Below are 72089 nucleotides of genomic sequence, written 5' to 3'. Positions count from 1 at the left end.
TCATTCACTTTCCTTCATTTATGTTCCTGTCTAAACCTGTTTTAGTCTTTATTCTGTATTCTCTTTAGCTAAATAGCCTGTCTTTCTCATGACATAATGTGGCATTGGTGTCCTTCCAATGATTACCTATTGCATCTTTTTTGTTCCAATCGTATTCTTCAAATAACCTGCTGTAAATGTCCTCTATATCCTTGTTTGAGGGATAAATGTTCCATGTTGTCCATTTCCTTCCATATATTATTTCATGTCAAATGATCCAGCTCTCCTCACCACTTTTTTGCACTCTTTCAATCACTACATGTAATTCTTTTCTGAAAAGACTGGCTACTTGTCTCTTGCCCCCTCCCTTACTTTACACCTTGTTTATCCCTTTGGGCACTGTGGGCTTATGATCATCCCTCCCTCTTTTACCTTTAATTTGGGCTCTTAGAGAAGTAATAGATCCCCTTGTATCCTATTCATTCTGCTGTGTATTTTCTTTTCTTTGGATTAGGTGCAAAGGCCGCCTCCCCCCATGTTTCAGGTTACCACTTTCAGTCTGTGCTCAGTCTCTTTTGTTCTCTTTGTTTTTTGTCCCCCACCCCCCACTCCTCTTCATTGCTGCATTTAAATGGCTTTTCCCTTCACAGTTTCCCTGCCAAGTTAAACCTTCTGTCCTTTGGCCTATGCTCAGCCCCCTCTTCCCTTCATAGTGCTTGTGCACCTCTGGCTTCAGTCATTCACCTTGTTCCTTTCCCCCCAGTTCTCTTTTGGCCTTATACTGTTTGCCTTCACTTCTCTCTGGGTGCCTTCTATCTGTTGTTAGCTCCTGCTTCATTCATATTTGAAATTACTATCCTGACAGTTTCGTACATTCCATTTCAAAACTGCTCTAATGCATCACAGTCAAACCAAAGATTGCTGTTTCTATAATTATTTATTACTCCACTTTCTGAATTTTTCATTCAGGAAACACAACACTTTTGCCACTTGTTTGAAAGAGAATGCCTACATTTATATGAAATCCAATCATTATAAAAGATGGTGTATCATAAGAAAAAACACGCAACAGCATTCTGACTATTTTTGACCCTTTTTCTTAGCCGATACCTTTCTCTGCATTTCTATCTTTCATTGTCATCACTGCCTCCATAACGTCCTACATCAGGAAGTTACAATTTGTAAAACAGTCTGCTTCCATATGCATGCATACCAGTACTGCTGGAAGACAATGCATTAAAATACTTCTTAACTTTGAATAGTGCCACATTTGCATCATTTGTCCTTTTCAGTCTGTTACCCCTTTTTGTCATGTCACTTCCATGACTACAGTTTCTCAGTTCATTGGACATGCAGCAATGCATACTGTGGAATTTACAGTAATGAGTATATCTGTTCATTAAATAAAATAAGACAGTTATAACAGAGAATTGTAAAAAGGGGAAGAATCTAAGCATGGAATGGATAGACCACAAAAAAGCATTTGACAATATTCCCATTCATGGATAAAACAATGCTAACAAACATATAAGATACACTCTACACTGATCAATTACATTACAGTGACCATGAAACAGTAGCAAACCACTTTGCAGTTAAGCCATAATAAAGTAAAAATTATTCTTCTTGGGATAAAAATTCAAAGGGGATATTCCAAGGTGATTCTTTGTCACCGCTGCTCTTTTTTTTTTACTTAACCCATTAATCTGTCTACGTAACAGATTACGTCATGGCTACAATTTGGCTCCCAGAAAACATCAAGTTTAAAGAATTCTCTTCTTTTTGTGGATGATTTGCAACTGTATAGTTCATCAGATGAGGAACTGAAAGCACAACTGCAAGTAGTCAAAACTTTTCCAGATGATATAAGAATGTCATTTGGTCTTGATAAATGTGCAGAAGAAACATTTAAAGCAATAAAGCTGCAGCACCAAGAAAACATCATTCTGGGACAGGAACGTGATATAAAAGAACTTGAGCAAGAGGGAGTGTATAAATATTTGAAAATTGATGAAGGATCAACAATAAAACATGAACAAATGCAAATAAAATGTAGTAAGGAATATTTTAGAATACTAAAATTAATACTGATTAGTAAGGAATATTTTAAAAGACTAAATTTAATACTGAAAACAGCACTAACAAGTCCAAGCTATAAACCAACTTGCTCTTCCTGTCCTAACTTTTCGTTTTGGAGTGAGTGACTGGCACCAAAAGGTGTTCAATTGGGTGTTGAATCAGTTGAACAGGAAAACAAGAATGATACTTCATGCTCATCAAATGATTTATAAAAATCAGTGCATGCCAAGATTATATATTCCCCATTCTGAAGGAGTTATGGGCCTTCTTGAAACTGATTCCATGTATAGATCTGCAGTCATAGGACTGCAAACTCAAATGTAGTGTAAGTTATAAAATGTGAGGAGAATAAATCTAAGATAACTTTCCTGCTTAGTTTAGCAGAACATATCAGTGTCAAGTGGAAATGGAAATCAAACCAGAAGCAGATAAAAATCAGGCAGCAACAGAATGTGCAAAAAAAAACAAAAGAAAGAATATAAGGTGAAGGATCAGATGAGAAGGCAAGAAATGTGGAAAATGCATAGATATAGTTGCAAGTATAGAAAACTTTTGGAACAACATCATGTTGATTAGGCTCGATCGCAGGAATGGCTGAGGAGAGGTGAATTTAAACCAAAAGAGAAAGGTTAATACTGGTGGCACAAGATAGTGGACTACATACACACTGGTTTACAAAGTCCATTGAACATGTGGGAGAAACAGACAAATGTAGGTTTTGTAAAGCAGAATTGGAAATAGTCCCATATCTTGTTGCTGGTTGTGATAAACTGATGGCAGAAGGACTGTATATTGAAAGGCATAATAATGTGGCAAGATTGTTGCACTGGAGATTATGCAAATATTATAGTATTAAAGTAGCTGAGAGCAATGGAAACATGAGCCTCAAATCATTATAGAAAATTATGAAGTTTATATCACATGGAATCACCCATTACCAACTGTTCAAAAAATAAATGCAAGAAAACCAGATACAGTAGTCCATGAAAAGAAAGCAAATGTAGCATTGATCATTGAAACTGCCACACCAAGTGACTACAGTGTCTTATGTACAGACACAAAGTCATAAAATACCAGGATTTGCAGGCAGAACCGAGGGTGATGTGGAAAAAGGACAATCAGACAGTTCCAATAGTAGTAGGAGCAATGGGTCTTGATATGCTACTGATACATGTAACTCTATGAATTGCAGAAGGAGTCAGTACTGGACACATTGCTGTTGCTGTGAAGAGCATTTCTGGATAACATCAAAGATTAAAACAATAATAATTTCATGAACTTTAATCATGCTTTGACTTAGGAATGGGGTCCATTCCCTTCATGTTATTAGAAACCCAAAAGAATTGGTGAAATTAAAACATAATTTAATGAGTACCTCTGTCCATTTTTCTTTTACATTGTTTCTTCTCTCATTTCTCCTTCTATGACTAGGTTGTCCAGTTCTTGATGGTTTTCTCTTTTTGGCTCCCTCATCTGATTCAGCTTTACTTCTTCCACTCCATTTTGCTCTCCTTCCCTCCTCCATTGATCATTCCAGCCTGCTGAAGCCCTCTTGAGTCAAATACTAGGCATCTGAATCCTCTGAGGCTTTAGTTTCAGTGTCTCCCCTTTTATGGTATGTTAATCTTCTTGTAACCCTGTTTCTGCTTATACTGGGATCAATATCAGACTCTCTTCTTCTGATGGATTTCTGCTTTGACCAGCTTTGTGTTCTTCTTCTTGCATCTTTTCTTATTAACACTCCTCATATCTCCTCTATTGTGTGCTCTTTCCTCCATTTATGTAGCCTGCTCTGTCCAGAGTCTTAGCTTTCCCACTTACCTTGTCACCTTTACCCTCATACTTCTCAGCTGTCCAGATTTTCTCATAATGTCTGGATTTTTACCTCAAAATTGTAATATGCTCCTCATAAGAAGGCACTCCTCAGTATGGAGAAAATCAATATATGTGCATTAACAGAAACCTTATTTAAGGCTCCAGAGAGCACCCCAGAACTACCAGGCTACAACTCATACCATACATTTCGGCCACAAAACCTGGACCGAAATACAAAAGGCGGGGGAGTATCCATATTCATCAAGGATACCCACACCTCCAGGTTAGTGGTACAGCACAATGCTTCAGAGATCATCCACATGCAACTAACAACCGGCAAAACTCCTATTGAAATTATAGCTTGCTACAGATCACCCACCATGTCCCAGGAACCCCACTCTGCATTCCTGGAAGCATTGGGAAACATAAAGATCCTACCAAACGCCCTGATATTGGGTGATTTCAATTACCCAAACATTAACTGGGAGAACTACTCAAGCACAAACTCCTTTGGCTAACATTTCCTAGAATTTATAAACTCAAACGCCCTGGATCAACTGGTCAACACCCCCATATATTGGACCTGGTCATCACCAACATGGGCGACCGGTGTTCCATACCAGAGGTCAACTCCTTGCTGGTTAGATCTGACCATAAACTAATCACTCTGGATATCCACATTCCACCACCACCCCCCGTCAAAGAAACCACCGTGAAAAACTTTTCAGAAGCAAACTTCACGGTACTTAAGACCGAAGTGGGAAGTTTCAAAGCCCCCATGCTAAAGGATAACCCTGTCCAAGCTGCAAAATCCTTTACTAATGCACTCTATGGGCACCTACAAGAATGCATGGATCATGCTATCCCAAACAAAACCAAGACTCACTCCTCCAAGAAAAGGAAACCAGTCTGGTGGACCCCTGCCATAAACAAGCTATACAATAGAAGGAGGAAACTAGTACAGAAAAGAGTAAAATCCCAAGAAGGGAAGACATCCCTGATCAGTATCAGCAAGAAACTACGTTCCCTCATAAAATCATCCAAGGCTAGCTTCGAAAGAAAAATTGTCATGGACTCCAAATATAACCACAAGGCATTCTTTAGCTATGTCAAGAATCTAAGTGGCAAGTCTCAGATCTGATCAGAGTTAGTGCAGAATAGCACAAAATACACTGAACCGACCGATATAGCCAACATCCTGGAAGACAGGTTCAGTGCAAACTTCACCCCCATCTCACCCCCAAAAGGGCCCATAACTACACCAAAAGAATGTAGTGCCCCTGAAATCACAGACACTCAGGTTAAAACAGCCATCTCCAAAGCCAGAAACATAGCATCAATGGGACTGGATGGTGTCCCAGGCTGTGTCCTACACAAGCTCAGAGATGAACTAACCCCTCACCTAAACACACTGTTTAAACCCAGCCTCTCCACAGGCTATGTGCCCACAGAGTGGTGCACAGCAATGGTTATTCCACTGCACGAAGGTGGAGCCACAACAGACCCCGGGAACTATCACCTTATAAGCCTGACTAGCTTGGTCTGCAAAGCTACGGAGCGCATCATCATGGATCTCATTAACAGAGACATTGGACACATCCAAACACTGGACCCTACCCAGTTCGGCTTTGTTAAGGGCAGATCATGCCTCCTAAACCTGGTGGACTTTTTTGAGACAGTTACCACGGCTATAGATGAGGGAAAGATGGTCCACACAGCTTATGTAGATCTTGCAAAGGCTTTTGACACCATTCCCCACTCAGGTATTATAGACAAGCTCACCAGCCTGAACATAACCCCCTACATCATGAGATGGGTTGCCAACTGGCTCATGGACAGAACCCACGTGGTAAGAGTTGCAGGAGCTAGGTCTGAGTCTAAACCGGTTACAAGTGGCATTCCCTAGGGCTCAGTCCTAAGACCCTTCCTGCTCAGCATATACTTCTCCGAGGTACAGGCAAGCACAGGAGGACTATGGCTGACCAAGTTCACAGACGACTGCAAACTAGGTGCTATAATTGACTCTCCAGCTGACACAGACATCCTCCAAAAAGGTCTCACTGAGACAGATACCTGGTGTAAAAACCATGGCCTCAAGCTAAATGCCAAAACATGCATAGTCATCCCCTTTGGAAAAAACAAAGTACCCACAAACTACCACATAGGTGGTAACCCCCTAAATACGGAAGACGTAATAAGGGATCTGGGGACCCAAGTAGATAGTAACCTCTCCTTTGATAATCACATTGCCAATGTGGTTAGAAAATCCTTCTGTGTGGCCCACCTAATCACAAAAGGGTTTGCATCCAGATCGAAAGAGGTCATTGGGCCCCTCCATGCATCACTCATCAGACCCATCATAGAGTACAATGCCCCATTTGGGATGTACCTTACAAGACACCTGCAAAAACTGGAAAGACCACAGAAGTACCTCACCAAGAGGATCACTGGACTCAAGCAGATGCCCTATGCAGCTTGACTGAAGAAACTTCAGCTGTACTTGATTGCATACCGCCTACTCAGAGGTGATCTCTGCCTGACATACAAGGCCATGTCCAACCCAGAATTGATGGGCATGCTCCACCTAAAGAAAACCATATCCCCTCGAGCCACATGCTCCAGGGATCTAAACCTCACCACAACAATAAGTAGGACGTGCTGGAGGGATAGATTCCTGTCCCAGAGACTTCCCATGCTCTGGAACAAGATTCCAATCTACATTAGGCAGAGCTCCTCGCTAACCCTCTTCAAGAGAAACCTTGACGAGTGGATGGGAAACAGAAAGTTTACCTCGGGGATAACTTCAATGGCTCTGCTGGACAGAGGCACAGGGAACTAATCTAAGGGGGAGGCGAAAGCCAACACATTCCGGCTAGGCTTATAAATGCCTTCGGGCAGATAGCCTAGTACCTACCTATGAACCTATGAACCTATAAAATTTATGATTTTCTGGCAAATCACTGAGAGCTGAAGTCAATAATAATAACATACATTTGTGTTTCAGATGTCATATCCTTCAGAAAATGTGTATTTAGGGCAAACCTATTATTCTAACAAATTTCTAAGTTTGTAAGAGTAATAATTAAAATGTGTCCCTGATTTTCAGCCTTAGCACCCCAATTGTTTTTTTACGTTGTCCAGATTTCTTATGCTTAGAGGTTGAAAGGCATGTTCACCCTGTGTGCTTTTATACTTCCATCCATAAATATTTTCACATGAGTGCATCTATATCAGACAGATACTGCAGTGGGGGATGAGCATAAATGCATAAATGGTGGAGATCCCCACTATGGATAATAACATAGATCATTGATGACAAATGATTTTCTCAGTAACAAGTAACTAACTATGAGGAGAAGTACACTAAGCATGCTTGAAATACAGGTGGAATTATTCCCATTTTTATATTTTAACACTTTCTGTTCTTGTTATTGTTGTTTAAGACATGCATATCACTTCAAAAAAGGAACACCAACTGATAACCAGAACAGAAAGCCAAACATTTAAATAAAACAAAGCAATTATCAGTGGAGGATTAGCCTAATACATGTGCCTTGCTTGATAAACATCCATGGGAAAACAATCCTGATGTTTTTTATAAGTGCTCTTGCTCCTTTCACATCCCCAAAACATAATGATAGGTAAAATGGTGATCTTATAATTTGCCCACAGATGTGTGTGTTGGTGTTTCTGGTGTGTTAGTATGTGTATATGTGGTGTTGTGGTGACTCTTGAAAGCCCAAGGAGCTCAGTCTAATTACAGTCTTGAGTATCGTACCACCATTAGGGAGCTGTGTGCGTGTGTGCGTGTGCGCGCGCGTGTGTGTGTGCGTGCGTGCGTGTGTGTGTGTGTTTGTGCGTGTGCGCGTGTGCATGTGTGCGTGTGTGTGTGTGTGCATATGTATGCGTGTGTGTTTGCATTCTCTTATGAACCAGTATCTCAAGGATTGATTAGCTGACTTAATACTCATTACTCACAAGGACATACTCCAGCTCTGCCACAGCCCTGAACAAGATAACGCAGGTAACAGAATGTATGAGTGATATTTAGAGCACAGTGAAGTACTGTTATCAAAGGGCCTACACATTTGTACATCTGTTGGTGTAGAAACTCCCCAGGATTTAGACCAGTTCACAGCATTGTTATCCATTAGTGTTTATTACTGTAATGCAAAAGTAACTACTTAAAACAACACTGCCTGTAGTAGATTAGGACTCCTGTGTCCTGGGTTCTCCACAAAGACTTAGTTCTTCAGTATATTTCATAAGACAACAGTGTAATAGTAAAGAAATAGGCAAAGCATTGTTTGGATCAAAATATAATTGCCACTTATCCACACCAGTTTGATTAGATCACATAGCTACTTTCCAGAACAAGTGCTACGTAAAAGGTGTTCACAAAATAAATAAAAGATATAGATGCCAAAAAGATGTGCAGAGGTACAGGAAATGGACAGGAAATTGCACTGATTAAAAGGTCTTTATAGCTCGAAGACGTTTTAGCTTCACTTGTAGCAGCTAATTTGTCATTGCACATGTCCAGGTGTTCTTTATAGCAATAGTATATTACATATGCAACACAGAAATGTTTGGAATACATATGTATATGCATGTTAAAGGCATTAGATTAAGAATATTGCCTGAGCCTACCAGAGTTGTGTGGCATCTTCATTAAAGTATTCACAATAGTCCAGTTTTGGACTTGTATGGTCACCAAGTTCTTGATTTCATCAGGAAATCCATTCCTTCCAACATCACTCTGTTAAAGCTAGCCTATTTTCCTTAAATTTCTTCTTGATTTTTTGTACAAATGTAAGCTATCATTTTATTGTGTTACATTATGTTATTATTTCACTTAGTACTACAGAAATCAACATTTATCTCTGCTTGCCTCATGCAGCATGTTTCCCATCAATCTACTGTATTTCAGAGAATGTGAGCCCAGCATCCTCTGACTGTCTCAATATGATTAACCAATTAACTCCAGCTGAACCAACCCCATGGCTAAGAGCTTAAAGCCCTGAATGAGCCCCAGGAAACCCATTTTTGTCTACCGGCATGGGTGCTGAAGGGACCAGGTGGCAGGAATATGAGTGAGCAGGCAATACCATCTCAGCCATCCTGAAGGAAGGAATCCAGGCTCACTGTAATAGCAGCTTTATAAACCTGGCAAACTCTGTGTAGGAGATGATATACAGCTTAGTCTGAAGGGTGCATGCACCTTTTAAAGCAGCAATAACAGTGCCTGCAAGGCTACCACAGGATAGTGAGGGTAGGGCACACTTCCAGGCAGCAGAATGACACTGCACAAGTGTCCTTAAACTCCTCAGTGGCCCCAAACATGGGCTGGGTTGCATCTTGGGAGATTAAGGCAGGTTATACACCCGGTGAACAAGGGGAGGAGGTAGTGAGCTTGTGGCAGCTAGTGATCAGCTATTGGGGATGTCAAAAAAAAAAAAAAAAAAAAAAAAAAAAGTTTGTGTTGCTTTTTACTTTTTTTTTTCACTCTCTGAAACACCATGTGTATGTTTAGTTTTGCAACTGCATATTCTAGCTGGAAATATGTCAATGCTTTAAACATGAGTAAAAGAGTTTCCAGACATAATGAAGTGAAACATTCTAGTACATTGTCTAGCAGTCTATTTGCCACATTATTTGTTTATTCTATGCTTTCTTTACTCGTACCTCAACACTATCATTCTCCTCTCAGTATGGTACACCTTTTGGGATTTTTCAGATGTTTTCTGCTCTGTTACTCATATCTACTATCAAAAGAAAAATGAAATGAGATTTCATTTGTTGTAGCCACACTGCTGATGCCATTTAACTTATTTTACTTCTGTTTAGTTGTTATATCATTTTTCTCTTCCCGACTTGTTCTTACTTCCGCATTACTAAGTATAAAAATCATTTAAAATATACATGTGTCACAAAACAGGAGATAAGCACACATCTGCTGACCAGTTAAACCTGCAAATCACTATCTTCAGCCACAAAACAGGAACGTTGTTATCAAGAAATGGATCCATGTCTTCCATCAGCTACTGTCAAGTACCCATGTGATTGTCAGCAGTTATGCTGTCATCAAGGATAGTTACCATGAATTATTAATGCATTCAATTGACAAAAAACAATCTCAGATGTGATGGCAGTCTGCAAACCTGATATGAAGTACCACTGTTGCTACTCTGAATAGGATTGCTGTAACAAATGCAATTCAGTAATGTATTGGTATGCCAGGTTTAGAGGAAGGATACAGACTTTTTCATGTTCATTTATCATTTCTCTGCTAATTTAAACTGTTTACACAGTGGTATGCCTTTTCTACTACACATCTCTGTAACTGTACTCCTAATCATTTTTGCCATTCATTTAATGGAACAGAATAAAAATAATTAATTAGTAAAGGATTAAGACTCATAAATTAACACCTGCTGATGCTCAAAACATAAGGATGTTGCATTGTTCTTCCATCCTGGATCCTGCAACAAAGTTTTGCAATTTTTGTTTATTTATTTATTTATTTATTTTTGGAATGGATTATACCCAGCATTGTCCCTTTTGTCTATTTCTCCACATAGCTTATTCATTCATTCATTTACAGAAATTGAGACCTTTGGAGGATACATTATTTAACAACTTGTGCTAGGATTTCTTACACTTATGTAAAGAAATAAAAACCTGAATGGGGTGCAGCAGCCGTACAGGGTAAAAATGCAGTAATATTGTTTGTGTGTCTCAGCATGCTCCTGTCTATGAAACCAGTGTGAATGTATTTATTCATGTTATATGTTGTGATATGCATGCCAACAGGGGCTTCACTCCCAGCCTCTGCTAGATGGCCTTTCAGTAGCAACAAAACCTCACAACGTTTTCCCAAAGACGAACAAACTGCCATCAGTCACTCAGTCTGTCCTCCTGTACTGCCCAGCCATCGTCTTCAGGGACTATGTCCCACTGTTCATAACACGGTCTCATTCAGGACTGGGTCACAGTGGAGGATCCATCCTTCCGCACCATAGAGACAAAACTAACATTTACAACTTTTACTGTATATCCATATTATATCACTCAGTTTCAGCCTTGTGTATCTCTAAATATAGCTAGGAATGTGAAAACTTTCAGCAGACAGTATTATTGAAAACTGAATGCAGCATAGTTTCTCAGCATAAGTGTCATGAGTTCTTCTATTGCACTGTGGTGACACTGACTGACATTCAGTTCTTTAAGATATCACACTAAGCTTTCTAGCTGGCAAACACGATTGACCTTGAGGCACAGTGGTATCACTGATCTGTAGCTGGAATTATAAACACACTTTATTTTTTTTACAGCTAAGATTTAACTCTACTTTCTTCCCATGTCCCAATTTTCTTTGAAATCCTATACTATCCAATATGTATTATTTACAGGAAAAAATTTAAATAATTTATTGTGCAAAAACAGCATTACTCTTTACTCATGTTACTTTGGCCAAATAATGCAGTGTACATTATTTGTAGTAGCAATTTTTGATGAGCATACTGGGCTAGGAATGTAAAAGAATATTACACAATTGTTTGCCATAACACATGACAAATGCAGTATGGCTGTGATAAAACTTAATTTGTTAGATTACTTGCACTATATTTTACAATTATGATACTGTTACATTTATAAGTTTTAAATGTGTAAAACAGAACCCAAAGCATTTTTAACCACCTTAGGTCTGTTTACTTGTATAAAACTTTTCTGCTTGTCAGTAAATGCTTCTATTAGTAAGAGGAGCAGTACTTGGGCTATTATAGCCCCTTCCTATGCAAATATGCACTTAATAAGATGGCAAAAATACGCATACATATATATAAATAAATATATATATATATATATATATATATATATATATATATATATATATATATATATATGGGTCTATTGTAAAAGACTGAAAATCCACTTGTTGGATAAGGAACAGTGGACCCTTGGTTATGCAAAAGTGCACTTATGCGAAAGTGCACTTCCGTGAAGCATGGTTCAATGAACCGTTCAGGGAAACTGAAGCACTGAGGCACACTACAGTGGGGAATAGGGAATTTACCTGTTCCCAACTGTAGTGCAATCTCAGGTTGATATATTTAAGTAGGGGGTGTGGGGGGCACAGCCCCCCACATCAGGGGGTGTGGAGGTGAAGCCCCTCACTTAATGTAATGTTTGTAGGTGTTTTCTGGGGGGATTTTTATGTTTTTATCGGTTCGTTGAACTGAGTTTCGCAAAAGTGCACTTCCGAATAAGTGCACTTTCACGTAACTGAGCGGTCTACTGCTCTTTTTCAAATAAGTGCTATTCGATTAAAAGCAGTAGACCCATATATATATATATATATATATATATATATATATATATATATATATATGATCGAAGTTTCAAAACCTTGAAATTCATATGGTAGGGACCATATGTTCGAAGTTTTGAAACTGAAAGTTTTGAATGGAGAGCACAGTACAGTGCAGATTAGGTCATTTTCCCTTTTTCTTACTGTAGCACGATCTTGGAGTTGGAAAATTTAATTTGCAAGGGGTGTGGGGGGTGCAGGATGGCTTGCTCCCCCCCCCCTACAAAAATGTAAAAAAAGACATTTTTTGTTTTTATTTATTTATTTTTTAATGTTCGAATTTCCGGAAATTTGATAATATGGTCCCGATCATATGATTTTTGAATTTTTGGAACTTCAGTCATCTAATAGGGATATATATATATATATATATATATATATATATATATATATATATATATATATATATATATATATAGGAGGGCTACAGAATCCTGAAAGCCCAAAATCCTGAGACCAAAATCCTAAAAGTTCAAAATACTGAAAACTCAAAATCCTGAAAACACTCAGGATACCAACACTTACTATATTCCAGCACAAGTACATACAGAAACATATTACCCTTCAACAATATGCAGTAGGGCAAGCCCCCTGCACCTCCCATGTCCTCCCTGTGGTTGGGTGGGCATTCGAAAGACATGCATAAATGGGCATGCCTTCGCTGAAGGTTGAACATCAAGCTGGCACCTCGGCGTTCGTGAAAATTTACTGCCAATCATTAGCGAACTGGAGTTTCGCTGTGGCGAACCCTAACCGAGAAAAGCCGAAAGACAACAACAACAACTTTAAACAGGTCCAGATTCATTAATGCCTACACTATGTGTACATTAAATGTACACAATCTGTATGCAAGAACATCTCTACAACATTTTTTGTACTTTTTAGTCAATCATAAAGATTACACTAAGTGTATATGCAGTCTACACTTTGTTGTAACCTTTATGGATCCCCTCGATGTTTAAGGCTGAAAGAAAATCAGCAATGAAGCTAAAATTAGGAGGAAGAAGCTGTGAGTTATGCATGTGTTGTCTGCTCACTCAGAACAATGTACACTTCATGTAGGAGTTAAAAAATCACTGGGTATGTCTCGTAGAATGCACTGTTTATTGTCGATTTTTTTTATTGATTAAAGATCATCACTAGTCTTTAATTTCAATCTTGCCCTGTCATTATATATATATATATATATATATATATATATATATATATATATATAAATATATAGATAATTAGATATATAGATATGTAGATAGACAGACATATAGATGGATACAGTTTTCCACATACATTTTATTGGTGATATAATTATGGCATTGAATAGGTCACCAGATTTTAAAAGTACAGAAAAAGCTGTAAATTTAAAATTGAACTTTATGACATATTCTAATAGTCTATTGTTCCATTTTTAGATGTAATTTTGGATGTAATATTCACGATTAATGAAGGTATGTTAAATACATGTATGTTAAAGAAAAACATTTCAGATAAATTCTAAAACATGCATACCAGTGTTTTTCATCCTAAGAGTATAGCAGGCCTAAGAGTAAACTATTATGCACAACCAGAAGTACATCAGGTGACAATAAGTGTTAATTGTGGATAATTGTGCAAAGCTAATTAAAAGTGCATGTGTATTAAAAACATAGTACAGCTCAATACATTAGTGGCATACAGGTGGGAGGAGATGTGACTCAGTGAAAATAAAAAAGATCCATCTTAGTAAACACTTTTCATTCCTGTGGTGTTGAATGAAAATGTACATGTTTAAAATAGATGAGAACATCTTAAACATGAGAGGCACAGGCCATAAATTAATCCATAGAAGAATTACTAATCTGAGAGACCAGTTTTATTAAAAAGATGAAACAAAAGTTGAGGAGTTTTTATGGTGCTCACAATCATAATGGCTAACTACTATGTGAGACTGTTATTGCAAATGGAGCATTTTAATTTCTTTTGCTGTGCAAAAAAAAAAAAAACTCTGAAGATGTTTAAATATAGGAAGAAGAATAACATTTTACCTCGCTAACCTGCAATTATCAAACACAAAAAAGGGTGCCAAGGTTTACACATCAACAGTCACTTTCTCTTGATTTGCAAGCATTTTATTGACAGGTTAACCAGTAATTGTATTATTTTGGAGTAGTGACTAAAGTGGAAATAGGGAAATGGAGAAAACAGCACAGACTTCATACTACAAGTGTCTGGCCAAACTGAAAGTCCTAGCCAGATCAGCAGAGATGTATATAAACTTACAGAGGATAGTATGTGGATGAAAAGTGCTGTGACTGCACACAAAGGACTTTTGAAGAGGCAGTGAGAAGAGTCTGGTAACTTAAGGAGAGGGTATACATTTTAGAAAAGAAGCTGGTTGGAACAAGGAAACGGCCAAAGAAGGAGAATTTTACAGTGGTTGCACTGCCCAAAAATAAAGAAAATACTTTATAGTCTCCGTGGTCAACCTTAGGGTTTACAGTTTACTATGGATAAAACATACAAAACTGGGAATGTGAGCTGCTATGATTGATTTCTAAGCTGTTTGATAATTAAATTACATGAATACAAGATGAAGCAGGTGATACTGCAGTTCGCACATACTGAAAGAGAATAATGATGGCTGGAGAGATAGCTAAGGTATTGGAAATGATTCTCCGCGATTACACCAACAACAGAGTAATGAATGATAAGATGTGAGGATTTATCAGAGGGAAGGAAAAAATAAACAGTGTGAAAAAAGACTAAAAGATGTAGGGGAAGAAATAGTACAAGTAAGGAAAAGGAAGAAGTTGTACACTATTAGCAGAAACTACAAAAAGTGGAAAGGAACGAATGTGACAGAAGGAGAGAGTTGGAAAGACAGACAGTGGGAAAGGCAAGTGATAAGATAGATATATAATGCTAACCTGGAATTTGAGGAAAGAAAGGAAGGAATGGCTGCTAGGGGATGTTAGAAGATACAGAGATGTTAGTACACAAGTACACAGAGAATGATGAAATATTTGCAGAGTTCTATGAGGGGGTTATACCAAGATGAGAAGAAGATTAAACAAGGAAGTGAGGAGAAGTCTTGAGGAAAAAAAAACAGGGGAATGTGGGCTTGTGAAACAAAAGACAATGAGTAGGTGAGTTGGTTGATAGTGGAATTGATCTACAGTAACTCATTATGTACAATATGTCACTTGAAAGGAAGTAGAGCAGGCGGCATTGGTTTATTCCATACTAGTGATTACAATTTATTAAGGGATAAGGGAGTGAAAGCTTAAGTAAGAGATTCTCAAAGGGAAATGGGTGCCAGATTCACGGAGGAGAGGTAGTAGTAGTGCTGCCAAAAGGAGAGAAAGGTCTGAATGGCCAAGTAAATTACTGCCTCCTTATCCAATCAGTGATGATACAAAGATCATTGTTAGGGTGCTGGCAATCTGGCTAGCAAAGGAGATAGACAGCTTGAAGGAGAAGGGGCAGCAATGATTTATTTGAGGAAGGTCCTTCATGGATCTCTGGCAACTATGTATAGATTGTATGGATGAGACTGAGAAGAAAAATGGGTATTAAGAATGTTTATGATCTTTTTACGAACTAAGACTTTCAGTAATGTGAACTAAAATTTTATGATGTGAATTTTGGAACAGGATAACTTGGAGAAGGTGTTTATTAGATGGGTTGTTCTGTTCTATATAGAAGTAACAGACTTTGGGTTGCAGTGAATACAGCATTATTTCCATAAATCTGGATTGGCGTGAACACAAGTCAACGGTGCCTTTTATCACCACTTTTGCTGTTGTAGCAATGGAAATTCTGAAGAGGATTGTGGGAGTTTATAAGGAAGTGAGAGGGAGAAAGGGTGGTAGGACTTGCTTAACTTTTAAATAAGTGTATGCTGATTTGCAAAGATCTTAAAGAAGATTTCCAAGGGATTATGGAGGTTTGTGAACCATTTGTATGGGAGTCAGAAATATATAGGGCCGGATTCACGAAGGCTTGCATGGAGTCTAAGAACAGAGTAACACTCCATGCAGCCAACATGTCTGCCGAGCGATCCAGGAATAGCCGGTAGGGGTGTGAAACAGAGCTCCTAAAACGACTCCTACACGGACAGGGCTAGGATATGCAAATTACCTCATTTGCTGCTGAAAGGTATGCAAATGAGGTAAATTTGTGATTCAGGAAACCCTAACCTGTCCGAGTAAGAGTAGTGTTATTTGCAGAAATGTACTCCGTTGACAACTGAGTACGTTTCTGCAAATAGCAAAACGGAGCAGTGACAGCTCCAAAAAAAGGATGCATCCAGTCGAGGAAGCATGCCAATGGCCAAAAATATGGCCATTGGCAATGTCCACCGATGCAAAAATAAAATAAATTAAAATACATTTTTTTTCCCGATCGCCGATGTTTAATCGTAGTGCAGCGCTGCTCAAACACGGTGCATGTAAAAACCAGAAAACCAATAATTAAAAAGCAGAAATATGGATTTCACAGTAATCCCTAATATACAATGCAAGGGAATGGCAGTCCGAAGACAACATGGCTACCGAGTAGAGGTTGCTAAGGGGGGAAGCTCAGTCTAAGAGTTGTAACCAAGCATTAATAGGCAATCCTATGCAAATGAGGGTAAGGATAGTGAATCCCAAGTTTACATAGCAAAAGAGCACAGTCAGCTTAGTGTAGGAGTAGGATAAGGGGTGTAACAGAGTAGAAGATAGGTGACATCATAAGGGGGTATGTCTGAGAGAAGTGAAGCTCATTGGAGTAGAGTGGCATGTGTCTGCTGTCAGATACTAATCACTGGAAGAGGTGTGTCAACAGGTACCCTAGCTAAAGGCAAGAAATTGAAGGTGTATGCCGTGAACAACACCAAAGTTTCTTGTAGAAATACCTGCACCGTGTATGCACGTGTGTGCGCAGCTGTAAAACTGAGTAAGCCTGTGTGCGCGCGTGTGCACCTGTGTGCGCACGTTTAAGCCAGAGTAAGCAAGTGTAAGGATGTTGAAACCCATGTAAGTGCATTTGCACTTGTGTGTGCACGTGTTAGCAAGAATAAGCAAGTTATAGTCCGTGTAAGCACATGTGCGTGCATGTGAGCTGGTGTGCGTGTGTTTGCACTTGTTTGCGTGGCGCTGCCCCATGAAGAAACAGAAAGGGAAAAGGAAGCACAATAAATAGTAGGAAGTTAACAAGGGAGTACTAGCAGAGCTAGCAGGTGAAAACAATCAGAATCAGCCAATTACACAGGCAGTACACTAGCCCAGCCCAGCCCAGCACTTAAAACTCAGCAAAAAACATCCCAGTATGTTTTTCTCAGACACACTGCAACACTGCAGTAAGCTAATAGAAGTGAAAACTGAAAAAGCTTTACTAAGACAAAGAAATGTTAGGGGCTGCCATTGCTGTTATACGGTGACATATGCAACATGCTGAGGGTGGTGACAATGTAAATGCTGCTGAGCAACCCACAGTGAGGAGACAGAGAAGAGTGTACAGGCTTAGGGTAACCTACCAGGGGCTACATGAGCTGGAGATGGTGGAGCGCTATAGTGGACAGAGACCTCATGCAGCAAATTGTTGAGCTGTGCAGGCCACGCCTCACACACAGAATCAACAGAGGGGAACCCATCCCAGTGGAAACCAAGTTATGTGTTGGCCTAAGAATATTAGCAACAGGTACCTTCCAGAGACCAACTGGTGATATGATGGGGATTTCACAGGCATCAGCATCCAGGGTACTGCACCAGTTCCTGAATGCCATGTCAGCACATGTCGGTGATCATGTATATTTCCCCAATTCCCATGAGGTATTGGCCAGCAATATGCGTCTCTTCCAGCAAATAGCGGAATACCCTGACGTAGTGGGTGCAATAGACTGCATGCACATTTGCATCAAAGCACCAGTAGGGTCTACTAAAACTGCAAGGGTTACCCCTCCATCAACTGCCAGATCATGTGTGATGCCCAGGGCATAATAATGAATGTGTGTGCTGGCTGCCCTGGAAGCTACCATGACTCCCATATCTGGCATCTGACACAGGTGTACCAGACATTTGCCAATGGGGACATCCCTCATGGTCACCTAGTGGGGTATGCTGGATATGCACTCGAGCCATGGCTGATGACAACCATCAGAAATGCACACACACCTGAACAGGAACGCCATAATGAGGCACACGCACAAACACGAAATGTAATCGAGCGTGTGTTTGGGCTGCTCAAGTCACGGTTCGGGTGCCTGGACATATCTGGTGGAGCCTTGCAGTTACTCACCAGCTACATGTACCCACATAGTCATGGTATGTGCTATGCTACACAATATGATCCTGTGAAAACAGCTGCAGCAGGAGCAGCATAGGGCCGGGCACAACAGCCCCCCACCATTGCCAAGGTCATCACAGGCAGAGTGTGACTCGGAGGAGGAACAACCTGAGCCTGACCCAGTAGGCAGAAGGAGGTGTGCCCAGTATGCTTTGGCCTTGGCAAAGAGGCAACGCATAGCATATACACTGGCTCAGTAGGAACCCTGGAAATGATACCTCTCTCCGACTCGCACATATAGTAAAAGGGATGCCTAACTTGACACTACCTGTTAACAAACATGTATAGGGAGTGTAAAATGTACATCCGACATAGGCAGCCCTGCAGCACCACCTGAGGCATGATTGCTATGTGTTAAGCAATATAAAGCACTGCTAAACAGCTCTTACCACTATTTAGTATGTGTAAACAAAATTGCACACACTAAGTAGCACAACTACAGGCAATGTTGAGCAATATTGTGCACTGTCCAGCAATGTTGGTCAACATTGAGCAATGTTGTGCAAGTCTGGTCAAATGTGGGCATTGTTCATCAAAAGCAGGTTAACGTTCATATTTGCTTCACTTTTCTTGAAGCAGTCTGTTCTGGCATGTATGAAAATATGAAGCATTGACAGCCCTCGAACCCAGGATACAGTGCACTATAGTCATAGTACAGAACCACTAAACCATGACAGTATGTCAATGGTCACCTTGTATGAAAAAATGTTGATAAGTCAATGCTAAGCATCTCATGGAAACCTTGCAAGCATAGCATAATCCCTGTCGAGTTAAGATACAAAGGTGAGGCCTGCAGTAATAATAGAACCTGATATTCAACACACATATAGTATAAATGTTAATATTGGTAATGTTCACACACATCAACAAATGTAGTGGACCTCAGACAGCAACATGCTACAAGGTCACACTGGGCATGCTCACACACTTGAATATATGAGACAAATGTCAGGCAACAAAACACTGAAAGTCTGAACTGGGCATGCTCACACACCTTGGGCAAGTTTGACTACAGCAGTGGGCCACACATATCCCTCAGTTGCATGTGTCAACCCAGGAAACTCGCACTATTCACCAATCCGCCATGTGCACACAGCGATATGACAACAGACACATATATAATATAGTGAAATCCTGTCACAATCAAATATGTTATGCAGATACCTAGGTTGCTCATAGAAAGTGGTAAAGCAAAGAAGAAACAAAACCTGCAATCAGTACCATCACTGAACAATGTGTATCCTGAACATTAGCATAGGTTCAGATGTTGACACTAGGCTATCTGCCCTAGGGTATGTAGAAGCCTAGCCACAGTGTGTTTGTATTTTGCAACCCTGCTAGATCTGTAGACTGTGCCTGTTAATAGTAGGTCACACAAGATATCTCACATATGTTCATTTTATTCTGCCTCTGTCTAGCAGGGACCCATAACATAGCCCAGGGCTAAACATACGATCACACATCCACCTGTGAAGATGTCACCTGTAGGTGGTCAGCATGGGTCTGTGCGTATGTGGGACTGTGATCACATTCCCGAGTGAGTGGAGCCTCTGTGATGGGAATCTGCCCCTCCAGCATGTCCTATTAACATCATTGCTGATGTACCTGTCCCTGGAGCATGTAGCTGTAAGTGACTTTGATATCCTCATGTGGAGCCTGTCCATCAATGCTGTGATGGACATGGCTTCAAACAAAAGGCACAGACTGCATCCAAGTAGGCAGTAAACAACTGAGGAGAGCTGGGGGTCACCATAGCCAAACTGTGCATACCATCTGTGTGAGTCCCTAGATCCACTTGGTTATGTACATTTGTGTACATTCCAGTTGCTGCAGGTGTTGGGTAAGGTACATCCAAAATGGGGCATTGTATCCAAGCATGTGCCTGATGAGTATAGGGTCACAATGACCCCACCTGATCTGGATGTAAAACCGTGTGGGATAAGCTGGGCTAAATAGAAGGTGTGTCCAACAACATTGGCAACGTGAATGTCAAAGGCGAGAGTACTAAGTATTCATGTCCCCAAATCACAAATCACACACACTGTACATGATGTATCATCACCTATGTGGTAATGTGTGGGCACAATGTTACTACCAAAGGTGATGACTATGCATCTAAAGGAAGGTAGCTGTAGGCCATGGCTCTGGCACCAGTCATCCATCTCTGTGAGACCCTTTCTGAAAAAGGCTATCTTGAAAAAGCTCAGCATCAGGCTGAGTGAAAGCAGTTGAGGAGATTTTTGTTTGTTATTGTTATTAAAGCAAGAAAGTTTTATGTAAGTTGCAGCCTTTCATTTTCTGCCTTGCGGAAGAAGGAATATCAGCATTTCATCTACTTTTCATTTTGGGCTTCCAGATCCAGTTTCCAGGTTGTGGATCTGCTTTGCTTTATGGATGCTTGTGCCAGCTGTGGAGTCAATTATGGCACACAGTTTGCAGTCATCTGCAAACATGGTCAGCCATATTCCTCCTGTGTTAGCCAGTATGTCTCAGAAATATATACAGAACAAGAGAGGTCCCAGGACTGAGCCCTGTGGGATGCCACGTGTAACTGGTGTATAGTCAGACATGGCACCAGCAATACTGACCATGTGTGTGCTATCCATGATCCAGTTAGCAATCCATCTTGTGACATATGTGTAGATATTGAATCCGGTGATCTAATGTATAAAGGCCGAGTGGGGTATTGTGTTGAACTGGTGTGCGAGCTCCAGGTAGGGTGTGTGCACAACCCTCTGTACGTCTATGGACCTATTAACTGTTTAAAGACATCAAACAGGTGAAAGAGGCAAGATCTGCCCACAACAAAACAAAATTGTGTAGGATCCAGTGTCTGTAGGTTCACAATGTCTATGTGTATGTGTTCCATGATGATACACTCCATAGCTTAGCAGACCAGGATACTTAGGCATATATTGCGATAATGTCCAGGGTCCCTTGTGGCACCAGCACTGTGGAGCGGGTACACCGTAGCTGTACGCCATTCCATGGGTACATATCCTGTAATAACTGTGATATTGAACAGTGACATAATGTGAGTGTGAAGTTTGTCATGAATCTCGTGTAAGCCGCAGTCCGGGACACCATCTGGTCCCACAGATGCTGTGTTGTCTGCTATGGAGAGGGCAGCACATACCTGTTCATCTGTGATGTCAGGGAGGCTACACCCTATTGTGATGGACATGTGCACTGCAGGGGGGACGGTGGGGAAACATTCCCACTGAACCTGTTGTCCAGGATGTTCGCAATGTCAGTGGGTTCAATGTATCATTTGTAATTATGCATTAACTCACAGCATATCTGTGAGTTCCCACCCAGGTACCTGACACAGATAAATAAGGCCTTGTGAGTGTCCATAGTGTCTGTTGCAAGTGTCCGTTAAAAGTGGGCCTTAGATGGATCAACAAGTGATCGTAGCTATACCATAGTACTGATCAGAGATGCCTTCCTGATTGTGATTGTGCTCTATAATGTAGTAGCCTCCTCCTGTCCTTGTATCACTCATTAATGGCCGTGATCCACCAGACAGGTCCCCTGCCTTTGGAGGAGTGAGTCTTGTAGTTATCTGGGATAGCATCATCCATGCATTCCAGTAGCTGTCCATAGAATGGGCTTGTAAAGGATTAAGTGGTCTGAGTCATAATTAACACTGTCCCAGGGTCATTGAGGGATACCACCTCAGTTTGTACAAGTATGTCATTTGCTCATGAGAAGTACGTCACTGAGATCACATAGGATGTGTGTGTGTGTGTGTGTGTGTGGGATATGTATGTCTAGTGAGATGAATGTTTGTTCTGACCTTAACAATAACGGGTATACCTCTGGTGTGGAACCTAGAGTTCACATGTTGGTGATGATCAGGTCCCACATGTTTTAACCCCCTGTGGTTGTGGTGACCATGTCTGCCATAGCATTTGAGTGTAACAATCCTAGCAACTGTTTTGCGAGGGTGTCACTGCTTGAGTAGTATACCCAGTCAATGCTTGTGTATTTGAAGTAACACAATATAATGGTGTTTGGTGAGACCTTCACAATCCCCAGTGTTCCCGGGAATACTGAGTGTTGTTCCCAAGTTTGGGAGTGTGGTCTGTAGCAGTCTACAAACTGAAATGCAGTTTGGCCCACTGTCAGTTGCACATGTACGTTCCCCGATGTTTTGTGCAGTGCTACCAACTCGGAGGTGTGTGTATGAATGATGTGTATGGCTACCCCCCTATTGTTGTTGTCCAGTCCGAGTCTTGTGTCCGAAAACCATGGTATGAAGTAAAACCTGGTAGTGCTGTTGTGCTTTTGTGAGCCTGAACCAGGTGTTTGTTACTGCACATATATCGACAGACTCCATACTGCTGTGAGTCCTGAGTGCATGCAGTTTGAGGGTTAGACATCAGTTGTTGAGCAGCATCACTCTCCGTTTCCTTTACCCTGTAACGTCAATGGCTGTGGTTATGTCTTCTGAGCCTCGCTTCAAACAGCCACTATGTGTGTGTCAAGAGCCTAAGGCAGTCTGTGAAAGCCTAGGGGTGACAGGTGCATAGTGTCCATAGCGAATGTACATGGCATGTGGAGCATGTAATCCCAGGCTGACAGACACTGGATCCCCTGTGAATGACAACAATATGTTAGGCAACTGTTAAAAGTGATCAGTTCGTCTGCATACTGTGACATAGTACTTGGTGAGGGTAAGATGCTACACAAGGTCAGGGTCATACTGGCCTGAGCTAAATGATCAGAGAGCTCCTCTATGTCTCTTGTCATGTAGTCCATGGAGGAATGTCTGAGGGTTTACACACCAGCATGGTCAATGATGGAGCCATATTTGTACTTGCAGTGGACTGACAAGAGTGCATGTGTCATGTGGCAGATCCTGGCACCCGACACACAGCACAAAGTGACCTTCACCTTGTTCAGCCTGGTGAGTGGGATGTCAGTGTGACCAACAATTATAGTCACCTAATACAAGTGTATGAGGTGTGTTGTGTAGGCCTAAGGGCAGTGACTGTGTGGCACAATGACTTTGTGAACTATGTGATATGTGTGTATAGTTGTGGGTTAGCAGTTGTTTGTGTGTCTGCTTTGGATGTCTCTGCTGCTTAGGCAGAGTATATTTAGATGCTCCAAGTATGTCTTTGTGTGTCAATGTATATGGTTTGCTGTTGTCATAGGTCCATGTGCGACTAGATTTGTGGTGTGTGTGGTTACCTTCACCACCTGATAGACTGTGCCAGTCATGGCTTGGGAGAGCTCAGCCTCCTGTCTGTCTATACAGTTGCACCTCTCACATATATCTGAGTTTGTTGGTAGGAGGACAGTGTTCCCTGTGTACATAAGGCAGTTGTAACAATGCGTCAAAATTCCAATATGCACCAGCTGGACTGGAGAGTACACACAAAACCGACCTTTGAACATGCCAGGATATAATGACGACATACACTGTCGACTGATCACAAAGGATCAGTAGTGTGTGAAGTGTGTAAAAGAGTATAACAGGGGTTTAGTGTTCAGGTTTGTTGTTGCTGTGGAAAGATAATCTGTGAAGGAGTACAGACAGAAACATTACACCTCCTTCAGCTATGTCAGAAATATTGATGTATAGTCATATATGTCCTGAGTCCGGATCAGCTGTACCTGACTGACAATGTCGACATCCTGTCAAACAGGCCCATACATACATACCCACCTCCCAGTGACAAAAGACCCTAACATCATACCAGGAGATATCACATGTAGAATGTGTAACCTGGTCCTCCCAAAGCCAAATGAATCCCATCACCTGGATAACATTGTTTCCCCATATATGTCATAAGTGAACAACAGAACAAACAGACTCTGCACCTGAACAGTCTGTTGAGTCTCACACTCTCTACAGGATCTTACACCATTGAATGTGTTACAGCAACATGTGGCACACCCCACAAGTGTCAGTGCACAACACACCATGGGAACTATAGTCCTATAAGCCTACGAAGTCCAAAATGCTAGTCCATGGAGTCCATCATGATTGCAGTCAGGAACAGAGCTATTGTAAACCAACAAACGCACAACCCAAATGTCTGTGGTATGTTAATGAGAACATCATGTTCCCCAAACCTGCTAGATTTCTTGCAAGGCAGCCACCCAGGACATACATCACTGAAAGGAGCAACACAGGTCCCACATAGACTTTGAATAGCCCTTTACCAACATCACATACACATGTTATATCCACAAAACCAACAATCCATGCATGAATATGTATTGTCATATGAAGGAATGGTAATTTGTCCACAGATAGATCACACAAGTTATGAATTGTGTATTCCTGTTCAAGATGTTCACACCTGCTGACCCACAAGGTTCATTCCTGGGATTGCATAACACTAAGTGCACACACATTACCATGTCCAGTCTGATGATGTCAGCAACCTACAAATATAGCATGTGAATAGAAACCACACAGTCAAGCATATAGTGCATCGTGTTAATGCGTATCTCACTAGTATCATAACATAGGTAGGGGTTTGAATCCTGCAATTGCTGAGTGTATGTATGTGTGTGTGTGAGATTGGCTTTGAGGGGAGTGTCCTTTTTGGAGACTGTGGAAACACATTAGGAGAGGTGAATACCTTTTTGCCAAGTATGATGATGTCAGCATCCTACAAATACAGCATTGGAAATAAACACTCCCAGTAAAGCAAATAGCGCATCGTGTTAATGCGTATCTCACTAGTGTCATAACATAGTTAGGTAGGGGTTTGAATCCTGCAAATGCTGTGTGTGTGAGATTGCCTTTTTGGAGACTGTGGAAACACATAGGGAGAGGTGAATACCTCTTTGTCAAGTGTAATGATGTCAGCATCCTACAAATACAGCATTGGAAATAAATGCTTCCAGTAAAGCAAATAGTGCATCGTGTTTATGCGTATCTCACTAGTGTCATAACATAATTAGGTAGGGGTTTGAATCGTGTGAATGTGTGTGTGTAAAATTGCCTTTGAGAGGAGTGGCCTTTTTGGAGACTGTGGAAACACATAGGGAGAGGTGAATACCTCTTTGCCAAGTGTGATGATGTCAGCATCAGCATTGGAAATGAATGCTCCCAGAAAAGCAAATAGCGCATCGTGTTAATGTGTATCTCACTAGTGCCATAAGATAGTTAGGTAGGGGTTTGAATCCTGCAAATGCTGAGTGTGAATGTGTGTGTGTGTGAGATTGCCTTTGAGAGGAGTGGCCATTTTGGAGACTGTGGAAACACATAGGGAGAGGTGAATACCTCTTTGCCAAGTGTGATGATGTCAGCATCCTACAAATACAGCATTGGAAATAAATGCCCCCCCCCCAGTAAAGCAAATAGCACACCATGGCAATGCATATCTCACTAGTGTCATAACATAGTTAGGTAGGGGTTTGAATCCTGTGAATGCATGTGTGCCATATTTCCTTTGCAAGAAGTGGCCTTTTTGGAGACTGTGGAAACACATTAGGAGAGGTGAATACCTCTTTGCCAAGTGTGATGATGTCAGTATCCCACAAATACAGCAGTGGAGATTAAAACACCCAGTAAAGCATATAGCGCGTTGTGTTAATGCGTATCTCACTAGCATCATAACATAGATAGGTAGGGGCTTGAATCCTGTGAATGTGTGTATGTGTGGGGGTGTATGTGTGTGTGTGTAATCCTATGAGAGGAATGGCCTTTTTTGAGAATGTGAAAACACATTGAAAGAGGTGAATACCCCTTTTGCTGGTTTGATGATGTCAGTATCCCACAAAAACAGCAGTGGAAAGGAAAACATCCAGTAAAGCATATGGCGCATAGTGGCAATGCATATGTGTCTAGTACCATGACATAGATAGATAGGGTTTTGAATCCTGCAATTGTTGAGTGTGTGTGTGTGTGTGTGTGTGTGTGTGTGTGTGTGTGTGTGTGTGTGTGTGTGTGTGTGTGTGACACTGTTGAGCAAAGTTTTGCGTGTTTTGCTACTACTACTGTATGACATATAAGTAAAACAACAGTATGTGCATTGCACACTGCAGGTATCTGTGTGGCAAATACACATATGTACATGTGACCTACATTGGTAACTGTGTGGACAAGACATATATGTACATGTGACCTCATTCACATCATAGGTGTGAAGCCTGCTGTCAACACAACTACATCTGTTACCATTGACAGTTTTTGCTGCTGCTTCTTGGCCCGTAGCTCACATATGTATGTATGTGACAAGTGCAGCCACTGTAGTGAGCTGTGCCCTAGGTCATCTGTGTCACACACACACATGACAGTTGTTATATAATAGTGTGAGTGTGGGTGTATGCCTGTGGCATATGACAGACATGCCCAAACACAACACAGTCTGTCAATAATGGCCATTCATGGTAGGTATACAACAACCCCGTGTATATGCATACAGACACCTTATTACTTATGTGATACACTGAGGGACATCAGCATAGCTTTGGGGATGTGGATATTAAAGGAGAGATGAAATCACATGTGGCTGTCTGTACACATCGGTACCCCTGCTACACGTTGTGTGCTGCTACCAATGTGGTACAATCATGATACTATGTGTAGCAAATATGGATGACTATGCTGTTGTTGGATCATAGCTCCACAACATGTGTTTGTCAACAGGTATGTGTCTGTATGATACCCTCATGGAAGATAGGTCTAATCCGGGGAATGCTTTGTAGGCCACTGTATGCATCACCAGATGTGGATGTACATATCCCTAGTGTGTCTGTGTGTACCTTGGACAGACACATGCCAAACAGGAGTGGTCACGGGAATGTGTGGTGGTCGTTACCACGGGTAACTGGTATAGTACAAAACCAGAAAGATTCTAATGCTACTGTGTATCCTACAGCTGTGTGTCAGTTGTCAAGACATCATGTAATGATTGGTTTAAATCAGGCTGTTGAGGTTATGTACACTACCAGAATGCTAACCAATGACCAATATCAACAGTATCACCCACAGCATAGCGTCATACCATGTCATACACACATGTGTACCCAAGTTGTGACATGTGTAGTGACATGCATATCGGACACCAATAGGAAATATGATGTATTAACACTGTGTAATACAGGGCATATCACCCTTTACATGTGCCCACCATGCAGATATACGCAAACAGTGCACCTCCACCATGTTCACAAATGTACACCTTGGAATCTGTACAGCACATGTCATAGACGTTACATCCACTCAACAACACATGCTTCCAGTACCACACACATCAGCCAACTGTCACATGTGTGGGAAATCCATGTTTGGGATTAACACTGGTGTATACAATATGAAATTGATAATCACTGCTGGGATGCATCATGCCTGCTCAGATACACCTACAAGGATATCATTACCCATTTTCTGTTCACAACATGCTAACATTGCTACACTGCTAGTTCACCATGTGCATCAGCACCGTGTTATCCTGTTCCTGCATCAATGTCACAGATGACAGGAGGTGGCACAGTTTCATCATATGCACAGGGTGTGTGGTTGTTTTCCAGAGCCCGACAATGACCCATCCAATCAACATGTATATGTGTGTGTGTGTGTGTGTGTGTGTGTGTGTGTGTGTGTGTGTGTGTGTGTGTGTGTGAGAGAGAGACAACAGTACAGTATGGGTCAGTGTTGATGTGATGTGTGTGTTTATGTGTAAGCCCTACGTGTTGGTAGAATGTGTGTGTGTCTGCATGCACACAGTACCTCCTTATGGCTGCCAAATACAGGAGCTTGTGGGACATACACAGACTGTACCTGCCAGGCTGTACAGATCACTATCTCTGGCCACGGACACAGTACCTGTGCCTGCCAGGGGTGACATGGACTGTATCAGGTACTAAGCCAGACTGAGTACTATCATCAGAGGCAGAGGGATGTTGACTGGACCCATGTCCCTGCTGGGACTGGCCAGAGCCACGTGCACGTGGTCATCTCAGACGGTCTACCGACAGCCCAGCCACAACATTGCTGGGGCTGGTACTGGCACTACGGGAGCGGCTGGCATTTGGTTGTCATCTGCGTCGGCTGCCAGCTGAGGATGTTGCTGGCATACATCCACGTCAACGTCCCAGCCATCCTGCACTGTCCTGGCACATGGACATAACATTGCGGTGGACATCTAGTGTCTCCCCCCAACGTCTATCAATGACATCGGTGTAATTGCGGATGGCACCGGCAAGGTCATGGATACTGTCATTGATCGCAGTGTTATGAGCCCTCTGCACCCTTAGTCCCTGCCTGGTGTACTGTTCTATACGTGTCTGTGCTTGCATCACAGCCTGGAACATACCTGAGGCTGTGAGACCTGTGCAGGCATGCCTGCCAGGGGCATTACGGCCAGCGATGCTCCCACGAGAACCCCAGGACATATGCCTATGTGGTACCATTCCGTGTGTCTGGGCATGGCTGCTGTGTGGGGTTGCATGTGCTATGGATACCACACTTTCCTGGTCAATGCCTACCATATGCTGTTCCTCACCTAAGGCCATTGGTATTGAGGGATGTAAAGGCAGTACGTATGTGTGCATAGATGGGGTGGAAAGCTGTGTACTGTTGATTGGTGGACCACTGACAGACCCTGTCAAACATGCCTGTGCCACTACACATGTATCATCATGATCACTATTAGTGTCAGTGTCCTCAGGTTCCTCGCTGCACCCATCCAACATTACCTCAGCACCTGTGAGAGGGAGACAGGAAGCACACTTTACCATCTGTACAGGATGTTCGCACACATGCACACATGAATACATGAACACATGAACACATGCACGCATGCACACATGCACACATGAACACATGAACACATGCACACATGAACACATGCACACATGAACACATGAACACATGCACACATGAACACATGCACACATGTACACATGTACACATGAACACATGAACACATACACACATGCACACATGCACACATGAACACATTAACACATGAACATATGCACAGATGCACACATTAACACATGCACACTAATACACTACACATTCAAGTTGACACACACACACCAACAGCAATATGGAGCATAGTCATTAGTGGTTGATGGTGGAGTACAGTATCACAATACAAAGAGCCCTCTCACACATGTCAGCATGCAGGATGTGTGTTGCTCAACAGCATGCAGCGTGAGTGCAGAGAGTCCTTGTAGTTAACAGTATACATGTCATTGTTGCATGTGTGTTGCTCAATGATTGCCCTCACCCTGGTAGACAATGTGTACATGGACACAACATCGCACTGCAAGTCTGAAACACTTTCCAGTGTCATGTGCACCATCACTTATAGGTTTACAAACCATGTCCAGATGCATACAACTGTCAGGTGTCTAATGATGAATGCTATGTGTAGTACTGCAGGTACTGTAACTGGATGTAGTGTAATAACATGAGCCATCATCAGGCAGCATCATGTGGTCACTCAAGGACACTGATGCATGTCACACTGGCAACTATCTTGCTGTACCTGACTTGCACCACTTAGGCTACATTAAACAGCTCACAGACAGTCATTGCATGGGCATGTCAGGTGTCTAATAGGGAACATTGCCTAACATGACTGTGTTGTTTGTTGACGCATGTCATACTGCCCCATGATAGGGCTCTACCCCCAGGTATAGTATGTGTGCTGTGTTGATGACATATGGGATACTGGAGTATGACCTTACAGCAGGTGTCTACATACACCATGTGTATCATATTAACACATACTGCATATGACAAAGCGGTGTATGTTGTGTGCATGTGTATTGACTATGCCTATACAATGTCCACTACAGTGTACCCCACTTGTTTGTGATGCTCTGTGTGTTGCATGTGTATGAGTCAGCTACTCATGTCACTGTGAAGTGCATAGTCACACAGAGAACATGCAGAGCATGCACTATGTGTAGGTGTTTAACGTGTATATGGCCTACAACTCTCCTATGACATGCAGATGTTATATGCTAAATTGACTGTAGCCCACTCACCAGCATGGGTCTCCTGTCTTGCTATCACAACAGAGGGACCTGCAAGGATATGAGACAGTATGTCAGTGTCAACAACTATGGCATTGCTGCTGTGAGTCTGCAATTATACAGTAGTGCATGGAGTGACAGTCACAGGCAAACAGATAATGTCCCGAATTATCAGTATTGCATGACACCAGGCCCAAAATATTCTGCATACACAGTACACATCTGATTAATGCATATTATAACACTTTGGATAACAGTGGTCTACAGATATGCCATGTTACCTGCACGCTCGTTGTCGCTGTGCTGGGTGACTCCAGCCTCCATGATGACACAGGTGTGTTGTAATGGTTGGCCAGGAGCCACCATGCTGAGGAGCAGCTCTTCCACTCTGGTGAGGGAGGGATGTGTGGCAGAACCACCACCTGTGGAAAGCTGTTGTCTGTGGACATCGGAGGCATGCTGCCGGACATGTCTGATTAAATCACTGCAGTGATGGCGTACCTGCTCATAAGTCCATTTTGCATGCCTACATCATTCACCTGATGGACAACATCCTGCCACAGTGTAGTGTGACCATGCTGGTCCTGGCAGGATCTTGAAAACAGTAGATTATAATGTTGGATGAGTGCATCTCTGATAACATCCTCCTCCTCAGGGGTATAGGATGGCTTTCTGTTGTGTGCCATAACCCTGGAAGACAATTAAACAGTAACTGTGAAAAAGCCATGTTGCACACTCAACATTCTAATGTACAGACATCATTGAAATGCCATATATAGCAACCTATTGGCTGTCAGCAGATACACACTTTTAATAATACATATGACTTCTAAGACCACAACTGCCTGACAGTGCCTGGCACATGCTAAATACCAAACCATGTTCTGCACAGCCACAAAGTGAAACCAGTATGTAGGACTATACAACAGTACATGGCACACTGTACGTGACACAATGCAACACCTAACCACAGGAGGTGTATATGAAACTAATGCATACAGACATTTGTCATCCATTTAAATCTATGTACAGTATGGTTACAGTACTAGCAGTACACCACACTACTTGTTGATAGCAAACCCCTCAGTAACATATGTGCACATTCACCACTATAGGTGGCATACTGCTGTACTACACTATACATGTTGTTACATATGCACCTATATCCTGTGACACACATACCACCGAGTACATGTTACAGGCATACCCATACACACATCAGACATACCTACAAGACACAAGGGTATGGCAACCCAGATTACAGTTACCTGTGTACCATACATTACTGTATGTCAGCACATACATAACCTCATGCCTGAGGTATGTGATGTGTGAGGACTACAGGTAACAAACAAAAGTGTGTTACCAAGCCATGTGGATATAAACCATACTGTGCAGTTGAGGCATACAGCTTCAGGTAGTACTACAGTCCATACATGACTTGTATTCACTAGTGTTAACAATCAATAAGCATACATGTACTGCTTTAGCCTACAAAGGCATACTCTATTCGACAACATGGGACTACATCACAATGTATGCTATAGTGATTTTCATGCCTGGCAATAGCATACAGACCTTTTGATGGGATTAGAGCTACAACACTACATACCATGGTATACACAGACTCCCACTAGGCTATCACACATATACACATCATTGACACATTCACATACACATTCTCCATCACACACAGTCAACCTCACATAGCATATGTTGCAACAGGTACATGCGTGTGTGTATCGTGTCCTAGGTGGCTGATAGGCTGTTATCCATAGGGCCTATGGAAGCATAGACATATGGTACCCTGCACTACAACACACATGTAATGTAGGTTCCTGTGCCCCTGTCATGCAGAGCCACAGGGGTGATTACCGGGTTGTGTTTCCTATCTCACATGCAATCATCATGGTTACTGATGGCAACTGCTAATGAGGACCTTCATATGCTGTTGTTAGGTGGTTGGTTCCACAGTATGGTATGTGTCTGTGATGATAATGTGCTAGTCAAGCATGTTCTGCTTTTTACATTACAAGGTGTTGATCAGTAGAGTGTGTATCTTGTCTGGTGTTCCATCTGTTTACATGGAGCACGTCCAACACCTGTGGGTTTGCCATAGCTTTGTATGTTGGGCAGGGGTAGCCTCTGGGTAGGCGGTATGCAACACAGTGTACAATTGGTTTGGTAAGACAGTCAGCATAGGGCATCTGTTGGAATCCAGTAACACTCTTTGTGAGGTATGTGTCTGGTATCTACTGTTGCTGTGTATGTGTTCTGAGGTACATACCAACAGGGACATTGTACTCTATGATGGGTGTTATGACTGATGAGTGGAGTGGAACCCTGACCTCTGTTTCCATGGATGACACACATTTACTGATGACATGTGGACTGTACTAGGTTTACATGACTAGTGTGGCACAGTGATCATCATTAGGGACACTACTGTCCACCTGTGCCCCGCAGTCTCTTATCACACCTTCGGTATTGAGTGCACTACCACCTATGTGTTAGTTCATGGGTACAGGGCTTTTAACAATAGGGATGGCAATACATGCACAACATTCAGCTGGAGCGTACATTTCAACATCCACTGGTGTACACATTGATATGCATATCAGCACATATACAGTCCACCTTTCATGGTGGGAATATCAATAATGCTAAGGTTGAGGGGGATACAGTTATGTAATGATATTGCACAGTCTTGTGCAGAATGCATGGAAGGTGTTCTCAGCCCATATATGTTTAGCAGGACCCCATATCTGGGAGACTATATACCTAACAAAGCATACCCATGGCATTTGAACAACACATGTCATATGCCAGCACTGTATGCTGTCTTGTTTGACACACACTACAACCTACATATATATATGCACATAACCTGCACCAACATATAAATGTCCACCTTTCACAAACAGTTGCAGTATGTCCCTTGCTCTATGCACATGTTCATATGCTCAGAAATCAGACACACATGTATCTCAACATATGTGTGTGCCATACAGACACAAGGTCCACACTGTTGTAAGTCCATACACCTCACAGATGACCTGTTGGGCCTTGCTATGACATGGACAGTTGTTACATGTGTAAATACAGTAATAGTACAAGGGTATACATAGCTGCAAATAATACATTACTATGCTAGACTGCTACAGCGGTTGCCAATGCTAAGCTACACATTATGTGACTATCATGCATGTCTTATTCTGTGACATCCAAGTTTATCTAGGTGTTTGCAATACTCCCCAAAACTGCCATTAAACGCAGTACTGTACAGATCATAGATAACATGTTCAGATGTTTGACATGTACTGCTGACCTACAACTGTCCCACTAATGTCCCACTGCACACAGCTACACAACAATTTCTCCATGGCAATACTTATGCATGGCATCAGTGCATGCATACCTACTGCTGCCACATATGCATGTATTAGAGGATCAACAGTACTAACCATAAACATCTACTACCTGCCGGTAACTACAAACTGTTACATACCTGTATGTCCCTTACGGGTCCGTCTGTGTATGTTTTTTTTTTTTTTTGGTACTGAAACGTACTTTTTTTTTTTTTTTGTTTTTGTTTTTTTTTTCCTGCCTGGCGTTGTTTGCTATGTTGAACTTGCAATGTAATGATTGCATGTGGGGATAGCAAGTCCTATCTGCTTTTATAGGTATCAGCACATGTGCATGTGATGCCCTCTGCACCAATTGTTGCCCAGAATTTGGTAAATGCATACAGCCTGCTGACTGGCAATTGCAGTACTCACTGTCATAGCAACCCAATGTTATAAATTGCTAAGGTATGTAGGCATAGCCCTTTCAGATATCCAGAGTGGGGCCCATGCTTGTTTGTTGTGGAGACTGTTGTGTAAGTCAGAAGGTTGGTATATGTCTTATAAATGAAGCTAGAGGTGTAGACAGTGATGTACATGTTGTACTCAGACCTGACTGTTGCCACATCCAATACTGAGCTATCAGTGTAGAGTTTTACTCACCACTATAAATGCTTACACAACATTTATGGGACTATACTGGGAATATTAATGTACTGACGTCTGCAGGGTGTATGTTTTTTACTGTTGACATTAACACAGGGTTCGCAGGACAACTGGACAATTCCTGTACTGAGTATGCCTACCTACACACTTGGTAGACCCTAAACGCACAAGTATCTTTTATAGGTTCATAGGTTCATAGGTTGGTACTAGGCTATCAGCCCTAGGGCCTATACAAGCCTAGCCATAACAATTCCCTGGCTATTTCTTCCCACATTATTTACTTTCCTGGACCCCTGTCTAGCAGGGCGACTGACGTGATCCCTGGGGTGAATTTCCTTTCTCCCATCCAATCGTCAAGGTTCCTCTTGAAGAGGTCCAAAGAGGCACTCTGCTTCACATGTATGGGCAATCTATTCCAGAGTCTGAGGAGTCTCTGGGTCAGGAACCTATCCCTCCAGCATGTTTTGTTTATTGTGATGACAAGGTTTAGATCCCTTGAGTGTGTAGCTCTGAGGGATTGGGATTTATTTAAGTGTAGCATGTCCAACAGCTCTGGGTTTGACATGGCCTTGTATGTTAAGCAGAGATCGCCTCTGAGTAGACGATATGCGACAGAGTATAGCTGGAGTTTTTTAAGGCGGTCAGCATAGGGCATCTGCTTTAGGCCTGTGATTCTTTTAGTGAGGTATTTCTGAGGCCTTTCCAGTTGTTGCAGATGTCTTGAGAGGTACATACCAAATGGGGCGTTGTATTCTATAATGGGTCTAATGAGGGATGAGTACAGTGGGACAATGACCTCCTTTTTCTGGATGAAAAGCCCTTCATGATGAGGTGTGCCACATAGAAGGATTTCCTGACTGTTGTGGCGATGTGGTTATCGAAGGTGAGACCACTGTCCACCTGTATCCCTAAGTCTCTTATCATACTTTCTGTGTTTAGTGTACTGCCACCTATATGGTAATTCATGGATACATGTTTTTTCCAAAAGGGGATAACAATACATTTCTTGGCATTGAGCTTGAGCCCATGGCTCTGGCACCAAGCATATGTTTCTGTAAGGCCCTTTTGTAGAGTATCCACATCATTTTGGGATTCAATAATGGCTCCCTGTTTGCAGTCATCTGCAAACTTTGTTAGCCAGAGTCCCTTAGTGTTGACCTGTACTTCAGAGAAGTAGATGCCAAACAAGAGTGGCCCCAGGACTGAACCCTGAGGTACTCCACTTGTCACTTGTCTGGAGCTGGATTTGGAGTCGGCTACTTTTACAGTGTGGGTTCTATCAGTAAGCCATTTAGCAACCCATTGGGTGACATAGGGATTAATGCCCAACTTAGTAAGTTTATCTATGATTCCAGAGTGGGGGATGGTGTCAAAGGCCTTGGCAAGGTCTAGATAGGCTGTGTAGACCACCTTACCCTTGTCCATGGCTCTGAAGACTGATTCAAAGAAGTCAATCAGGTTCAGGAGACAAGATCGGCCCTTCACAAACCCAAACTGGGTGGGGTCCAGTGTTTGAAGGTTGCCAATGTCTTTGTTTATAAGTTCCATGACAATACGCTCCATGGCCTTGCAGATAAGGCTTGTCAGAACTGGGGGGGGGCTTACATACTGAGAGCATTATGCATTAATATGTGAATATTATCTTGCTGGACTTGCAGGATTGGTGTGTACCTGTGTGTTTATCAGGACAGGTTGTCTGTCTGCATAGTTCCCACCTGTGAACTTACCCAGATGGTAGCCAGAGGTTACACTGTCATTCTTTGTCTGTGCAACTCACAGGTGTTTTCAGCACTGTTACAATGGCATTGTTACAGTCAGTTGCTACCAGTACATGGCTACATCCATTGGTATTTCTGTGTTATACTCCTACATATGGGTATGCTTGGGGAGGTCCTAAGAAAGCTATTTGCAGAGTGTATAACAGCAGTATATCCTATATGCCTGTGTGTTTGGGCCTCTGCCGGGCCTATGGAACAGTCACATACATCTTTGCATGGTGTCATGGATATGTAGTTGAAAGTGAGGTACACCTTACACAAAATAAGAACAGTAGGTGTATACTTCAGTGAAGCAGTGCATATGGATTAGTACTCCTTTCATGACATACAAGCAGTGTCTACTGTAATTATTGTCAGTATTCATTGTGTAATGGCCCACCATTTTGACTGACGTCAGTACTTTTCTGTGGGATTCTGAGGGACACAGCTAAAATATGTTTCACAATCAGGGACATCCTTGGAAAGTTGACTGAGTTAGGAGGTATGGCCTCTGCCCTGCTCAGATATGCCAGTGTTTGTGCTGCTATGATACTGTGTGAGGGTTGTAAAGTGCCTCTGCAACATTATTTTCTGCTTGATTGGCTGCTTCTCACATCACACTCATGTAATGCAATCCCACAACAATTGCTGGTAAAGCTCCACAGAACAGGCTTTGTGTTATGGCCTTCCTATTTTTCCTTTACATTCACTCGTTGTAATGCATGATATATTTTTTGCAGCACAAAGTTATTGTATATCTGTTGTGGCTTAGTGGCACTTCATGCAGTCTTATGTGTCCAAGGTCTGGGGTTCGAGACTGGCAAAGGTACTTTAATTTTGCTGCTGAGCAGAACAAGGGCCCTGACCTAGAGTGACTAAGGCACTTTTAAGCAGTTGTAAGTGGGTTTGCATGGGTTTGTGTGACACTTAGTGGTGCTTAGCTAAGCGCACACATGCGCACACTCGCTTAATCCTGCTTACTACTGCTTAAAAGTGCTTACTCCCACTAACCCCCGCACTAATTTCTTTGAAAGAAAAGAAAATGAGGAGATAGGAAAGTGGTGAAAAAGGGGGCACAAAGAGGGAAAGACAGTAGGAAAACAAGCTTGGGATGTGCAGGACGTGTGTAGGGAAGGTCCATACCTGCCCATTTCTTTACCAGCAACAGCTGTGCATATGTTGCAAATTTGAAGTGAAATTTGAAACCTTCCACCCCTGAGAGAGGGGTGAGGACAACAAAGTTTCTTGTACTGCCAATTAGAATTATCAGTGTACATGTCCAACGGACATGTGTGCGAAATGGGCAGCTATGTATGGGGCATAATTTTTTTTCGGGTACAGATTGCCCTTTTTTTTCCCAGGGGAGAGTGGAAAGTGAGGTAGAGGAAGTAGGTATATTTGGGGAGGTATGTTGGGTAGGTAAACAGACAAGACAAACAAGATGCATACAGGGGCGGAGTATGACACATGGGGTGGGTGAACACAATTGACGGAGACGGATGTTTGGAAATCGCAAGCCCATGAGCCCACAGATGGTAACAGTGGGACTGAGATCCCCACCCATGGGCAGTCAACACTGGACCTTCACAGACCTGAGGGTTGCTGTGCTGGGGGCTGCGTAGGAGGGGCAGGCTCACCTGTGATTCATGTGACTCTCGCTTCAAGCTGGCATAGGGGATCAGTGACTAAACACTGGATCTCCCTACACACCACAACCCGAACCCTTCGGTGGGTGACAGGAGGCCCTTCCCCACCCACGCCTGCAGGGGGGGCGAGCCCCATCCACTGCAGCATTTCCACCTGAAGGTGGCACAGAACCTATGGAGGAGGGTGGCCCGGGCTGGGCACCAGACCTGCTGGTGCCAGGTGCAACTGCCAGCTGAGGAGGGACAGGTGGGTCCGCTGGGACCAGCCTTCCCATACGTTCTGTGATTAGGTGTGTTTAATTACAACATAGACAACAGCATTCCAAGTTAGTTGTAACAGCATGCAGTAATATTCCCATTAACCCAACACACCAGGGTTACAACAGTTGAACAGCAAGCATAACACATGCATGTATTGAATGACAGTGGACATTACAACAGCATGCAGGGATGATTGCTGGCAACAGGCCACCAAGATTGTGGTGTTTTAACAGGGGACATGCATCAAAGTAAGTGCAGATTTTATATAACAATAGGACATATGTCCCAACAAATGTTATGAGATTAGACATACCCACTGAGGTGTGGAATTGCATTGTTTATGCACATGGAGTATGGTGTAAAAAGAAACCTCCATTAACATCTTATTAGTACTTTAACTGTACACTACATTCCTACTGACTACAGGTGTATATCCCCTACATGTATTCTTACACTAGGCAACATGCATTTGATTGCATTATGGGTTTGGCTACTTCATTATATACCTGACCTATATCTGACATAGTAACTGTCCAAGATGCAGATGTTACTGCCACATACTTGTATTAAATTTACTTGTTTATGGATCTGCACATCTAGATGTGTTCACTTGCCTTTTTCACTTGTTTTCTACACAACCCTATTTTTCAGGTAGCACACTAACATTTCTGGGGAACACCTTGACAGGCTACTCGTGTGCCAGATTTACCTATGTATGTCAGCCATTTCATAACTGTTGAGGACTGTTACATACTTCACAGCTACTGGCACTTCCTTCATCCACTTTATAAGGGACTGCACTACTGGGGGTTGTCAGCACTTAATACAACAGTAACATTTCTTCACTGCAAGGGTACAACAACATTTATGAGTAACTGGCACATACACACTGCAAGTATTATACCTTTCTTATTTACATTAAAACTCTTTTCTACAGGCTCTCTCCTTTATTTGACATTACACTGCATACAGTAGACCTATTCAGGACATATTATACCTTTATTGATAGGTTACAAGACTGTTTTTCAGGCTCACTCACTTTTTATCTATGACAGTACATGCAGAGATAGTATTCCAGACATGTTTTTGCTTTATTCATGGGTTACTACACTCTATTCCTGGCTATCTGACTCATGATATGTAACAGTACATGCAGAGGATTTATTCAGGGAATGAATGTTTTATGCTTCACAGCTACTGCCACTTCCTTCATCCACTTCCTATGGGACTGCACAACTGTGGGATGACAGCACCTAATACAACTGTACTATTTTTTATTACAAAGGTACAACAACATTTCAAAGTAAGTGACACAGACACACTCCAAGTTTTATACCTTTATTAATTACATTGAACACTCTTTTCTACAGGCTCTCTCCTTTACCTGTTATTACAGTGCATAAGGAAGACATATTCAGGACATATTATACCTTTCTTGATAGGTTACAACACTCTTTTTCAGGCCTGCTCACTTATATGTTATGACAGTACATGCAGGGATAGCATTCCAGACTTATTTTACCTTGATTGGTGGGTTAGTACACTCTATTTCTGGCTCACTGACATTTTTTATATAACAGTACATGCAGAGGATTTAATCAGGACATTTTATTGCTGTATTATTGGGCTGAAACACTTTTGTCATGCTCACTCACATATATCATGTAACAATACATGTAGAATATTTACTAACCTGCCTGGTGGCGCAGCCTTAGCAGCCTATCTGCATAGGCTTGCTGATTCATAGCATGAGCACCTGCAGCTGTGGAGTAAATTAAGGGATATTGAGACATACCTATCCGTTATCTAGACTATATTAGCTTGTCTTACATACTGCATTCCATGGCTACCTACTTAGTAGTGGGGCATCACGCAATTGTTGGGTCTCCTGGATCCACTGGTTCAGAAGGTCCTGCTTCCACCTCTTCAGGTCTGCATGGTGGTGACGGACCTGCTCACCAGTCCGAGGGACGCCTGTGGCACTGGTGAGTTCATGAGCCAACCAGTTCCAAGCCGCTGCCTTGTACTCCATTCCTTGGAACTGGCCCTGCAGGAGTCGAGTCTCATGCCGATGGACTAGGAGCCAAACCATATATCTTGACTGCTCGATGCCCCAGCATTGTGCTCGAAAGTGTGTACCCTCTCCAGCACCAGACATTCTAACTGCAGATGGGAGCTACAATCAGTTATGGCAAGTATTCCCGCCTATGCGGCTTAAATATGCCGCATTTCCTACACTTTTCTGTGACTGGCTGTTTTTGAATATTCCCTGCTGACTGCAGACCTGCTTAGCAATTGTTAATCTAACATTTATTAGTATATATATGTTAACAGTGGATGTTTACCCTAAGCTGTCATGGCTTAGTGGTTCAGTACTTTGATTATGGTGCACAGTGTCCTGGGTTCAAACCTTATCATCGCTTTTTATTTTACTACTGTCCAGACAGGTTAGGGGGCGTGGCTGTGATTAAGCAACTTTGCTCTATGTTGCTCCACGTTGCCCGACGGTGCGCTGGAAGGCACGGCACGCACCTCCGCGCAAACTGATTGCACTGGGTAAAGTGCTATTTACCTATGGGCAACTATTTTGTGCTGGGTAAAGCACGATTTAGCTATGGGCAACTATATTGCACTGGGTAAAGCGCGAGTTAGCTATGGGCAACTATATTGCGCTGGGTTAAGCGTTGCTTAACTGCGGCCAATTATATGTCAGGTTCCTTTATAAATATACATTTTGTTCACTGATACATAAGCCATTTGAATGCTTTTTAGTAAAAGTTTCATCATATAGTTCAGGAATTATTTCATATACTAATTTGGAACATAAAATAGGAAGGGCAGTGGTGGAACTCGAACCGTGAATCCCATCTCTTTGTGCAAACGCTCTACCACTACGCTATTACTATTTGGTGTAATTTGCATGAACATTCCTTATTTTGCTCTTCCATGTCGTGATTGCTAACTGCAGCTAAGCAATGGGCACACCCGCGCGCACACGAGCAAATACGGGCAGCTGTATTGGGAATTAGAAAAAAAATAATGTGTTACTTTTTATAACTGTGCTAGGGTTTACAATGTCAGAGAGTGTGGTGTTGGGTACATGGACATTTGAGCGGACTCGCTCTTGTGTGTTGACATTTTGTATTTTCCACACACTTGCAGGGGCATAGGCCTTTACACTGCTTGGCAGTCGGACACGCCCCCTGCTTGCCTGCGCGGTCCGTGTTGGACTTGGGGTTGAGTCAGCGTGCCCTCATGAATATTCATGGCATGCTGACATCATACCGTTCAACTGCAGCCTCCGAGTAAGACTTATTTAGTCTTACACGGAGGATTCGTGAATCCAGGGGATAGTCTCATAAAATAACATCTGTAATCTAACTGTTAGGAAAGAAAACAATATGTAATTATATAGGACTGCTATTAACTGGGGTAAGAGTTAAATATATAGACAAATATATAGACTTAGAAGTAAAATCTGGTCTAAAGACAATAATTGTGGCAAATGAGGAGGGAGTAATAAAGATGGTGGTGGAATGGTGTAGAAATAAGAAGGGAAAGTGTTTTCTTTAATGATAAGAAGAGATGTGAACACAATGATGATTTTGCTTGTCTTCATTTTCATGGCATGATATGTATATCTATTAGCAGGCAACTAATATTTTAAGGAGTCATTTGAGATATTTGTTCAGACGTTAGTGTGGGTGATGACAGGGGCAGAGGGACTGAGATGTGGAACAAAGGATGCCAGTTTTTTTGCTGACTGATTCTGAAAGGTATGCAATGATTTAAGAAGAACTTACTGGAAGTGGGTAAGCTGGATTTAATGGTAAATGTAAGAAGAGATAGAGGGTCATGGGGAGCATTGATGTACAGTAGAGAAAGAACTGAAGGCATTGACAGAATCTACTGAAATAAGACATAATGGTCTAACACAGGGCAGACTTTGGACTCACTGTTAAGATAACGCATTGTGGGTGGTAAATAGAAATCAGGAGGATGTAAAGTAAGAGAATGAAATATGTGAGGGGTATAGTGCCCAGTGAGGGTATATGATTTGGGATTAAGGAATTTGAGGAACAGGAAAAGGTGTAGACATTAGGTCTGAGAAGTGTCTAATGTATATACAGATCAGGAAAGTGGTGGAGATATGGAAGAGGAAAGATCAATCAGAGAAGCTGAGTAATAACATAAAAATAATGCCAGAGAGAGATCCAGAAAGTGAAGTTAGGAAGAACATGCAGTTGGGATTTGGATGCTGTTACAATGTAGGAATGGGAGAATTTGTCAAATAGATGGTGCCAACAGGATGAAAAGTAGAGGTCAATTAACTATGGTGAGAAAAAAGGGGGTGGGAAGTTGGCATAATGGTTAAGGTGCTTACCTTACAGACATGAGGTGCAGGGTTTGACTCCCACATGGGGTACTTGGCTATGCTTAAAATGCCCCACAAGGGCAATTAACCTAGTCCCAATCAATGAGCCTATGAACTGTGGCAAATGTGCACTAGCTCAAAGGATAAAAGCAAGTATAGGAGATACATTTAAAGATTTGACATAATTTGTGTAAGACTGTGGTTACATTAAAGTGGGCAGGATTGATATCAGGTGATTCAGTGGTGCAGCAGGTAGCATTGTTACCTCACAGCAAGAGGTTCTCTGGTTCACTTCTTGGCTAGGATGCCTTCTGTGCATAGTCTACATGTCCTTCATGTGTTTGTACGGGTTTTCGCTGGGTGCTCCAGTTTCCTCCCACATTCCAAAGATCTGCAGTAGGTGGACTGGATAAACTAAACTGACCATAGGTTTGAGTGTGTCTGCAAGTGTATGATATGGAAGAACAACTCTAGCTGGGCTAGCCACCTAGAGGTGTGAGCATTGGCTCCTGATAATCATTATCATTGATATAACACCCCGACCTGAAGTGCATAACTGGGAAAAAGGGGTTGTGGACAAATGTATAGATGGGTGGACAATACAAAAGGACAGTTGTTGGTGGTATGGGGATCCTGATATATGTATAATGGGGATGACTCTAGATGGCCCGTCTACGTCTTTTCCATCGAACACCACAGGGAATACGAGTGAATTTATGGAGCTTCTTATGGCTCTAGAGAATGATTTATATAAACTACAATGCTTGATTTGGCAGTGTCGGCACTTTGAGGCTTGCATTCATTACCACATAGTCCCCCATGGCATGTGAGTGTTGTGCATGCCTATTTATGGGAATAGTTATCCCAATTTACTTAAGCGGTGGCAAAGCCTAAATATTGATGTTGATTTTCAATATATGTCTCTTTTGATTGAATACTTTACCCCTATCGAGAAAGAGCTGACCGATAAGGTGGAGGCTGTGAATAGAGATCTATTTACTCGTTTCCAGGGTGAAGTTTTCTACAATATGTTGTCAACTTTATATGTTAATGTCACTTCCTATGGCAATAGACTGCAACATATTAAACAACAGAAAATCCTAAGTGATTTTCGGGATTTATCAGCTGGGAATGTCTTTGTATGGCCCAGATCTGCTGTTAATTATAGCGGCAATGATATCAGATCTGTACGCTCCACTCATGCAGCTAGTGCTGCTTCGGATGCTGTAACAGCTCCCGCCAGCAGCTCTATAGTGTCAGGGGCTCCTGGTGATGGGGATGGCTTGAGTGAAGGCATTATGGCTGCTACAACTTCAACTTCTGTTGCCTCTGTTGACTCTATGTGATTGTCATCCCTTTTAACTTCTGGACAAACACCACCGCCCAATCAATTGGGCTTCCATGCTGCTATGAGTGTGGATATCGGAGCGAAATCTAAAACTATGGCTCTGCTCAATTTAGATATTTTTTACCTCTACCCACAAAACCCAGGCAAGGTCACGGACGAGAAGACCCAGCTGGGAACGACGGAAGAGAAAGTTTTCTGGAGACGACAACAGTGTGGATCGACGGACCAGAAAGTAAATGGACTAGTTTTTAACTTGTCTAACTATATTCTCACCTCAGCAGAATGCACCCTGTTGAATAAGGGCCTTTCCTATATTCCCTCAGCAGGTACTAACCTAACAGATCTACGTTTAGATCTTAGACTTTTTGGTACGAATATAGCTTTAAAATTAACGCATTCGAATGAAGGTTTTTTCAATACTGAGAATGGTTTTAAGTTAAAAAAGAAGAGTGTTTTTTGTCCTATTATTCCAACACATCATCTGTTTTCTTAAACTATGTGAATATGATTTTTATGAATTGTTTTCTTGTGGGGATCGACAAAAAAACACTTATTTTAATATGTCTAATGATGAACATAGAGCGCTTCTTTCCTTGCGAGCAAATGATGCTTTAACTATTAGACCTGCTGATAAGGGTGGGGGTATCTTTCTTTTAGACTCTTCTAAGTTATATTAGAGCTATGTTAACCATGTTACAGGACTCTCATACTTATCAAGTGATTGATACCCAGTTTTTGGATAAGATCATCAGAGGAATCTGGGATAATCTATATGATCTTTTAATGTGTAGGCAGATTGATTTTGAACTCTGTTCCTATTTATCTGTTGAACATCCTTTGGTTCCCTTAATAAAAGGCTTGCCTAAGATACATAAGTCTTTGATATCCCCCCCAATGAGACCTATTGTATCTGGCAGTGGTTGGGTGACTGAGATCATGTCGGTCTATGTTGAACACAAACTGGGTCCATTAGTTAAAATGATTCCTACTATACTAAAAGATACCCTTCAACTTTTGGATGACATTGAGACCTATAATTGTGGTCCTATATGTCCGAAATGTATTTTAGTCACATTAGATGTTAAGAACCTATTTACCTCCATCCCTAATGATTTTGGTCTTGAAGCCATTAGAGAGGTCCTTACTAGCTGTGACTGTATGTCTAACGAAGAGACTATGCTTATTACTACACTTCTGGACATGGTGTTGACTAATAACATTTTTATTTTTAATGGGCAATTGTATTTACAGCATTGGGGTGTTGCAATGGGCACCCCCTGTGCGAATTCTTATGCTAACCTTGCTATGTACCATTGGGAGAAGGCTTTCTTGTTTGACCATCCTGGGTTTTTCAACATTTCCCTTTAGCGATGTTTTGTCAATGATATTCTATTTTTATGGAAAGGTGATGAAGCAGGTTTAAAGGATTTTGTTGCTTGTTTAAATTCTACAACTCATTTTTGGAGTTTAATATGACCTCTTCTTGTGTTTTTTGTAGATTTTCTTGATATTACCATTCATTAAGATTCTGCTGGACTATTAAGTACCAGATTATATCGGAAACCTTGTTGGATGAATGCTTTATTGCATTTTAATAGTATGCATCCTAGGATGGTCTTTTCCAACATAGTTAAAAGTCAATACCATAGACTGAAGATAATTTGTAGGGATCCAGATGACCTGATACTACAGTTGGATGAGTTATTTCTGGAGAAAGGCTATAAGAAGTCTATTTTGGTAAATGTAAGAGAAGAGGTAATGGGCATGAGTGTCTCCTCAACAAGAAACATGACTTGTTATGGTAGTAGCAATAGGCTTCACTTTGTTACCACCTATACAGGGGATATCGGTCATGTAGTAGAAGTAGTGAAGCGTAACTGGCATGCTCTCTTGTTGGATCCAGCCACTGCCAGGATGGTGGGGAGGTCTCCGCGTTTCACTTATAGAAATAGTAACAAATTGAAACGCATTCTATGCAAGGATGTAGTGGGGTGTCCCAATAGTAATTTGGGTTTAAATAGGAGTTTGAGCCCTGGGACCTTTCCATGTAAGCATTGCAGGATGTGTAGCGTTATAACTATTATACAGAATTTTGACCATCCTGTTTTAAATTATAGGTTTGTCCCCAGATTCACTGCCACTTATAATAGTGTCAGTTTAGTATACCCTGCATCTTGTAATTGTTGTACGTGTTTCTATGTAGGCAAGATTACATGAAGGCTGAAAGACAGGATCTATAATAAATCAACAAAATGCACTAGCCAAACATGTAGCTAATTTCAATACCCATACATTTAGCTTTAGAGTTCTACAATTAGTGCCTATTAATATGAGAGGGGGCAACTTGAATAATCAATTAGAGTTGGTAGAAGTAAAGTGGATTTTTAGACTGCGTGCTCATATTTTTCCAGGGCTTAATAATCATGTTAGTCTTAAACCAGTCCTGGAAGCACGCCCATTAAAATGAAATAAAATAAAATAAAATAAATAGAATAAGATGGGATGAAGTAGAGTAAGGTAGAATTAAATAACATCACAGAATAGATCATGATTAGATCATAATGCATATAATAATTGGTATATAAAAAATTTTTGTATGTTGTTTTTATTCTATTCTACTTTATATGTGTTCATTTATTTGATGTATATTTATGTTTTGTTTTATTCTATATATTTTTATATGAATATATATATATATATGCATATACATATTTATTCATTCATGGTTTATGTGTTTGCTAATGTCGTTTTTATATACATAACTTTTTTACCGTTCGTTTAACATGGAATGCATTCTGTCTGTCTTTTAGTCGGCATTTGCTTTACTGCTGAATGGGTTAATTAATTGATTGATTCTTCTGCTGAAATTGGATGGGTTAGTATCATTTCAAATTTGTTTAAATTAAGCTGATTGTTTGTTTTTTGAGATCTGATGAAGCATGTTCTACATGTGAAAGCACTTATCCGTTGACTACACAATAAATTTAACTGAATTTTTGAGCCTAGTGGTCCTGCCTTGTGTTTTTACCTTGTAATGGGGATGTGTTAAGGTGAAAAATTTAAAGAATCACATACCCGTGGTGGTGGTGGTGCTGCGGTAGTGTTGCCGCCTCACAGTAAGATGCTGTCCGGTTCGATTCTCAGCTAGAGCGTCTTCTGCGTGGAGACATGCATGAATGGGTGTACCTTCGTTGAAGGTTTTGCGTCAGGCCTGGCAAGCCGGTACGTAAAAATCAACTGCCAATCAGCGAACCGGAGTTCTGCTGTGGCGACCCCTAACCGGGAAAAGCCAAAAGACACACACACACACACACACATAGGTAGGAAAGTGATGAGGAAGGGTGAGGGCATTCAGGTAGCTTTGTCTGGGGATACTTGGAGAGAATATTTGCATTAAGCAGAGAAAGTAATTAAATTATGTGATAGGATGAAGATACTGATTTAACACTAGAAGAGGATAAGGCAGATTGAGAAGCTGGCAGTAGAAAGGTACATAATGAAAGAGATGAAAAGGCTGCAATTGGTAGCTGGAGGACAGTATCAGTGAGGGTATTATAATAGACCATGAACCCCCTTTCTAAGATGGTATGTATTTGATGTTAGGGATGATCTAAAAGGAGGAATTAGCAGCTCTGTCAAGGATGATAGAATACAGGATTATAGAATGAACTAGTACAGGGGTAGGCAGCTTAAGAATAGCTTTGTGTAGTAAAGCTTTTCATCTTTGTGAGCTGGAGATCTCTTCATGGCCAGTGATCCAGGAGCTAATGTGCCCCGAATTTTTAGGGAGGAAAACTCAGGTACCTCCCAAAGGACAATCGAAGGTTTCCTGAATAGGAACATGGAGCATAATTCCAATTGCATAGATGGTAATGGAGAGGTGAATTCAGGCGTTCCGGTTTGGGAACGCTTTCTGGCAGAAGCTAGAAATAAGAGAGAGAGCAATCCTTTTGCTCATGTCGGAAGGCGAACAACGGAACACTCGGGTGAAGTAAAAGTTTTGTTGTCTAAATTAAATAATTTAATGGACAAAGAAATCCTGACTTACTACAACTATACTAGCTTACAAAGATATGTAGACCTCAATATAATACCGAGAGGTCTCAGGGCAGTTAAATTCCCATCAGAACCATTTCATACTTCTTGTTCTACTGATAAAGCGTTCCTGGCTAGATGGGAGAAGGCAGCGCATCAGTGTTCTATTGAATGGATCAAAATATTAATAGAACGTGACATTTTAAAATTGACTAATATTAAAAAAGACATAACTTTATTGTGTACTAATCTAATGTCAGTTTTGGACAGAATCAAATTTGAAAACTGTCTAATAGAAATACAAGATAAGATAACGATGCATGAGAAAAAAGTATTAGATCAGAAAGTGCACAAAATAACTAGAGATTTACGGGACTTTGAAAATGGAACTGCTTTTTTTGGTTCCAATCAGCAAGCACGCTTCAATAGATGTTACTCTACAGCTAACGTCAACCAGCAAGATAGAGTGAATAATGCGAGAAGAGAGAAAGTGCAACAACCAAACAGAGTCCCAAGTTATAGTGGTCCAGATGAGGAATATCCACCATTATCGTCACCAGCAGACGACTACTTTTTTCCTGAACATTTTGGAATACACAGACAACAAGGGAGGCAACAGCAACAGAAGAGAACTTTCACAGAACAAGATGTATATAGGGGAGGACCGGCGCGTCCATGGCGAGATTCTAAAAGGACAAAATGGTACTAATTTTTATAATTGCAACAAAGTCATTAATTTGTCTGGTTGCTTTGTAAAAAATGAAGTCTATGAAGTTTTGAATCATGGTTTAAAGTTTGTTCCAACTATTTTACCTAAAATGTACATATGTAAAATTGAAATGTTTCAGTTTGTACGCAAGCTGCATTTATGGTATTACTTTAATCAGATTGTAAATAAGACACAAGACTGTAATAATTCATTTAAGAATAGAGATTGTTCAGATAGTTTTGAAAGTAGTATAATAGTATCAGAAGACTCTTTTGAATCATGTGTGAGTGAGATGAATGCCTATTGTGCTATAGATACATCTAATGTTAACATAAATAGTAAGTTTATGCCACCATTTGTAAACGAAGGCATTAGGAATTTTCACACTATGATAGGTTTTGAAATAGAACAACTAATAAGTAACATGAATTATACTAAGATAAATTTTAACTTATCTAAGAATGAATGGATAGAACTAATGAACTTTTCCAAACAAAATGAATTGATTGTAAAACCGTCAGACAAGGGTAACAAAATTGTAATTATGCATTACATGCAATATAATAAAATGTGTATGAATTTATTAAGTGATGCAACAGTTTATAAAGAAACAACTAGAGAAGTGATTGCCCTGGCAAAAGAAAATTATATACAACTGGTTAAAAAAGGATTGAGATTAAGCTATTGGACTGAACAAGATGTAGAAAGTAAGTTAGATATAAATGAAAGTGCTCCTGCATATTTTTACTGCCTACCAAAATTACATAAAAATATAGAGAACCCCCCCCTGGAAGACCGATAGTCTCAGCGAGGAAGTATTTTTTACATAATTTAGGGAAAATATTACATAAAGTGTTATTAAAAGAGGTTATTAAACTCCCTTCATACATAAGGGACTCATTTGATTTTTTAGATAAAATCAAAGAAATAATTTGGAGTGAAAATATGTATTGGCTGACGATGGATGTGAGTAGTCTTTATACAAATATTAAAAATGAATTTGGGATTGAGGCATTATTGAAATCAATGGGAGATTCTCCTTTAACACAGTATGTTATTGAACTAGTACAGTTTTGTTTGGAGAACAATTATTTTACTTATAACAATACTATCTATCATCAAATTCAAGGAACAGCCATGGGTGCACCATTTGCACCCATGTACGCGAATATGTTTATGGGTATGGTAGAAAAAGAATGTATTTATACACATACTTTTGTGAAGCGACATGTTATATACTATTTTAGATTTATAGATGACTTGATTTTCTTATGTAAAGGTGGTGAAATGGAGAGTAACAGCTTTGTTCAAGATATTCAAATTAATAGATTTAATATAAAATTTGATGGGATACAAAGTGGTAATACTGTTTCTTTTTTAGATGTTAACTTAAAAGGAGTATTGGGTGAATGTGTAGCTACAGGTATACATAGAAAGTTTGATAGCATTAATCAATTTTTGATGGGAAATAGTTGCCATCCCAAACATGTTATGGAAGCTATACCATATAGTGAACTATTGAGAATTTCTCGAATATGTAACAATGAAGAAGAATTTCTCGATGAGATAAATAAGACATGTGAAATGTTTAAAAATAGGAACTATGATAGTCAGTTGATAAATAGGAGTAAAAATAAAGTATTGAATAAAAGATATCAGAGGTGTCCCAAAGGTGACAATAGATATAAATTTGAGCCAGATAACAATGGTGACAATAGTATTTATATGGTATCTGTATATAATACATGTAGTGAAGATATAAGAAAATGCATTTCACATTTTTGGAAATATTTACGGAACTTTGAAGAATTAAAAGATATGACAAATAAAATGCTAAAGTTTAGTTATAGGAGAGGTAGAAATGTTAAAGATATAGTGGTACATACAAAGTTTGAGTTACCTATGCAGAAATTGGTTAGATCTGTGCAAAGTATAGGCACAAAAGAGTGTGGAAAATGTAAAATTTGTATGTATGTGGAAAGTTATTTTCCTTATATTAATGAAATAAGCTATATACCAAAGAGACACTTTAGCTGTACTACAGAAAAGGTGATTTATATTATTAGATGTGGATGTGAAAAATATTATGTGGGCCAGACAAAAAGGATGTTAAAAATTAGGATTATGGAGCATTTGAGAGACATAAAAAATAAGAAAGTAGAAAGTCCATTAGCACAACATTTTATTGAATATCATAACTCTGAATGCAACAGCTTCAGGGTATCTATTTTAGAACAAATTATGATACAAGATGTAAGTGAAGATAGAATTAGATATGAATTGTTGAAAAAAGAATTAATTTTTATTTTGAAATATCAGACCTTGGTTCCCAAAGGTCTGAATACTGAATGCTGCTGGAAGAGTGTGATTTGAATATATAATTGTTTTTACATTGTTAGTATCTAATTGTTTAGTTTTAATTGAATAATTAATTAATGAAGGTGTGTATAAAAGGTACTTGTTTTTTTACTGTGAGATACTCCTTGAAGGCTTTCTGAAGCCGAGGCGCTAGAGAGAGAAGCAAGTGGAATAAACGTTTGGATATACTGGCAGTTGTTTTCTTTCCTATTGGATATTATCTTTCATTTTGTGCTTGTGTTGCTTTTCAGCTTTGTGTAGTATCATGCTAAGCTAAATTTGTAAGCATTTATTTTGTGAAACATTGAGCATCAGTATATAAAAAGTGACAAAAATAAAATAATAAAATACAAACAACAATGCTGGTAATACTGGAGTAAGAAGGTAATAACTGCAGTGACTGTGCAATAGGTGAGCAAATTTGTAGAAATTATACTTTTATATACCTGACAACAAGGAAATGCTATAAGGCCATTTGTTAGACCTGGATACCTTGGTTCATAGGTTCATAGGCATTTACTAGGATAATGACCACAAGGGCCTTTTTAAGCCTAGTCATGCATCCCAAATCCCTGACAAGTGCTCATGCCCTTGATAAGTGTAGACAAGAGCCTGGGAGATGAACCATTTACATGTTACCTGTTTGCATTAGAGACATAGGTGCCAAACTAGGGATGAATTTCCGGTTTCCTATCCAATTGTCCAAGTTGCACAATTCTACAGTGTGTGTATTTAGCATTTGCAAATGTCTATATTACAGAGAAAAATAAGCTATCAAAAGAAGTCCTTAAGTTACAAACCCCCATACCTCTCAACTGGCCAAATGTTCACTGAATGTCCAGATTCTAGCCTCATATTTTTGGTCTACTCCTCATAAAATGTGTGGTTTTCTGGCAAATCACTGAGGACTGAAGTCACTAAATAATGACATACATTTGTGCTTTAGACTTCATATCATTCAGAAAATGCATTCTAGCATAAATCCTGTTAGTCTAGTAAACATCTAAGTTTATAAGAGCAATATTTATAATGTATCCTTATTTCTGGGCCTTTGCCCCCCCCCCCATTATTTTAGGCTTTGTCCAGATTTCTTGGACTTATGGGTATGCAAACCTTAATGAACCAGCTCACCCAAAGCAACTGCTCAACAAATTATCTTTGTAAAAAAAATAAATGTAAGCCTCACGTCATGTTGCAGAGGGATGGAGTTCTGACTGTAACCCAGCTGAGGGAGAGGAATAAAGATCATGACCTCCATGCCTCTTCCAGGGGGTGGAAGGAGATTGCAAGCACTCAGGAGCACACCGGGCAATGTGTTTCATAGGTAACTGCAAGACTATCAGCCTACAGACTATTGCAAGTGTAGCCAATAAGCACAGGTCAGCATCAAACCCTGCACCTTGTAACTGTGAGGTAAAGACCTTAGCCTTTGTGCTTATGCACAAACTTCGTTGTCATACTAATGCAATGAAGGGGGAAGTCTCCCCAAAGAAAAGAATCACTGTCACTGTACGTTTAGAAACTACAATAGCAATGATTTCCTATGGAAATTGGTGATCAGAGACCTCAGCTATGAGGTTCCTCATGCAGCTGTCACTCCAGAAACAGTACAGCAGCCAATAACTGAAGACATTTTGAAGAAAGAATATGTAAGCATATTGACCATTTCCATTGAAGAGTCTAAAATGCTCTGGCAAAACATATTTAATTATCTGATAACAAACAACCTACATTCGTTGTTTTACTCCCGTAAAGTTGAAATTGATGTAAGCAAGAGATACCAGCAATATCTGCTCATGATTACTTCACTTGCTGAACTTCTTTGAGAAGGTCACTAATAACGCTAAGGAAAAGGGCAAAACAATGTACACTGCTTACCTTGACCTGGCCAGGGGTTTGATACAACACCTCACTTGAGCATTGTAGGTAAACTAACAAAATGAAGCATATTTCCATATGACACCTGATGGGTAGTCAACTGGCTCACTGATAAGAAACAAAAAGGTATGATAGAGGAATCGACCTCTGCAAATATGCCAATCACTAGCAAAGTCCCACAGTGATCAGTGCTGGGACCTCTCCTCTTTGACATCTACTTCTCTGAAGTCAAGGCAAGCATCAAGAGACTCTAGGTGACCAGGTTTACAGATGACTGCAAACTGGATGTGGTACTGAATCCCCTAAAGGTACATATAATGTTTCAAGAGGGCCTGATATAGACAAAAAACTAGTGTCAGAGCCATAGACTAAAAGTCACTGTGAAAAGATGCATAATAGTACCCTTTGGAAAGATGACCACTGCTGGAAATTACCACATTGATAATACACTCCTAAAAATAGAGCTAGAGGTCAGAGATCTGGAATCCATGTTGACCGTAACCTGACCTTTGATCACCATGGGTCTACTATGGTAGGAAAATAATTTTACATTGCACAGTTTATATGTAACGGATAGCTGCCCTTTTGGACCATTTTAATCCAGGTGACTTTCCCTTTTTGTGCTTGAATTAAGCTATCCCATTCAGTGTTAGACTGGTTTTAGCCATCTCGTGGTCAATAATTACATATTTCCTCTAGTGAGAATAACTGGGGTCATACCATGGATAATTTAAGGGGACCCATGTTCATTTAGAAGCAGCTTTTGTTGATTAGGAATACAGAGGACAGCCCTGGGTAAATTTTCTGTTTCCCATCCATAGATCCAAGTTGCACTTGAATATGGACAAAGATGAGCTTTGTTTTGCATGGGGAAAATCTGTTCCAGAGTAGCAGTTTGTTCCTCCAAACTATTCAGTTGATATTGCAGAAAAGATTTATATCCCTAGGCCAAGGATTTCTGATGCCATTTGACTTTCTGATATAAAGTAAATCTATCAGAATTGGGTCAGAGGATGCCTTGTATGCCAGATACAAGTCACCTCTTGGCAGTCTGTAGGATGCCAAGTATAATGACAGGTCTTTGAATCAGTCCATATAGCACATATTGTTTAAGTCTTGTATCCTTTTAGTAAGGCATCTCTGTGAGCGCTCCATTTGTTGCATGTGTCTGGAAAGATACATACCAATGGGGGAATTATACACAGCAATTGTCCTAATGAGGGTTGAGTAAAGGGGAACAATGACATCCCTAGATCTAGACACAATCCCTTTGGTTATAAGTTATGCAAAATAGAAAGACTTTCTTACAACAATGGACACATGTTGGTCAAAAGTTAGACCACTGTCCATATAGATTTCCAAATCCTGAACAGCTGGGTCACCTCTTAGGGCCATATTTTCAATGTGATAGTTCCCTGAGGTACAGGACTTCCCAAATGATATGATAATGCATTTTTTGGCATTTAGTTTCAGTCCATAATTTTGGCACGTTTTATTTAATTGGGACAAAGCTTCCTGTAGGATGGCTAAGTCATTTGGAGATTCAATGACTGCTCCTAGCGTGCAGTTATCTGCAGGTTTAGTCAGCCACAGCCCTTTCGTAGTGGCTTTTCTTTAGGGAAGTAGAAGCCAAACAGGAGAGGTCCCAGCAGAGAACCCTGGGGGACTTCACTGGTGACTGGGTCTCTTTGTTGAGGTAACTTTCTCTGCTTTAATTTCCGCATCCTATCAGCAAGACATTTGGCAATCCATTGGGTGACATGGGAGTATTCCAAGATTATTTAGCTTTTTCACAATGCCTGAGTGGGGGATTTTGTCAAAAGCTTTGGCCAGGTCAAGGTATGTGGTGTGTACAGTTTTACCTTCATTCATTGCTTTGGTGACATTTTCAAAAAGATCCACCAGGTTCAGTAAACATGACCTGCCCTTGACAAATCCAAACTGAAATGGTTCTAGTGTTTGGAGGTTCTCTATGTCCTTATTGATTAGTTCCTTAATAAGTCTTTCCATGACTTTGCATAGGAGGATGTCCAGACTTATAGTCTTGCCTTTACATACAATGCTGGACAGACTTATAGGTCTGTGATTGTCTAGATCTGTGGAAGGTCTTCCCTTATGCAGGAAATGACTGTACCTGCTCTCCATTTCTTTGGTACAAAACCTGTATGGAGGATGAGGTTATTGCTGGGAGGAGGTGGCTAAATCATGCTTCATGCTGTTTAAGATGTACTGGGGATACTGTCACCCATCAATATAGTATATTTAGCTTTTGATAGCGCTTTTAGGACTTGGTCTTGTGTGATAGTTGGTGGTGAGACAGATTCAGGTACACCTTGATGACAGACGGATGAGCAAGAGAGAAAGATGTGTGCTACGACCCTCCACTGGACCAGTAATCAAGGAGCCGCAATCCTCACCACTGGCAAGAGTGGGGGGCGTTCACTGAGAGGAAGACAGGTACACATACAGTATTTCCTGATGCAACTCTCTGCATCAAGTGCAATTTCCCTTAAGAGCACACAGAGAGCACAGTCAGTCTGGGGCTGGGTTCTCCCTCTTTCTCCAGATCCCCATAAGACTCCCCAATGGCACAGCTATAGAGCTGAGATCTCAGCTGAGTGACCAAACCAAGACCTCCAGCACCCTCCCTGTCCACCCAGTGCTTTGTGTTCCTGCCCACATAGCTGACACACACACACACACACACACACACACACACACACCTGGCAAAGGCTGGCACAGGTTTAATAGCTATACCCCCTTCTGCCCAGACTATAAGGTAGTTTTCACTGCCACCAGTCACTCCTTAACAGCTACTTTAGGGCCCTTAACAAAGGGTGTCCAATCTTACCGTGTAATATTAATATTAATACAAATGGTAGTTTGACCAAGAGCAAGATTATTAGGAGTGGCCCACACAATGCCACCAAGTAAGTACTCTCCAAACGTAAATATCTCTACACAGATCAGCCACAATGAAAGATTTACATATATTTAATAATAAATAAATTAAGAACAAGACAGTAACAAATATATATTCACAGTGACATCAGAGTTCAAAACCACAGTGAATATTTAAAATAACATTGCAGTACAGGCTCACACAAATAAAGAAAAGCATCTAAACTAAATTTTACTATATTCCTGACTGTGTCTAAGAGAGTTATACTGTTCCCTAGAAATGTAATTCATTAGAGCAAGGCAGATGTGGTGAATGGGTCTTCTTGTTGTCAGGTCCAAGACAGAATGCAGAATGCTTTGTCTCACTAAGAGACTTCTCAAATTAATATCTAAAATATTACTACTGGGAGAACTTGCAGAATGACATCATTACTGGTCATCTGACTTCTAGTTTCCAGGCCAAAACCCCAATTTCTGAAGCTGGCAGTATTTAGCACCTACCTGTAAAGATAAACAGACAAGGGCTTTTGCTCAGATCTTTGGCAGATGCTGGAAGTCATAAAACAATTGTATTCCTTCATGCTTCAAAAATCACAATTAGTTCACTCCAAGAATAATACAGAAAGCTTCGTAGTACAGACTTTGTGTCTCTAGCTGCATTGAAAACTTGAGAGATAGCCTCTTTATTGCATACACAATAAAGTAATTTAATTTCAGATATGTTTTTTTAAAGTTTGCTGGACTGAGGTTAACCCTCCATTTTCCTCTATCAAGCATATTCATTTAAACAGTTACAATAGTGCAAGTACATTTTTCTTCTCTTCCAGTACGGCACACTGTGGTTACATTTCAGACACAGCACTCTACAAATACCTTTTCAACACACACGTTTGAACAGGCAGTTTGATATACACGACATACATTTCTAATACATTTGTAACACAAGCATCTTGTATAAATCATTTTGATATTCACCAATGATATATAATTATTTACAAAATTCCAGCCAGCTGTGTTGGCACTATCTTCTTTTGTCACACTGTGTCTCAAAGATTACCCCTTCTTTGGAACATGCTTCCCATCTACGTGAAGCAAAGTTTATTCCTAACCCTATTCAAATGAAACTTGCACCAGTGGATGGGAAATTGCAATTTTACCCTTGGGTTTGACACTTATGTCCCAAATAGACAAGGGCAACCTGTGAATACTTGATGTGTACAAGCCTATGTCATAGCTATAAAATTCCTAGGGGTACTGACACAAATTTTGCATCATATCTGTTTTAAAACAAAAAAATAATGTGTAGTCAAGGTTGCATACTCACATAACATGCTTTATCTTCACTGTAAGGTTTTAAAGTACAGTTTCCTAGTGAATAAGCATAAACTTTATTGTTTTTCATGAAAAATTCAGTTTGACTTGAGACCTTTATGCTTTAGGGCAGTGACCATCTGAGAAGGAAGTATATATACTGTCTTGCATTTTATGCAATATCTTAGCCTGTGTGTATACATATGTGTGTGTGTGTGTGTGTGTGTGTGTGTGTGTGTGTGTGTGTGTGTGTGTGTGTGTGTGTGTGTGTGTGTGTATACGTGTCTGTGTGTGTTTTTATATATAAAGGTCAAAAGGACACAAAAAACAATCATTCAGTAAAAACAATAAGAAAGATCCAACTAAGCTAAAATCCTCATTATGTAAAACCTTAAATCCTTAAACCTCTTATGATAGACGCTTATGGGATATTTGTTTATGGACATCAGGCTTAGTCCTAATATCTGTGTTTCCTAAGTATAGCCAATCCGCTTATTCTGTATTGATGAGCACAAAATAGAGAAAAACATGGCATGTCTACAGCTAGTGGAGTTAGGCTTTATTTGCCTGAATGCTACAGTAAAGACTTATAAAAAGTAAAAAGTGAAAAGTCATGGGAATTCAGAAGCCATGTAGATGAAACTCTGGTATCTGCATATATCCCATGGGCCTCTGCTATAAGACATTCAAGATTCTACAAAATGTAACTGTAGAAAAGCACAACACCACTCATGAGCCACAAAACCTTCTTTTAATGTTGCACTCAGTTATTGACAATAATAAAAACGACAATGCCGTAAAAACCACAATACAAGTTAAGCGCTTTCACCCAGGTAAATCCTGAGCTTCATCAGAACATAAAATACTGGCTATCAACCATTTTTGTACAAGTTCAAAATAATTGCAACCAATAGTTTAACCTCATGCATATTAATTATGCTAAGTCAATGGTAAATTTCTAACCCATTAACAAACATCCTCCCTTGTCAATGCCTATTAAAATAATAGTGTGTGTATTACAATTGACCTTCTGTTCTAATTAAAAAATGTACAAAGTTAGTAGTTGTAATTAACACATTCTATTCTACTCATAAATTAAATTTTTTTTCACCTAAAGTTTGGCTGCCCTCAACTTCAGGACACTATTAATACTCAAGTGGTCATTCAGACCTGTTTTTTTTTTTTTTTTGCTGCATATAATCTTAGCTGCCAATATAGTTTTTTATATTCTAAGCAGGCTTCCCATGCCCCACCCCTAGCATCTTGTCTTATTTGTTCCAGTACAAAAAACTTGAATTTACAATCCAAGCATTGTCTCTGATGTCTGTATAGGGCATTGGTATCTCTTTTCAGGGTAATTTCATATAAATGTTCATATTTTCGTATTTTCAAAGGCCTCTCGGTCTTGCCTACATAAAAGCTGTAACATGTTAGGCAAATACTGATGTAAACAACACCTTTACTGTTGCAATTGAAGTGCTCCTTGGGTCTCATTTTGAACTTCCTAGATGGAATAAAAATACTGTCTTGCTCCAAAATGTTACTGCATTGTTGACAGTACCCACACTTGTGCATCCCACAAATCTTTTGGTATCTGCCTATTCTATTCTCTATAACTTGATGTTCCAACATCTCCTTAATATTCATATCCCTTTTCTTTATGAATATAGGTGTCGATGGAATAAACTAGTTATTTCATTGTTTATAATCAATAATTTCCAGTATTTCTTAATAATGTTCTCAATTTCACCTGAATAAGCCGTGTGTGTATGAATAAATGCCAAATCATACTGGGAACATTTTTTGTCAATGTTCTGGTTAGTATCTGGAAGATCTTTCCCCAAAATTGAATCATATTTCCCCTTTTTTCCCTTCTTAACTTCCTTAATTAATTGGTTGACCAAAGCTCTAGGGTAACCTCTCAATAAAGAATTCCTTCATTAAGTTCATTTCTTCCAAGAAAAAACAATCCTCACTACACATCCTCGATGCCCTAATCAATTGTCCCTTAATAATTCCCTTCTTTTGATTGTGGGGGTGTTCACTCTCATAATGTAAATATGAATTAGAGTGTATGGGTTTTCGATAGATCTTGGAATTAAATTTATTCTCACCTCAGCTCTTATATATTGTCACATCTAGATAGTGTATTACTTCTATAAACGTGTGCCAAGTAAATTTCAAAAAAGGGGTTGTAGTCCCTATGTACTCCAAAAACTGAGCTAACTGAATTTCTGTGCCCCTCCAAAACAAACAAATGTCATCTACAAATCTAGTATATAATGAAATGTTTTCATTCCAAGAGGTTTCAAATATAAAGTTCCTCTCCCAATAATATAATACAAGATTTGCATACAACGGGGCACATGGGCCCCCCATAGCCACCCCTTTCTCTTGTTTGTAATATTCACCAGAAAAACACATAAAATTATTCTTTAATATCATTTCCATAAATTCCATTATTAGGATCATCTCCTCATTGCTTAAATAATTACTTCAAAAGAATATCCTGGAACCAATCTAAACCCTCAGCATGGGGAATACTGGGGAATAAATCTACATCAATGATTACCTTGCTCAAATCATCTTGGTATTTGTCATCAGTAACTTTGCTTAAAAAGTCCCATGAATCCCTAGAAATATGATGCAAAGATGTTACATATTGTTTCAAAATGTTATCTATGTATTTGGCCAGGGGTTCAAGTTTGGAGCCCGCGCAGGCAACTCCTGGTCTAAAGGGTGGTCTCTCTATATTTTTGTGGGTTTTGGGAATTCCAAAGACCACTGGTATCTTAGGTCTGGTTACTGTTAAATAATCCAAAAGTTCTTTGTCTATAATGCCCTGAAGGAAATGGTCATTAATATAATAATCTACTTTAGAATAAGCTATAAAAATCTTGTTTCTAGAGTCTACACTGTATTTACTTTCATCATTTAAAATCTCTAACATACTGGTTTCATAGTCAATGGCATCCATCAATACCACCCATCCCCCCTAGTCAGGTTTCATTACCCTGCAATCTCTGTTCTTTAGCATATCAACCAACTTTTTATCACTCTCTGTAAAGTTAGTGATAACTGTTGGTCGATTGTTGATTTTCCTGATCTTATTTTCCACCATTTCCTCAAAAGTTTTTAAGGTAGGGTTTAAAGGGGGGTTGTAGGTACTTTTCCTGACCATATCGTTGCTTTTTACCTTAATATCCTTAAATAAACATTTAAGATTTAACTTCCTCACAAACAATTTCAGTTCAGTGAGGGTGTTAACTGTTCTCAAAAGTCTAGTAGGAACATATTGAAATCCCTTGGTAAAAAGTTGGAAAAAGGTGTCATCCACTGTTAAGTCGGTGTAGTTAAATATATGAAAGTTGTCCTAAGTATTGACTACACCATAGTGGGTCCTTGATATATTCTCAGTACCTTCTACCTGAACTCCTACTAATTCCATTGATTGTTTTTGTGAAATGTCCTCTTGTAATTTCCTCACCTTGAATTCCCTCCTCCCCTCACCATATTGTATGTATTTCTGAATTCCCAATGACTGTTGGCCCTCTGTTTTTCCACCAACCTCTAGCTTCTCCTGGGTAATGGGGGTACATTTTCCAAAGGGTCTAAATGGCCCTCTCCAAATGGTGTTGGAATGTGTTCATTTGCTGTGTTAAACACTACATTGTTACCATGCCCCCCCCTCTTGGTTCAATATTTCTGTATATCTAGGTGGTGGGGGATACGCCCTACCTTCTCTATACTCATTCAATTCTCTGTTCGTTTCCTAATTTTCCTTTCCAACACCCTATTACAATGTTTATCTATTTCACTAAAAATGTTGACATATTTTGTTCTTTCTACATCAAACATCAAGTCTGTTGTTAATTTAACATGCAAGTTATTAACTTCAGTCAGCATTTTGCCCCTTTGTTCACAATACCTATTAACCATCAGCTTTAAAAGCTCAATACCAAAGTTGTTAAATAATTAAATTAATTCTTTGTGGCAAATACTATTCACTTCTATATTGTTAGGGTATTTCAAAATTCTTGACCCTTTAGGGAATTTTTTTTTTTAAATTTATGAGTAGAATAGAATGTGTAATTACAACTACTAACTATGTACATTTTTTTAATTAGAACAGAAGGTTAATTGTAATACACACACTATTATTTTAATAGGCATTGACAAGGGAGGATGAGTATGTTAATGAGTTAGAACTTTACCATTGACTTAACCTAATTAATATGCATGAGGTTAAACTAATGGTTGCAATTATTTTGAACCTGTACAAAAATGGTTGATAGCCAATATTTTATGTTCTGATGAAGCTCGGGATTTACCTGGGTGAAAGCGCTTAACTTGTATTGTGTTTTTTACTGCATTGTCATTTTTATTATTGCCAATAGCTGAGTGCAACATTAAAAGAAAGTTTTGAGGCTCATGAGTGTTGTTGTGCTTTTCTACATTCAAGGTTTTACAAAGTGATGGCTTGAGCCCACTTGTGTTTTACTTGGAGTTTTACTGAATGGTCTATTTGTGTGATTTTTTTACCTTTTGGTTTGGATGTAATTTGAGATATTTTGCAGGCAGCTGCATGTTTATGTGCATCAGGCTTGGTCTTATGTTCTGTGTTTCCAAAATATAGCAAAATTATCTACTTATAATCTACTGATAGGCTCAAAAAAATAAAACAAAAAAGGGGGAGGTCATGTCATGTCTACAGCTATTGAGGTGTAGCTGTATTGGCCTAAATGCCTGAATGCACCAGTAAAGATAAAAAAATAAAAAAAGTAAAAAGGAAAAAGTCATAGGGGGAATTTAATAAACTGTACACTGTTTCTTTCTGTGTAGGCATTGCTCTGCACTGCTAACATTGGCAGGAACATTTTTAGATTCATTAAGCGCTGCTGAGTGATACACTTAAGCGCTCCAACACATACACTTCCGTGGCATGCAAATCACCTCATAAGCAGGCGAATCTCATGCAAATGGGGAAGGTAGAGCAATCTGGCAAGCAGATAGGCAGATCTGCAGATCTTCAGTGTCCGTAGTGTACACAGAAAAATTCTGTATACAGTACTGTAGACAGACAAAAGAGGCTGTAAAAATGTAGGTAGGTAGATGCTCACAGTAGGTGCCATGCTACACAATATGATCCTGTGGAAGCAGCTGCAGCAGGATTAGCATAGGAAAGGGATAAACATCTCCCCACAGTGCCTATGTTACCAGAGCCATACTCACAGGAGGACTCGGAGGAGGAGCCCCCTGATGATATCCCTGTAGGCAGATGTAGGTGTGCCCTTTACACCCTGCCATTGGCTAAGAGACAATACATAGCACATTCATTGACTGATAACCTAGGGGCCCCAGGGACTGACAACTTACTCCCACTCACATACATATAATAAAATACATGATGCCAGGCAACCCACACAACCTATACCTATCCATGTATTGGCTGTGTACCGCTTGCATCACACAGGGTCAGTCCTGAACTACAGTTCTGTCAACTGCTGCATTCTCAAGGTAAGTCTCTAACCTACACACTAATTGTAAGGATTACTATAATAAGGTATCATATGTATGGATCTGCTGCTGTCATGCAAGAAAATATAGTGGGCTATTTACTCAGAGTTAACATTCACATGCGACAGCTAATACCCAGCCCAATAGTACATGTTCCTTAATTTTCACTAGGCCTCATGGTTGGAATATTCATGACATCAGGCAAGGGAGGTGTTAAACTGTGGGCACACATGATATTTGGACTACTGTGTACCCAAGTTGATCATGTGCTTTTGTTCCCCCACCACCAACACAGTGGTGTACCCATATAACTGCTTTAACAGAATATCAGCTATGGTATAGCAGTGAGCCAGACAATCTCAGGGCTGTAACATAGATAGCACTCACACATTGTATGTCTGTCTTCACACAGGATAATAATGTACATATGTATGCTGTTGAATGTGTGATGGATGGCCCCTCTCTATCTAGCGACCTGTGTGGCTCAGTAGACTAGGGAAGCTAGCATGGGTGATGGTATTGATAGTTCTAATCTGGAATTACTCACATTTTTTGTATGTGAGGTAGTAGTATGTTGGGGTTTTCACAGAATGTCATACCTCCCAACCTCTTAGTACAAGTAATTTGGACAAAGCCAGAAAGATTTGGGGGACAAAGGCACAAACATAGGGACAGAGTTTAAATATTGGTCATATAAACCTTGCTGGAAGTAAAGATGTTGCAGTAGCACATATATTCCAATGGATATAAAGTCTGACACAATTGTTTGTCTGTAGTTAGTAGAATGTATTGATGTCAACATTCAATAACACACCAGAAATTCACAAATGTTTGAGGAATAGACCAAACATATGAGGCAAAACTCTGGACATTCTGTGAAAATCAGGACAGTTGAGAGGTATGCAGGCTGTCAGTCTGTTGATGGTGTAACATTCCCAACCCCAGTCACATATTTAGTACAGCAGACAGCTGGGGAATGCTGTGGACATTTTGAGTGAAGTGCAGCACTGCAGAAACAGGGGCTGATGTTAATGTCTGTAACATACAAAATCCCGGACTTGAATACAGATAAGTGTGGTCAGGATTCACATTACAAGTATTGACAGTCCCACCAGGCATGCCCAAATGCTTAGTAAAAATGAGCTCAATTCTGTTGGCCCCTCATTGAAATTACCTATTATGTATAACTGTCCATACATACAGGCATATATGTATACATATCCATCTGTCAGTATCTGTCTCTCACATGCATATTATATCTATCACTATGTAGTGTCAAATAGATATATATAGCTATATATATTAAAATGATACATAGACTTCCTTCATATATCTACAGAACATATATACATATCATATACACACACAGCTACATTTATATATAAATCCCTGTTATATACAGAAATATGGATGTGGATGTCTGCATTGTCCAACATACCCTAATAATGGGGAGTAAACTGCACTATCACACAGCCATAATGTTGCTCAAAGGATCCAAAGTAAGGGTGCAACAGTACATAATCGACTTACCTACAGACCCCTATGCCTGCTGGATGTCACCAAGGAGACAGACACAGGTGAGCAGGTGGTGTAATGTATAATGGTGTCAACACACGTATAGACAGGGCACATTGTCCTTGCCCACAGTGTCACCTATTTAACTGCAAGCAGCCACATATGGCCATACTGGTAACTGTATACACAGAGCTCTGATAACATCAGTTATCTCACTCCTAGGATACTAGATGCAGATAATAGTAAGAACCTATATCACACTGCAGGCCACAGATGCTGTTCAGAACAAGCCTAGTTTGTGTACTGTGCCTGCAATCACATATACAACAGACTGAACCTGTGGTGCATGCGATAAGTACTGTGCTGTATAGTGTATAAGCCTAGATAGGTAGGAGTTCTAATCTCACTGCAGCCAACATGTGTGTGTGTGTGTGTGTGTGTGTGTGTGTGTGTGTGTGTGTGTGTGTGTGTGTGTGTGTGTGTGTGTGTGTGTATATATATGTATATATATATATATGTATATATATATATATATATATATATATATATATATATATATATATGCATATATAGATATACAGACCTACCCTCATGGTCTATCCATGTGTAATGGTTATGCACTTTTTGGGCCTGAAACTTGCTACTGGCTTCTACACTGCCATAGTTTACAAGGCCTGATGATGTCAGCCACCTTAAGACTACCAGCTGAGAATTTAATAGCAAGATTTAAGCCATGGTGCATGCGCTAAATACTGTGATCTATAGTGTGTAATACTAGATAAGTAGGGGTTCTAATCTCACTCCAGGCTACATGGTGCATGTGTGTGCGCATATACCCCTGCAAAATAGCTGTTATGTCCCATGGGCTATCCACCTGCAATGGTTATGCACTTTTTGGCCTGGAACCTGCTGCTGGCTTCCACACTGCCCTACTGTACAAGGCCTGATGATGTCAGCCACCTTAAGACTACCAGCTGACAGTGTAGGAACAAGACTTAAGCCATGGCATGTGCAATAAATAGCATGCTCTATAATGTATAAGCCTAGATAGATAGGGGTTCTAATTTCACTCTGCCCAGCATTGTGCATGTGTATATCCATATGGCATTTGTATGATAACCTTTGTAAAGTAGAGATAATTAGGGTTTTGCACCATTTTATTTGTAGCGGGTGATGTGCCCCCCCAAATGACTGACAACAACAAGGTTTGATGATATCAACAAGCATTATATGTTCTAAACTAATAGCACTAGCAGACATGAGTAGTTCTGTGTGCATCTGGTACTGTGATCTGTAGTGTGTACCAGTACATAGGTAAGTGTTCTAATCTACATATAGCCAACTTGCAGTATGTGCATGCCTTGGCGTGTCCTGTATGCAGTGAGTGGAAGTGGTGCTAGCCTGAATGTGGCCATGTTTGTGTGTGAGGCTATTACAGCAGTACACATCATGTTATGGGGCCATAGTTCATGTGAACCTAACTAGCATAATGGCCATACAGCCCTCACAATCAGAGACATATGTATACCCCTCTGTACAGGACCAGCACATATTGCCCCAGTCCAAGAGAGACTCAGGCAGACACCATATGTTGAGATGATGGCTGCCCAGCCAATCAAACCGATGGCATGTGCTGAAGTGCACTGAGGTGTTCTATTTACCATTAGGCAGGGTCTGTTTCAAGGGTGTGTTTATGTTTGCTAGACAAATTTCTCCCACAAGCATGTAGTACTAATATCACATAGTAGGTTAATGTCCTTACAGTGAGTTATCCATTTACTATTCTCCCTACAGATAGGCAGCATACGCATTCCAGCAGGGTCACACCTTGCCCTGTAGCAGACTTTATCAGAAATTATGAATCCATGAGTATACTGACCACCACCATTGTCCTTGGTAGACTGTCATACAGATGTGAACCTATGGAGTCATGCACATATACTGCTGTACCTTTCTGAAGTCATATTTCTGCTTTGCTGCATGCCATGATGTGCCGGTTTGCTACCACCATGTGTCCATAGGTTATCCCCTCGGACTCCTACAACAGAAACATACATAGGTATGTGACATATCTGTCATTGTGTAACAATGCCAACAGTACAACATCATACAACATAAGGTCCACAAAAGTATGTTGCATACTCATGACACATGCCAGCATACAGTATATGTTGCTGACCCACTACAAGTGGCATGCAAAACAATACTCCATTACACATGTACATGTCCAGTAATATAGTAACCCTGTGCATCAGACACATAGCTTCATTCTCCTGCATTGATGGGAAGGATGACAGGGATGTGGCACAGATATCATCACTTGCACAGGGTTAAGTGTATGGGTGCTGGAGGACTAGGTTGGCCCAAACAGTTGGCAGCATGTGTGTGAGTCAAAAAGGGGACTGGGTTAGATGGGGCATGAAGAGGTGCTGTCTGTAGGTAACCTGTATATGACAGTGGTTTGTGCATGTACACAGTCAAGCTCAGTGCTAGCCCTACACATATGTATGTTGGACAGCTGTGGACTGTACATAGTAGAGTTGACAGCTAACCGTCTCTGGCCCTGAACATGGGAACTGGCTCTGCCAGGAGTTGCACTGGGACTACCATGCCCAAGGTCAGACACGGTGCTAGTACCTGACAGTGGCTGTTATCTGCTGGGACCATGTCCTCCATGGGACCATCCAGGACCACATGCCCATAGCCTGCCATATTGTGGTGTGGACAGCACACTCCCTTCTGTAGTGCTTGATGTACTGCCACTATGAGAGAGTAATTGTGCACCACAGTGTGGAGTCTCACCAGATGGTTTTGCTGACGTCCGACACCCAACTCCAACCACACTTTCCAGCACAGACAATGTGAAGTCTAAGACAGACACTGTCTCAGCTCACCATCTGTCTACTGCATCAGTGAACTGATCCATGGTGTTCCCAATGTGGTGTAGGCAGTCATGGATGTTAGACTGTGCTGCATCCATAACCCTAAGCATATGTCTGGTGCTCCATTCAGAACATGCCTGTGCCTCCATGATGGCCCAAAACATTCACAGAGTGGCCCATGATGTGACACCTATGATAGGTGTTGGACAGATAGAATTCCTCCTATGAGCACCCCTGTCAATCCACCTGTGTGGGACATTGTCAGCTCTCTAGCTATGGCCAGCATCTACACTCACTGAAGCCATAGTTGCCACACTGCCTTGTTCAATGTCGCCACCTTCTGACTGTCCCATATATGAGGCCTGTGGGGACTAGGTATGTGTGGGCATACTGACTGTGTACGGTGACAATGGGGGCAGAAGAGTGATGTCAACCTCTGGGACAGATTCATCCCCAGACAACCCCACCTGTGCCTCACTGTGGTCACCATCATCAGAGTCCAAACAGACACTAACATCAGGTGGTGTGTGGGAGAGAACCCAATCCCCCTGGTCACCTGTGAAAACCAAGACAAAAGCAGTAATATTACTACCTGCATTATTATGTATGGAAAATCCACAAAAAGTCATAATAATAAGAATCTATAACTGCATTGCCACACTCACATCCTCTCATCTCTGCTTTCATGCACAACAGACTTCCTCACAACAACATACACATTTGACTCAAGGCCTTTATAACAAGCACGTCAGGTAAATCACGTGACAATTGGCCAGTACACTGTACCTTCTAGGTATGCAATATGGCACTATACCTAATAACACAGCACATAAAACCCAGTACACCTATCTTAACAAATATATACAAATACAAGTGTCAGTGTCTAAGGTATGTACCATTGACCTTTCAGTATGTACAAGGCATGTCAGATTAATTGCCTCATAAACACCAGGAGGCTTATTTGCTCTAAAATATAACTGCAAAAGTGTCTCTGCTCATTGAACTACACTTCTGTGATTACCCACTCTAGGAAACTTAGGTAACTGTTCCAGACTGTAACATACAAACATTCTACTCTGGTTATACACAACATTACCTGTACATAGAGTATTATCCTGGCCCTTACTCTTAATAGCATATGTATTTTCCATAACAAAACAGTATCAAGCTTACCAGATGTCACACCACAGCCTTGAACAACTCCTGACGGACATGTAAAAAGGTGAGGGTGAGGTAATTTCAGTACCACCGCATGTTGCAACATAACAAGTTAATGCCTGCATATATCTCACATGTATAGTAGCTACTGTGTTACTTTATGTATTGCTGACATTCTGAGTATGAGTGTACAACTGAGCTAACCCCTCCAACAGCACATAGACATGACACCCATGTAAAGGTGTGTACAGCCTGACAGAATGACTGCTACAGTATTACACGGTTACAAGGGTGATCACAGGAAGCTTACGTGCATGCTCCCCTGCTGTGGACACTGTGGCACCCACCTCCACAATGTATGGTGTAATGGATGCCTGGGAGTTGTCGTGTGTCCCTAGGTTCACCAGGAATTCCTCAGTGACTGTGAGTGGCTGTTCCTTTGCAGGCCCTTCACTGATGACAGCACAATCCCTGGCTACATCAGCTACCCTTCATTGTGCAGCATTCACCATGTCTGTAGCAAGGTGTCAAATCTGCTCATATGTCCTGTCCTGGTGGCCAGTCTTATTCACATCCCGGACAAGGTCTGCCCACAATGCAACCCGCTGTTCCTTGTTATGCCTCCACCTAGATAGGAGGATGTGATGATGCTGCCATAGTCCTTGAAGTATTATTTTATTCTCTGCATCTGAGAAGGGGGCATGCTTTCTGTGATACTTTAGTCCTGAAACACACCAAATGGGAAACACATTACAGTATCAAATACATAAATGCCCACTATGTACAGATACATCAAGAACAAAATGGCTGGCACTATCCACTGCTTGCTCACACATCAAACCCGACAGTGTGACAACATACTACATGTGTGGACACAACCGAGATAGTATCATTACTGACGTAGGTCCCTATATGCCATGAGATATTCTGCTTTATGATCATACACCCTACACTCCCGTCCACTGTGGTGTGTCCCCTATGGCCAGCCACCCAATAATATGTCATAAGACCAGTGCCACACGAATAGCAGTGTGCTATTACAACCACTATATTGGGACATCCAACAACAGCAGTGTGCCACAATGACAAAAGACAATGTAACCCTGATATGTTGTATGTGTGTTGTATGTATAAGACAGCAGAGTACCAATGACATGTCATTTGGATTCTCAAACCCCAGAGAGAGAGGGGTGAGGACAACACAACTCCATTGTCAAGCCAACTGGACTGAATTATGTGTGCCCAGTGGAAACATGTGCAAAATGGAGAGCTATGCATAGGACAATATTTTTTGGGGGGAACAGGTGCCCTTTTTTTTAAGGTGAGAGTGGAATGTTGGGGAAGGGACATAGGTACATCTGGGGGAGGTAAGTTGGGTAGGTGAGGATGCATTTGCAAACAGACAATATAGACAAGACAGCAGACAGGAGTGGTGTGTGTGACACATGAGGAGGATAAACACCTTGGATAGGGAGGGTGTTGTGGAATCCGAGTCCCACATGCCTCCAGATGAAAGCAATGTGACTCACATCCCCACCCATGTGACTATCAACACTGCTCCATCATTGCCCCAAGGGTGGCTGTGCTGGAAGCTGGGCACCAGGACGAGGCTGCCTCAGCAGGGTGGCCAGTATGCCCTCAATCTAGCCAGGCAGTGGTCATAGCCACTGTGGACTATCCTGCATGCCAAGACAGGCAGTTCCACATGAGTTGCAACACCTCCTCTGCCACCTCTCCAAGAGGGGGGACCCATCCCCATCCCCTGGGGTGGTACTACCCAACACCACAGGTAGTGCAGGGGCAGCAGAGGGGACACCACCGGTCCAGGTCCCAGATGTGCTGGGACCCAGTGCCATGGCCAGTTGAGGCAAGTTAGGGGGATCAGCCGGAACCAGCCTACCCATGACATGCTGTGGTAAATGAGGTATAGCAATACATTACGGTTATTAATAACCAAACCAATGTTAGTAGTAACAGAACTGAACATCATATTTATTCATCCAAATGCATATTAATGTAATTTATGTGCAACACAACATTAACTAACATAACAGTCAGTATGGTAACAGCATGCCAGTAAAAGGGAAACCATAGGGACAACAGAACAGTTAGTTTAACAAATATATTAATATTGTATCATAATGAAATATAACAATAATCAACCACATTTTCCAATATATAGTTAGTTTAACAAAATATGTTTTTATTAAATCATAATAAAACATATCAATAATGAAACACATTTGCCAAAATATAGTTAGTTTAACAAAATATGTTAATATTAAATCATAATAATAAATAACAATAATAAATAAATGAAGATAAAGGGTGAGGAGAAAGAGACAAACATTCAATCAATGACACTGTAGACTGTATCCCTGAAAACACTGAAATATATATTCTATAGGTTTGTAGTGTCAGGTTTGAGTACAGTGACTACAATTCTCCTATAACTGATGTAGCATGTATATACCTCTCAAGCTGTTAGCATGGGTCAGTATAGGCCAAGTAGTAACAAATGCAGGTACACCACTACACAGAACAGTTTTACAAAATGTGGACTTATATAACTACCCAAGTGTTCTGCAAATGGATTTGGTTATACATTGCATTCCAGGTAATAATTTATCTGCTAATCATGTCACAGACAGATTAGGCAGTTTTAATTACATTACAATTCACATATAAACACAAACCATATGCCCACCTTCGTGAAGGCTCTCAATAAAAATCTACCCAAACAATAGAGACCTCTAAGGCAGAAACACACTCAACCACCAAAACACAACACTAATCACGAGACACATAACTCTCCTAAACAGTGTGCCACTCAATCAAAGCCCCTAAGGCAAAACAGCATGCCCAACACACTAGTCATAGGTGACTCAATAGTATTGCACACTGATGTCCCACTCACTAGGTTGAATAAAGAGAAAGTAACAGTCAGCTGCCTGTTGGGTGCCAGGATCTGCCACATAATGCATGCACTCATGTCCCTCAACAACAGGTACAAATATGACTCTGTCATTGTACATGTGGGTGTGAATGACCTGAGACGTACCTCCCTGGACTACATGAAAAGAGACATGGAGGAGCTCTCAGATTATGTAGCCCAGGCGGGTATGACCCTAGCACTGAGCAGCATCCTACCATCACCCAGAATTATACCACAGTACAAGCAGAAAATGATTGATTTCAAAAATTGGCTACGTTTCTGGTGTCATTCTAAGGGGATCCAGTATCTGTCTGCCTGGGATGACATGATTGACAGACCTCGATGCTTTGCCAGAGATGGCCTGCATCTGTCACCCCCTGGGCTTCCAGATACTGGCCAAGGCTCTTGCGACCCCCATAGTGCCTTTTTTAGGTGGTGTTCCAAAGACCAAATTACCACTGTAACAGCTACAAACAAATGAAATCTGAGGGTCATGCTGCTCAATGCTAGAAGTCTAAATCTCAAAATGCACTCACTCGAAGCACTCCTTAAAATGAAGACCATCTAGATTTGTGCTGTAACAGAGACTTGGTTCAAGGCAGCGAAAGCACCCCTGCACTACCAGACTATAACTCATTCCACACCTTTCAGCCCCAGAACTTGGGCCGAATCTCCTAAGGTGGTGGTGTTTCCATATTCAGAAAGGATGCACACACCTCCAGACTGATAGCCCAACATAACGCATCACAGATACTTCAGGTGCAGCTAACATTGGGTAAGACAACGATTCAGGTCGTAGCCTGCTATAGGTCCCCAACCATGTCCCAAGACTTACACTCTGCATTCCTAAGCACCCTGGAGACTATTAGGGTCCAACCTAACACTCTCATACTGGGTGACTTCAACTACCCCTCCATTAACTGGGAAAACTACTCATGTGCCAATACACCTGCCCAGCATTTCTTGGAATTCATTAATTCCAGTG

This window comes from Protopterus annectens, chromosome 5.part0, assembly GCF_019279795.1.
Source record: "Protopterus annectens isolate FY-2018-M chromosome 5.part0, PAN1.0, whole genome shotgun sequence".
Lineage (NCBI taxonomy): Eukaryota > Metazoa > Chordata > Ceratodontiformes > Protopteridae > Protopterus > Protopterus annectens.
The sequence above is the reverse complement of the archived record's forward strand: the minus strand, read 5'-3'. Positions refer to the sequence as shown.